The 72,089-nt window shown below is 46.1% G+C and overlaps 1 protein-coding gene across 1 annotated transcript; it reads left to right on the top strand.

Moving 5' to 3' along the window:
* The first annotated feature begins 9,601 nt into the window (after nucleotides 1-9,601).
* Nucleotides 9,602-27,156, top strand: TUSC2 (tumor suppressor 2, mitochondrial calcium regulator). Its single transcript, XM_088459077.1, has 3 exons — nucleotides 9,602-9,876; nucleotides 21,226-21,346; nucleotides 26,099-27,156. Exons 1-3 carry the CDS (start codon nucleotides 9,746-9,748, stop codon nucleotides 26,162-26,164), a joined length of 318 nt encoding a protein of 105 aa, XP_088315203.1. The 5' UTR covers nucleotides 9,602-9,745; the 3' UTR covers nucleotides 26,165-27,156.
* Nucleotides 27,157-72,089: the final 44,933 nt, after the last annotated feature.

The following is a 72,089-nucleotide window of genomic DNA, read 5'->3' on the forward strand; positions in this document are numbered from 1 at the left end:
CATTCCTTACAGCTGTTTGCACTATATGACTCAAAATCCCTTTTACTGGAGGTAAGTCTTTCAGCCCTCTCTCATCGGCCTGCCGTTTATACTCTGCTCTGCTCTGTCTTCTGACACCAGGACAGGTACACTCTGTGCGGTTTGACAGCAGAAGTGCGTCTTTACTTTCCGCTCTCTGATCCTTTGTCCTCTAATTTTAGTATGACAGAGAGACAGCAGAAGCGGGGAGGACTACGTCTGGGCACCTCTTTTCATTGTCACATACTACTTTTGTTTGTGACACCATTGCATTCATTATTTTTTCTCTAGGTGACACTGTGGAATACATTTACATTTTGATTCAAGGGACTATATGAGTGTATGCCTGCAAATCATTATGTCTGTCAATTAGGAGACTCTTTCAGTTACAATTACTATGATATATATTATCCAGCTGTCTCCTATTTAAAATACACCAATTATAGCCTGTAACAGCATATGGTAAACATGACAATATCCCCATCACAGAGGGGTGAAACCTGTCTAATATCTGTTACAATCATTCTACTAGAGGTTTAAGAATGTGCTTATCATTTATATGCACATCTCATTAGTACACATCTCATAACGTCACTCCCATAGTGCCGAGGAGTGGACGCCGGGGATGGACGGCAACAGCACTGGAGCGGGGATAAAGGTAAGTGTTTTTTTTTTTATCTGTGTGAGAGCGCGGGGCGGGGGCTCACTACAGGGGCTCACTACTGGGGGCAACTACAGGGGGCTCACTACTGGGGGCAACTACAGAGGGCTCACTAGTGGGTGCAACTACAGGGAGCTCACTACTGGGTGCAACTACAGGGGGCAACTACTGGGTGTAACTACAGGGGGCTCACTACTGGGGGCAACTACAGGGGGCTCACTACTGGGGGCAACTACAGGGGGCTCACTACTGGGGCCAACTACTGGGTGCAACTGCAGGTGGCTCACTACTGGGGGCAACAACAGGGGGCAACTACAGGGGGTTCACTACAAGGGGCTCACTACTGGGGCAACTACAGGGGGCTCACTACTGGGGGCAACTACAGGGGGCTCACTACTGGGTGCAACTACAGGGGGCAACTACTGGGTGCAACTACAGGGGGCTCACTACTGGGTGCAACTACAGGGGGCTCACTACTGGGGGCAACTACAGGGGGCTCACTACTGGGGGCATCTACAGGGGGCTCACTAATGGGGGCAACTACTGGGGGCTCACTACTGGAGCTACTGCATAGGGGGACCATTACTGGGGGGCACTACATAGACGGGCACTGCATAGGGGGACCACTACTGGTGGCATAGTATAAAAGGAACTGCATGGGGGGCGGCGGCGGCTGACATAGGTGCTGGGGGGGTGGTACATTTTAATTTGGGGGGGGGCACCAACATTTATCTTGCCTCCGGGCACTTGGGATGAAGTTACGCCACTGATCAGACATGACGCTTGTTCAATAAATTAGTATAAATCACAGATACCAAGCGACTAGTACTAACAGATTGTAATAGAGTTTTAATAGGAGATTCCTGTATAGTCAAAGGGGCTTCAGAGAATTGGGCATTAATAGCATGTCTAAGCTGAAGATAATGGTTAGGGGACATCAAACTCAAGTTGCAATTGATGAAAGGACTTTAGAACTCCCGGCTGAAATATCTGTCCCAGGGACACTACGTCCCACTGACCCCATGTTTCTTCGACCTGAAGGGCAGAGAGCTCCTTATGGTTATTGGCATGAGCTAGCGGAGTATCTGGATCTATGCCTTCTGCCTGCAGTATACGCGAGACAAGTCTCCAAATATTGATGGACTGCTTATATAAGGGCATACTAACTATGTGTATATTATCACTCAAGAGTAGACACAATGGCGATAGACCTGACTCAGCCAGTACTAGGGCAGGTAAGGATTCAGCCGTTTATCATTTATCCATTCCCATATATGTGATAATTGTGCGGCATAGTAATATAATTTGAAAAGGGGTAGCGCCAGACCACCACAATCACGAGGTCGTTAAAGTGTCCAATTTAATCCTAACTCTTTTGTTAACCCAGAGTAATGAGGACAATAGACCATCAATTTGTTTGAAAAATTTCTGAGGGATATATACTGGGGAGTGATTCACAATGTAGAGGATTTTGGGTTGGAGAAACATTTTGACTAAATTTACTCTGCCCATTAAAGTTAGTGGAAATTTACTCCATATCGGGACGCGGGACTTGAGATATTCAATCTGCGGCTGTACGTTCAGTGATATATACTTTTGAGGTGTATTAGAGATCCAGATTCCCAGGTATTTAAACGAATCCACCCACTCTAGGGGAAGATTTATGATAGGATCATTGGGGCGAGGCCCCCTGAATGGAACGATACAGGATTTGTCTCAATTAATTAACAATCCTGAGTATTTCCCAAATAAATCAATAATTTCAAGGGCCTTAGGCATAGAGATCTCATATTGCGAAATAAAGAGTAGTATGTCGTCCGCATAAAGTGCGATTTTATCTATCCTTGAACCTAGCTGAAACCCGTGAATATTTGATTGATCTCTAATCATACAGGCCAGAGGCTCAACAGCCATAGCAAATAAAATGGGTGACAGGGTACATCCCTGCCTTGTTCCCCTATAAAGTGAAAATGATGTAGACACATAACCGTTCACCGACACCCTCGCCACAGGATTCATATATAAGAGTTTTACCCACTTAATGTATCCCGGGCCAATACCAAAGCGTTCCATGGTTTCCCAAAGAAACAACCATTCAACGGAATCGAACGCCTTAGCGGCATCCAATGAGACAATAACAGAGGTTTGTGCATCATCCCGTTTTAACTGTGTGTGAATAATCGGCGGAAATTGACAGCCGTGGACTTATCAGGCATAAAGCCTGTCTGATCAGAGTGAATCAGTTGGGTTATAACCTGATTAATCCTGGAGGCCAATACTTTTGCTAGGATTTTTATATCTGTGGGGAGTACTGATATAGGTCTATATGAATCTGGCCGAGTAGTGTCTTTGTCTGGCTTAGGTAATACAATTATTAATGCCTCAGACTTAGATTTAGGTAATGTATTATTCGTGTACATTTGATTAAAAAGCTCAAATAATTGGGGTATAAGTATTTTATTATGTTTTTTGTATAGCTCAGGTGGGATCCCATCTAACCCTGGGGCTTTACCATTGGGAAACGAGTTTAAGGCCACCTAAATTACTTCTAATGTCAAGGGTGAATCCAGCAAATCCCTCGCCTCCGGAGAGAGTGTCGGAAGGGAAATAGCAGACAGGAATTCTCTCACCACTGGTTGAGTATAGACCAGCCTAGATTTGTATAATTGATGATAATACCTTACAAATTCCTCTGCTATCTCTGGGGTACGCACACATGCAACATTATCTGAACCAACTAATGTAACCACCATATTGAATTACTTTTGTTCTATTCGAGCCAGGTCAGCTAAATATGATCCAGGTCTATCACCTGTTGCATAGTGTAAATGCGAATTAAAAAGAATTTTATATCGGGCCTTGTCCTTAAGCAATCTCTCCAGAATTTTTGTGCATCATACCATGCTCTTTTATTCGCTTCTGATCCGTCAGAAATGTAGGCTAACTCTAAAGATTTGCAGGAAGCTTCCAGATCAACTTCAGTTTTTTTATAGGAAGACTTTAAATTAGCAACTTTCTGAATTAAAGAACCTCTTAGAAATGACTTAAAGGTATCCCAGATAATCGCAGCAGATGCAGTGCCATTATTTAATTAAAAAAATTCTTTCCATGCGGCCTCTAATTCCGCCCCAGATCCCATGCGTGACAACCAGAAATGGTTAAATTTCCAGAATTGTTGACCCCGTTGTCCATCCATGTCCAGACTGACTGTTAATGGGGAATGGTCGGATATACCCCTAGTCTCATAAATTATCTTATGTACTCTCGGTAATAAACCTGATGTAACTAATGCCATATCTATCCTGGAAAATGATGAATGTGTATAGGAGAAACAAGAATATTGACTCACATTAGGATATCTCATCCTCCAGGCATCGACCAATCCCATTCCCTGGACCATATTTGAAAAATCAGATCCCCTCCCCTGTGTACCCGGGGCAGACACTCTATGCCTATCTAACAATGGGTCTAGGATATTATTAAAATCCCCCAGGCACAAGGCAGGAGTGTCCGGGAATATGGCCAAAAATTCAGCCACCTTTTTGAGAACCTCATGTGAATATGGTGGTGGGATGTATACGGCCAATAATAGTACAGATATAGAGTTAATTTTGCATTTTAGGAACACATATCTACCCCAGGCATCACACTGCACCTGCTCCATTGAAAATTGGACAGATTTACGCACAAGTATGGACACAGCCCTGGATGCAGAAGTGTGCGTAGAATGATATGTCCAGCCAATCCACGGCTTTTTCAAAGACATCAATTTCCCTCCAATCAAATGAGTCTTCACCAGACAGATTATATCTGAAGCATACTGTTCACCTGTCTGAACACTAATGATCTCTTGACTTTATCATTTAAACCCCTCACGTTCCAAGTGAGAATATTAACCATTGGCAATGCCGTCATTTGAATACCTTAGAGAATATTTAAACAGCTTTGGAAACGTACAGAGAAAGTGTATACAATACCACACATAGCAGAAGGAAACCATTACACACAAAAAATAAATAAAATATCCCATACCAACTGATATGAGCCCTTTCCCTAAAACCTCCCCCACCCTGTATACCAAACCCAACCTAGGCATACCTCGTACCTGAACACTCTACCCCACACTATTAAACTAAACTAGGCAATACAATTATATTATATATTACCTTACTACTAAAAAGGTAACTGGAGCAAAATATATAATGGCAATAGAACATAGCACCTGGAGGTCTCCATACACGGAGTTAACCCCCGAGAATAAACACGCATCTTTGAAAATTGCAGTGTAAAATGAGTCGGTACCTAACCAGCGGAACACACCTGGTATTTTATCTATAAGAGATTAGAAATCCCAACACATAAATGGTGTGAATGCATATAGTACCCAGACAATATGGAATAACAGATATTAGAAAAATATCCGTAGATATATGATGCCAGCAGCAGTTGACCCATATATATATATACTTCGTCTATTCAAGCACTGGGAGCATTGACACACAAACTATATATACTATAGCATAGGAAGAATAGACACTAGCCGTGCATCAACAAATGATTGATGTAGCGCAAGATATCATGATGTCAATCATTAGCCATTGCATCCCTGGCGGGTCTACGGCGATCCAGCCAGAGCGCCGCCTCCCGCGCAGTTGTGAAGAATTTGGTTTCACCATCAGCAACTACTCAGAGTGTAGATGGGTATAACATGGCGTAGGAAATATTGAGGTCCCGTAGACGCCTTTTGATTGGGAGAAATTGGGCCCTGTCCTTTTGTATTTCCACAGCGAAATCCGGGAACACTGAGACACGAGTCCCGTTCCATTGTAATGGACCACTAGTGCGGGCCAATCTGAGGACAGAGTCCCGGTCGCGATAGTGCAGGAACTTAGATATTAGAGTACGCAGTGGCGCCCCAGGTGGCAGGGGTCTAGAAGGCACCCTGTGAGCTCTCTCAATTGTAAAATATGGTGAGAAAGAAGTAGAGCCAAACGTCTCAGACAGCCATTTTTCCAGGAATTTTTCGGGGTTGGGACCCTCCTTCTCTGACAACCCCACGAATTGGATATTATTTTGCCTTAGGCGACCCTCCATGTCAGACATTTTCCTCTGTATGGAAAGAAGCTGTGAATCCACAGAATCGACTCGGACACCTAAAGGTGCTATCTTATCCTCCAGGGTTGAAGTGCGGGTTTCCACCTCGCCAACTCTCTCACGCACACACTGCAGGTCATGGTGTATAATTGATAGATCTGACTGCACTTTTCCAATTTATTCTGACATCCTGGTCTCACAAGCTGTCACTGCCTCAAGAACGCGTTGAAGCGCAGCGTCTGATGGCTCAACCGAGGCCGCCGACTGCTGGGGATGCAGGAGCGGAGCTATCTCCCTGTGCAGTAGAAGTGGACTGAGCAGGGGGTACCCTGGAAAATTTCTCCAACTTTGCCGCAGCAGCAGAATTTTTCCCCATCATGAGAGTGTATATGAGAGGGGCTGATCATATATTACTGTATAGAGCTGAGAAGTAGTAATGTAGAGGAGTATGTAGAAGGCGTCCCTCTTTTTTATATAGATGATACAGATGAGAACTATAGTAATACTAGCAGTGTCAGGAGGTATGAAGAGGAAGAGGCTGGTCCCGCCAGTATAACTCTGTGCATGTGCTATACCAGGGCTGGGGCCACTTTAAAGATCAGAGGGGGTTATTCTCACCATCTGCCACTTCAGGGAGACCACTTGTTGGAGCACCGCTCTGCTGGTAGCCGCCGGGAAGGAGCACCTCCAGTCAGATACCAGTCGCCGCCGGGACTCTGCACATGCAGGGAAGATGGCGCCGGCATGACCCGTGAGCAGGCCCCGTCTCCTTCTATCTCATTTTGCCGGGTAAGAAAGCCTCCGCTGCCGCAACCAAGCCGCTCACCACGGCCACTGTATCCTCCGCCAGCCAGACACCGCTATGGGCTCCTGGGGGAGCCGTCAGAATTTTACAGCCGGATATATGGGTCCGGAGAGAGCGCACCAAGACGTGTGATAACTCGTGCTCTCTGTGGTCACGCCCCCCGTTTTTGTTTATTTAAATTATTTTCAACATAGTAGATTAATACTGAAGACATCAAAACTATGAATAAATTTGGAAAAAAAAAGTGTTTAACAAATTAAAATGTTTTATATTTTAGATTCCTCAAAGTAGCCCCCTTTTGCTTGGATGACAGCTTTGCACACTCTTGGCATTCTCTCATCCAGCTTCATGAGGTATCTCCTGGAATGGTGCTGAAGTAACAGGTGTGCCTTGTCAAGAGTCAGTCTGTAGAATTACTTGCCTTCTGACAGGGGTATTCAATATGGGTGCGATAACATCGTTTTTGCGTTAATATCGCAATTATGACGTCATTATCGCAGGTTTTACTTTTACACCCTATTCAATTTCAAAGACTTATCGCAGTTTTGACAAGTCTAAAAAATGGTGATAAGTTTTCACCATTGAATAGGTGTCGAAAAAAAGTGCAGAATTGGGGTTTAGGGGTGCAGGCTTAAAAAAAATAGCCTGCACCCCTGAGAATGACATTTAAAAAAGAACTGTGTCAAAAAAAGTAAAAAAAAAAATAGGGATACCCCAAAAATTAACTTAAAAATCGGGGTGCAAAAAAAAAATGGGGAAAAATTGTTAAACAATAGGGAAATAGGTTCAGGGCTATTCTGCATGTATGCGGCACGTGTTTTCTAGAATAGAATTATAGCGGCAGGTGCACAAATGCAGAATTTAAAAAACTGACTTTATGGACATCAAAATATGCTAGTACCCATTTTCATTTACCCCAAATTTGATGGGACCACTTAAAAAAACAACCTAAGTGCTCTTCTGCATCACTTCTTCAATGTCGGGAAAAAACACCTGCTGCGGCTATTTAAATCCCCGACTTTCAATTAAAGGCTAAAACGGGGGTACCCATAGTGTTCCCCCATGTTTTTACAACTTTAGGGGGGTCTTACAATTATTTTAAGGAAAAATTCGTAACTTTACGCAAATCCAACTTCGATGTTTCCCGTTTTCGTTAATTTTATATTGAATATGGGGATAAGCGGGAGCGCGCACCAGACTTAACGCAGAAAAAAACTCCGATATGAAACGTTAACTTCGACAGTGAAGTTAACGTTTCATATTGAATACCCCTCTGAATGTGTTTGAGACCATCAGTTGTGTTGTGCAGAGGTAGGGTTAGTACACAGTGGACACCACTATTTGACTACTGTTGTAATCCAAATTATGGCACCAACACTCAACTCAGTAAAGAGAAACGACAGTCCATCATTACTTGACAACATGAAGGTCAGTCGATACGGAAAATTTCAAGAACTTTGAATGTATCCTCAAGTGCAGTTGCAAAAACCATCAAACGTTATGAAACTGGCTATCGTGAGGACCGCCCCAGGAAAGGAAGACCAAGAATTACCTCTGCTGCAGAGGATAAGTTCATTAGAGTTACCAGACTCAGAAATCACTACTTAACAGCACCTCAGATTAGAGACCACATAAAGTCTTCAGAGTTCAAGTAGCAGACAAATCTCAACATCAACTGCTCAGAGGAGACTGCGTGAATCAGGCCTTCATGGTTGTATTGCTGCGAAGAAGCCACTGAGGATGAACAAGAAGAAGAAGAGAATTGTTTGGGCCAAGAAACACAAGGAATGGACATTAGACCAGTGGAAATCTACTTTGATCTGATGAGTCCAAATTTGAGATTTTTGGTTCCAACCGCCATGTCTTTGTGAGACGCAGAGAAAGTGAGCGGATAGTTTCTGCATGTGTGGTTCCCACTGTGAAGAATGGAGGAGGAGGTGTGATGGTGCTTTGCTGGTGACACTCTTGGTGATTTATTCAAAATTCAAAGCACACTTAATCAGCATGGCTACCACAGCATTCTGCAGCGCCATGCCATCCCATCTTGTTTGCACTTACTGGGACCATCATTTGTTTTTCAACAAGACAATGACCCCAAACACACCTCCAGGCTATGTAATGGCTACTTGACCAAGAAGGAAAGTGATGGAGTGTTGCGTCAGATGACCTGGCCTCCACAATCACCCGACCTAAACCCAATTGAGCTGGTTTGGGATGAGTTGGACGCAGAGTGAAGGAAAAGCAGCCAACAAGTGCTCAGCACCTCTGGGAACTCCTTCAAGACTGTTGGAAAACCATCCAGGAGATACCTCATGGTGCTGACTGAGAGAATGCCAAGAGTGTGCAAAGCTGTCATCCAAGCAAAAGGGGGCTACTTTGAGGAATCTAAAATATAAAACATATTTTGACTTGTTTAACACTTTTTTGTTTACAACATAATACCATATGTGATCTTTCATAGTTCTGATGTTTTCAGTATTAATGTACTATGTTGAAAATAATTTAAATAAACAAAAACCATTGAATGAGAAGGTGTGTCCAAACTTTTGACTGGTACTGTGTACACACATACTGCTCTCCTATTATGACTTTTGGCATTTCAATATGTGTATATATAATCAGGTACAGGATATTATATACCCCCAGTTACATATATATGATACAGGTTATAGTTATATAATTATATATTTATTTATTTTTTAATGGGGTACAGGATATCATTATTACTCCAGGACATAAATATAATAGTACATTATATGTACAGGATATAGGATAGAATTATATATATTAGGTACAGGACATTATTATTACCCCCAGTTACATGTATAGGGTGCAGGATAGAATTATATATATTAGGTACAGGACATTATTATTACCCCCAGTTACATGTATAGGATACAGGATGTATATATATAATGTGAGTAGTTATTATTACATGAGTCACGTGACAGGGGGGGGTCTTTGTTGCCCTGGTGGTGGCGGCGGCGAAGAGTTGGGCGGGACCTCTGTGTCACCTGTCTGCGTCTCACGCCTCGCTCTGGCGCTAGCCCCGCCCTTCTCAGTCACAGCCAGCACCGGAAGTGACGCAAAGGAATAGCGGAACGTGTGTGACAGGAGCCGGGGTCGCCGCTGCTACTCCCCGGTGGCACCGTGCTCCGTTACCCGGCATGGGCAGTAGCGGCTCCAGAGCCCGGGGCCTGTGGCCCTTCTCCTCCCCGGGAGCGGACAGCCCCGGCAACAGCGAGCAGAGTGTGGCCCGGATCCGCAAGGCCACCCCCTTCATCTTCACCCGGCGCGGGTGAGTCCCCGCATACTGCTGACCCTCCACCATGACCCCCTGTACCCGGTACACAGCGCTCTGCCCCTGGGCTTCCCACCTGATGTATGACTGCAGCCACCTGTGCTGACAAACCTGTCTCCATCTATTACCTAGTGCTACACAGGTGACGGCAGCCACACAGCACAGGTGACAGCGGCCATACACACAGCACAGGTGACAGCGGCCATACACACAGCACAGGTGACAGCGGCCATACATACAGCACAGGTGACAGCGGCCATACAGCGGCCATACATACAGCGCAGGTGACAGCGGCCATACACACAGCACAGGTGACAGCGGCCATACACACAGCACAGGTGACAGCGGCCATACACACAGCACAGGTGACAGCGGCCATACATACAGCACAGGTGACAGCGGCCATACACACAGCACAGGTGACAGCGGCCATACAGCGGCCATACATACAGCGCAGGTGACAGCGGCCATACACACAGCACAGGTGACAGCGGCCATACACACAGCACAGGTGACAGCGGCCATACACACAGCACAGGTGACAGCGGCCATACATACAGCACAGGTGACAGCGGCCATACAGCGGCCATACATACAGCGCAGGTGACAGCGGCCATACACACAGCACAGGTGACAGCGGCCATACACACAGCACAGGTGACAGCGGCCATACACACAGCACAGGTGACAGCGGCCATACATACAGCACAGGTGACAGCGGCCATACACACAGCACAGGTGACAGCGGCCATACAGCGGCCATACATACAGCGCAGGTGACAGCGGCCATACACACAGCACAGGTGACAGCGGCCATACACACAGCACAGGTGACAGCGGCCATACACACAGCACAGGTGACAGCGGCCATACATACAGCACAGGTGACGGCAGCCATACATACAGCACAGGTGACAGCGGCCATACATACAGCGCAGGTGACAGCGGCCATACACACAGCACAGGTGACGGCAGCCATACATACAGCACAGGTGACAGCGGCCATACATACAGCGCAGGTGACAGCGGCCATACACACAGCACAGGTGACAGCGGCCATACATACAGCACAGGTGACGGCAGCCATACATACAGCACAGGTGACAGCGGCCATACATACAGCACAGGTGACAGCGGCCATACACACAGCACAGGTGACAGCGGCCATACACACAGCACAGGTGACAGCGGCCATACACACAGCACAGGTGACGGCGGCCATACACACAGCACAGGTGACGGCGGCCATACATACAGCACAGGTGACGGCGGCCATACATACAGCACAGGTGACAGCGGCCATACACACAGCACAGGTGACAGCGGCCATACACACAGCACAGGTGACAGCGGCCATACATACAGCACAGGTGACGGCGGCCATACACACAGCACAGGTGACAGCGGCCATACACACAGCGCAGGTGACAGCGGCCATACACACAGCGCAGGTGACAGCGGCCATACACACAGCACAGGTGACAGCGGCCATACACACAGCACAGGTGACAGCGGCCATACACACAGCACAGGTGACAGCAGCCATACATACAGCACAGGTGACAGCAGCCATACATACAGCACAGGTGACAGCGGCCATACATACAGCACAGGTGACAGCGGCCATACATACAGCACAGGTGACAGCGGCCATACACACAGCACAGGTGACAGCAGCCACACAGCACAGGTGACAGCAGCCATACATACAGCACAGGTGACAGCGGCCATACATACAGCGCAGGTGACAGCAGCCATACATACAGCACAGGTGACAGCGGCCATACATACAGCACAGGTGACAGCAGCCATACATACAGCACAGGTGACAGCAGCCACACAGCACAGGTGACAGCAGCCATACACACAGCACAGGTGACAGCGGCCATACACACAGCACAGGTGACAGCGGCCATACACACAGCACAGGTGACAGCGGCCATACACACAGCACAGGTGACAGCGGCCATACACACAGCACAGGTGACAGCGGCCATACATACAGCGCAGGTGACAGCGGCCATACATACAGCGCAGGTGACAGCGGCCATACACACAGCACAGGTGACAGCGGCCATACACACAGCACAGGTGACAGCGGCCATACATACAGCGCAGGTGACAGCGGCCATACATACAGCGCAGGTGACAGCGGCCATACATACAGCGCAGGTGACAGCGGCCATACACACAGCGCAGGTGACAGCGGCCATACACACAGCACAGGTGACAGCGGCCATACACACAGCACAGGTGACAGCGGCCATACACACAGCACAGGTGACGGCGGCCATACACACAGCACAGGTGACGGCGGCCATACATACAGCACAGGTGACAGCGGCCATACACACAGCACAGGTGACATACAGCGCAGGTGACAGCAGCCACACATACAGCGCAGGTGACAGCGGCCATACATACAGCACAGGTGACAGCGGCCATACATACAGCACAGGTGACAGCGGCCATACACACAGCACAGGTGACGGCGGCCATACATACAGCACAGGTGACGGCGGCCATACATACAGCACAGGTGACGGCGGCCATACATACAGCACAGGTGACAGCGGCCATACATACAGCACAGGTGACAGCAGCCACACAGCACAGGTGACAGCAGCCATACACACAGCACAGGTGACAGCGGCCATACACACAGCACAGGTGACAGCGGCCATACACACAGCACAGGTGACAGCGGCCATACACACAGCACAGGTGACAGCGGCCATACACACAGCACAGGTGACAGCGGCCATACATACAGCGCAGGTGACAGCGGCCATACATACAGCGCAGGTGACAGCGGCCATACACACAGCACAGGTGACGGCGGCCATACACACAGCACAGGTGACGGCGGCCATACATACAGCACAGGTGACAGCGGCCATACACACAGCACAGGTGACATACAGCGCAGGTGACAGCAGCCACACATACAGCGCAGGTGACAGCGGCCATACATACAGCACAGGTGACAGCGGCCATACATACAGCACAGGTGACAGCGGCCATACACACAGCACAGGTGACGGCGGATACAGCACAGGTGACAGCGGCCATACATACAGCGCAGGTGACAGCGGCCATACACACAGCACAGGTGACGGCGGCCATACATACAGCACAGGTGACGGCGGCCATACACACAGCACAGGTGACAGCGGCCATACACACAGCACAGGTGACAGCGGCCATACACACAGCACAGGTGACGGCGGCCATACACACAGCACAGGTGACGGCGGCCATACACACAGCACAGGTGACGGCGGCCATACACACAGCACAGGTGACGGCGGCCATACACACAGCACAGGTGACGGCGGCCATACACACAGCACAGGTGACGGCGGCCATACACACAGCACAGGTGACGGCGGCCATACACACAGCACAGGTGACGGCGGCCATACACACAGCACAGGTGACGGCGGCCATACACACAGCACAGGTGACGGCGGCCATACACACAGCACAGGTGACGGCGGCCATACACACAGCACAGGTGACGGCGGCCATACACACAGCACAGGTGACGGCGGCCATACACACAGCACAGGTGACGGCGGCCATACACACAGCACAGGTGACGGCGGCCATACACACAGCACAGGTGACGGCGGCCATACACACAGCACAGGTGACGGCGGCCATACACACAGCACAGGTGACGGCGGCCATACACACAGCACAGGTGACGGCGGCCATACACACAGCGCAGGTGACGGCGGCCATACACACAGCGCAGGTGACGGCGGCCATACACACAGCGCAGGTGACAGCGGCCATACACACAGCGCAGGTGACAGCGGCCATACACACAGCGCAGGTGACAGCGGCCATACACACAGCGCAGGTGACAGCGGCCATACACACAGCACAGGTGACAGCGGCCATACACACAGCGCAGGTGACGGCGGCCATACACACAGCGCAGGTGACGGCGGCCATACACACAGCACAGGTGACAGCGGCCATACACACAGCACAGGTGACATACAGCGCAGGTGACAGCAGCCACACATACAGCACAGGTGACAGCGGCCATACATACAGCGCAGGTGACAGCGGCCATACATACAGCACAGGTGACAGCGGCCATACACACAGCACAGGTGACAGCGGCCATACACACAGCACAGGTGACAGCGGCCATACATACAACACAGGTGACAGCGGCCATACACACAGCGCAGGTGACAGCGGCCATACACACAGCGCAGGTGACAGCGGCCATACATACAGCGCAGGTGACAGCAGGTGACAGCGGCCATACACACAGCACAGGTGACAGCGGCCATACATACAGCACAGGTGACAGCGGCCATACATACAGCGCAGGTGACAGCAGGTGACAGCGGCCATACACACAGCACAGGTGACAGCGGCCATACATACAGCACAGGTGACAGCGGCCATACATACAGCACAGGTGACAGCGGCCATACACACAGCGCAGGTGACAGCGGCCATACACACAGCGCAGGTGACAGCGGCCATACACACAGCGCAGGTGACAGCGGCCATACATACAGCGCAGGTGACAGCGGCCATACACACAGCGCAGGTGACAGCGGCCATACACACAGCGCAGGTGACAGCGGCCATACATACAGCGCAGGTGACAGCGGCCATACATACAGCGCAGGTGACAGCGGCCATACATACAGCGCAGGTGACGGCAGCCATACATACAGCGCAGGTGACGGCAGCCATACACACAGCACAGGTGACAGCGGCCATACATACAGCGCAGGTGACAGCGGCCATACACACAGCGCAGGTGACAGCGGCCATACATACAGCACAGGTGACGGCAGCCATACATACAGCACAGGTGACAGCGGCCATACACACAGCACAGGTGACAGCGGCCATACAGCGGCCATACATACAGCGCAGGTGACAGCGGCCATACACACAGCACAGGTGACAGCGGCCATACACACAGCACAGGTGACAGCGGCCATACATACAGCACAGGTGACAGCGGCCATACACACAGCACAGGTGACGGCAGCCACACATACAGCGCAGGTGACAGCGGCCACACATACAGCACAGGTGACAGCAGCCACACATACAGCACAGGTGACGGCAGCCACACATACAGCACAGGTGACGGCAGCCATACATACAGCACAGGTGACGGCAGCCATACATACAGCACAGGTGACAGCAGCCATACATACAGCACAGGTGACAGCAGCCATACATACAGCACAGGTGACAGCGGCCATACATACAGCACAGGTGACAGCAGCCACACATACAGCGCAGGTGACGGCAGCCACACATACAGCACAGGTGACAGCAGCCACACATACAGCACAGGTGACGGCAGCCACACATACAGCACAGGTGACAGCAGCCTCACATACAGCGCAGGTGACAGCGGCCATACATACAGCACAGGTGACAGCAGCCATACATACAGCGCAGGTGACAGCGGCCACACAGCGCAGGTGACAGCAGCCATACATACAGCACAGGTGACGGCAGCCACACATACAGCACAGGTGACGGCGGCCACACATACAGCACAGGTGACGGCGGCCATACATACAGCGCAGGTGACAGCAGCCATACATACAGCACAGGTGACGGCAGCCATACATACAGCGCAGGTGACAGCGGCCATACATACAGCACAGGTGACAGCAGCCATACATACAGCACAGGTGACGGCAGCCACACATACAGCGCAGGTGACAGCAGCCACACATACAGCGCAGGTGACAGCAGCCACACATACAGCACAGGTGACAGCAGCCACACATACAGCACAGGTGACAGCAGCCACACATACAGCACAGGTGACGGCAGCCACACATACAGCACAGGTGACGGCAGCCACACATACAGCACAGGTGACGGCAGCCACACATACAGCACAGGTGACGGCAGCCACACATACAGCACAGGTGACAGCAGCCACACATACAGCGCAGGTGACAGCGGCCATACATACAGCACAGGTGACAGCAGCCATACATACAGCGCAGGTGACAGCGGCCACACAGCGCAGGTGACAGCAGCCATACATACAGCACAGGTGACGGCAGCCACACATACAGCACAGGTGACGGCGGCCATACATACAGCACAGGTGACGGCGGCCATACATACAGCGCAGGTGACAGCAGCCATACATACAGCACAGGTGACGGCGGCCATACATACAGCGCAGGTGACAGCAGCCATACATACAGCACAGGTGACAGCAGCCATACATACAGCACAGGTGACAGCAGCCATACATACAGCACAGGTGACAGCAGCCACACAGCACAGGTGACAGCAGCCATACATACAGCGCAGGTGACAGCAGCCATACATACAGCACAGGTGACGGCGGCCATACATACAGCGCAGGTGACGGCGGCCATACATACAGCGCAGGTGACATACAGCGCAGGTGACAGCAGCCACACATACAGCACAGGTGACAGCAGCCACACATACAGCACAGGTGACAGCAGCCATACATACAGCGCAGGTGACAGCAGCCATACATACAGCACAGGTGACGGCGGCCATACATACAGCGCAGGTGACGGCGGCCATACATACAGCGCAGGTGACATACAGCGCAGGTGACAGCAGCCACACATACAGCACAGGTGACAGCAGCCACACATACAGCACAGGTGACAGCAGCCATACATACAGCACAGGTGACAGCAGCCATACATACAGCACAGGTGACAGCAGCCACACACACAGCGCAGGTGACAGCAGCCACACATACAGCACAGGTGACAGCAGCCATACATACAGCACAGGTGACAGCAGCCACACATACAGCGCAGGTGACAGCAGCCACACATACAGCGCAGGTGACAGCAGCCACACATACAGCACAGGTGACAGCAGCCACACATACAGCACAAGTGACAGCAGCCACACATACAGCACAGGTGACAGCAGCCACACATACAGCGCAGGTGACAGCAGCCATACATACAGCACAGGTGACAGCAGCCATACATACAGCACAGGTGACGGCGGCCATACATACAGCGCAGGTGACAGCAGCCATACATACAGCACAGGTGACAGCAGCCATACATACAGCACAGGTGACAGCAGCCACACAGCACAGGTGACAGCAGCCATACATACAGCGCAGGTGACAGCAGCCATACATACAGCACAGGTGACGGCGGCCATACATACAGCGCAGGTGACGGCGGCCATACATACAGCGCAGGTGACAGCAGCCATACATACAGCACAGGTGACAGCAGCCATACATACAGCACAGGTGACAGCAGCCATATAGCACAGGTGACTGACAGCAGCCATATAGCACAGAACAGCACAGGTGACAGCAGCCATACATCAGGTGGGAAGCCCAGGAGCCGAGCGCTGTGTGCATGATGCTGGAGGGTAGGATGCTATATATAATATATATATATATTCCCATGTATACATGTGTGTACAGCCCTGTATTACACGCACTCCCCATGTACACAGGCACTCCGCTACATGTATTACACACACTCCGTATACAGGCACTCCCCTACATGTATGTACAGCCCTGTATTACACACACTCCCCATGTGTACAGGCACTCCCCTACATGTATGTACAGCCCTGTATTACACACACTCCCCATGTGTACAGGCACTCCCCTACATGTATGTACAGCCCTGTATTACACACACTCCCCATGTGTACAGGCACTCCCCTACATGTATGTACAGCCCTGTATTACACACACTCCCCATGTGTACAGTGTACAGGCACTCCCCTACATGTATGTACAGCCCTGTATTACACACACTCCCCATGTGTACAGGCACTCCCCTACATGTATGTACAGCCCTGTATTACACGCACTCCCCATGTGTACAGGCACTCCCCTACATGTATGTACAGCCCTGTATCACACGCACTCCCCATGTGTACAGGCACTCCCCTACATGTATGTACAGCCCTGTATCACACACACTCCCCATGTGTACAGGCACTCCCCTACATGTATGTACAGCCCTGTATCACACACACTCCCCATGTGTACAGGCACTCCCCTACATGTATGTACAGCCCTGTATCACACACACTCCCCATGTGTACAGGCACTCCCCTACATGTATGTACAGCCCTGTATTACACACACTCCCCATGTGTACAGGCACTCCCCTACATGTATGTACAGCCCTGTATTACACACACTCCCCATGTGTACAGGCACTCCCCTACATGTATGTACAGCCCTGTATTACACACACTCCCCATGTGTACAGGCACTCCCCTACATGTATGTACAGCCCTGTATTACACACTCCCCATGTATACAGGCACTCCCCTACATGTATGTACAGCCCTGTATTACACGCACTCCCCATGTGTACAGGCACTCCCCTACATGTATGTACAGCCCTGTATTACACACACTCCCCATGTGTACAGGCACTCCCCTACATGTATGTACAGCCCTGTATTACACACACTCCCCATGTGTACAGGCACTCCCCTACATGTATGTACAGCCCTGTATTACACGCACTCCCCATGTGTACACACACACACAGGCTTGCCGTATCACCCCTAGTGTTCACTCTAGCTCCGGTGGCAGTCAGGGCGCCGGAGCTAGAGAGGGCACCTCCGTCTGGGCGTGCCCGGCACTTACGGACACGCCGGGCAGCCCCTCTATTCTCCGGCGGTGACCGGGTCGCCGCGGGTGAAGACGGCAACTGCAGGCTGTGAGGGCATGGTGCTTTTCTGGAGGGCAGGGTGCCGTACCCCGCTAAAACAGCCTAACGGGAACGCTACACCCCTGTAATCCGGGGACATATGTGAATGACACAAGATCTGTGGCTGATTAATACCAGGTGAGTTGGAGCCAGCCCCAGACCCTGTGTGATTCTTACGTGTCTCGGATTACAGGCAAAGTTAAGGCAAGTGTGTCATTGGCGTGTCTATAATGGTGTGTGTGTGTTGCACAGGGTCCCGGGGGGCTCACACTGCACACATTATTACAACTCACCTCTCCGGGCTCCCGCGCCAATGCTGCTGCGCAAATCACCAGGAAAATGGTGCGGTGACCATTTTCCCAGAGCTTTGCACATGGCACAGTAGAGGTGTCTCCAGGACAATGGTGCCGGCGCCATGTTACCGGAGACCTGCGCATGCACAGTGTACTCTGGAACAGTGCAAGAGTCTACTGCACCACAGAGAGGAGGGGCCTGCATGGAGTAGTCTGACCCTTCCTCTCTTACACCGTCCTGATATATATATATGATATATATTACACGTACACACACTACATTTAACTGCAGCCCAACACACTGTGTATAATGCTGTATGTTGGATCCCTTGCGGAGATGCCTAGGAGGGCATCGGTGACGTTATTCGTTCAGAGTTGGGAGTTGCTGCCTCAACGTGGACTGTACACATACACTAAGTAAAAGCTAAACTAATAAAACAGAAATGAAAGTGAACCTGCGCTCTGAGCTAAATACCAATTTACAGGTTAATGGTCCCTCCAAGGTAAAGTGGACAATGATCTCAAGATTTTCAATTTCTCAGCCGATATATGTAAATAACAAAGTAATATACATAGGGCCTGATTCAGAGCCGGACGCTCTGACCAGAGCGCTCGCTCTGAATCGGGACCCTCCTCCATGAAAATGGAGCGGCCTCCTGGCCGCTCGTATAGCTGTGGATGACCACCCACAGCATATGTGAGCGGCCAAAAAGATGGTCGCGATGGTCTTGACCATCGCGACCATCGGACTTGCGACGAAGACCCTGCGGTAGGGTCTCCCTGCCACAAGCCCTGGAGTGATTTTGGCTCTATCAGAGCCAAAATCACTCCCACTGACATCACTAGTGATTTCAGCGGGGCCGGCTTCAGACGGTAGGCGTTCCCATGGGAACGCCTCCGTCTGGCAGGCACGCCCCCAGCACGCCCACCAAAGGGGGCGTGCTGTCAATCAACATCGACAGCACGCCCCCTTTGGTGCGAGACCCGGAGCGATGGAAAGCCCGTCGCTCCCCGGGTCTCGCGCATGCGCACGACGGAGCTCCCTCCATCGTGCGCATGCGCAGTGGGGAACATCGACCCGCTTGCGAGCGTACTGCCGCTCGCGAGCGCGTCTGAATGACCCCCATAGTGTGATCCTGTTTACTTGCAGATGTCAGTGGTGATTAGGTTGCTGGTGATTACCCACAAAATCTTTTCCTCTAGTAAAGGCCGGTACACACTGGAGCGATGTCAGGGACGATATGCCGTTTCGTAACGACTTATCTCCTACATCGCTCAGTGTTTACGCATGATTGCGCTTTCCCATGGTCGCTGGGTTTGATGTGCTGTACATCAAACCTAGCGATATCGCTAGCGGCCAGTGTATTGATAATAAATGACGTAACGGTAATTGTTCCCTCGTTCATTAAAGTCGTCCTGCGTGGATGCACAATCATCGTTCACAGGGATTTGTGCCGATGTCGGAATGAATGCCCGTCGCTCCAGTGTGTACCCAGCCTAAGTTATCATTGGTAAAGTGACTTTGGCATAACAACCAGAAAATATATGGGACGCTTCACAGATTGTTTAACATTCATGCGATAGCAATTTCCATGTTCACAATTCTGAGTGATAGAGAAGGACGGAGCAGATGGGGAAGACATTGGAGCCGTCGGTCATCTTAGCAAATGTTGCAGCAATTGAATGTAACATTCCCTGTTTATAAAGTATAGCTAATACAGCTTGGAGTGTCTATAATATATATGGTGAGTGCAGAGCTCCCATTATATATCTATCTATCTATCTATCTATCTATCTATCTATCTATCTATCTATCTGACACTACACACAATCCACTCACAATAACAAACATTTTAGTTAAACGCTGTAATGTTAATGTACATTAAAAGTGTGACTTAGTGCGCGGTAGGAGAGAGATTATATAGATCTAGCATGTAGCTGTAGTTCTGCAATGCTCCGGCCTGTTTGCTTCCTTTTGCAGCTCAGGGTGGTGACCTCCGTTAGTTCGTTATCATACATGTCACCTTGGCAGCAGCAATTTACATCAGTTCATCATTAACTTTAGAGTTCCCAGCAGCAGGTGCACAGGTAGATGTGGTTACCCTGGGTTACGAGCACACAGTTCCGTATCGGTGTCACAGTGTCTGTGGCGACCTTTGTCCTGCGCCGACCTCGTGTGACACATTAGCGGCTCCACAGGGCCCCTGTACAGTATCACAGCTGACTCCCTACTGTATTAGAAATAGTGCAGAGTGTCATCTCCTGTATAGATTACATAGTGTGCGGGGTTCATGTAGTTACGTTTGTGTATTTAATAGGTCTCTTTTTTTTCCTAATAGCTCCATGTACTTTGATGAAGATGGGGATCTGGCACATGAATTCTACGAGGAAACAATCGTGACCAAGAACGGTCGTAAACGAGCGAAACTGAAACGTATCCACAAGAACCTGCGGCCTCAGGTAACCACAGCGGCTGTGTGAGATACATTGTGGCCTTTGATGAGAGTTATTTATTTATTTTAAATTCTTTATATAAAACGCACATAAGAATAAACAGACTGAGCATATAAACAGGCATGAGTGCAAATAGCCTCAACAATGAGACACATTTTCAAATATATAGAGAAAATACAATATAGATCTGTATATGTAAACAAAATGAATAGAAAACAGGGAACGGGGGGGGGGGGGGGAGAGAGGGGGCATGGAGGTGTAAGGGAGGGGAACAGTACTAGAGAGATTAAAACATCTGAAGGATATTTAAAAGATATTAAAACAAAGAGGAGGAGGAGGACCTATCCAAGGTAATAAAGCAAACACGAAAGAGTGGGGTGGGGTGTAAGACCCTCCCGCCGCACACGGGTTCAGTGGAGGAAATACAAGGTTCAAGAGTGTGGGGTGCTCTCACAGGAGAGCCAAGGAGCCCATACTTGGGCAAATAGATGGCTCCTATCATGGAGTAATCATCTTCATTGCCGCAATATGCCAAATTTGCGATTTGAAGGCAGAAAGAGATGGCGGGAGAGGGATTTTTCCATTGGCGGGCTATTCATTGTCTGGGAACTACTAGAATATGGGATAACAATTTCTGGGAGCGCTTGGAAAGATCGGGAGGAGGATAACATAGTAGAAAAATCCATGGGTCCCGTGGGATCGGAGCTTCAAAGAGCTGAATTGAAAGGGTATGGACCGAGGTCCAAAAAGTATTAAGGACCGGGCAAGTCCACCAGATATAGGTAAGAGTATCCCCGGAAGCCACAGTTTCTCCAGCAGAGAGGTGAGGTAGAAGGAAACATTTGTGAGAGTGGCACTGGGGTATAGTACCAGCGGTAATATAATTTATATGATGTTTCCTTAAACTGTGTAGAAATGGAGCATCTGGCAATGGCCTGTCTCATGTCGTCCCAAGCCTCCTCGTCTGGTGGCGGGCCAAGATCCGTCTCCCAAGGAGGTTCGTCTGGATTACGAGTTGAAAAAGCAACATCAATAAGGATACTATAAATTTGGGAAATCATTCCTTTGGACATGGGGTGGAACCTGCAGAGGTGTTCAAAGGGGGTGAGGGTGCGTAGAAGTGAATCTTGTGGCATAGATTATAGAAAGTGCCGTATTTGGCAACATTCAAAGGGACGGAGGGGTTGGGTAGGAGCTTTCGACTGTAGTTCTGAGAAGGAAAGCCAATGCCCACCTGCGCTAGAGTCCACAGGAAATTTGAGGGCCAGATGTGTCCACCATGCCATGTGGGTCGTTTGTAGGCCCGGTGGAAAACAGGGATTGTTCCATATGGGTGTTAGGGGAGACATAGGAGAGGTGATTGAGAATTTAACGGAGTATAGATTCCATAGATGTAGTAGGAATTGAAGAGTAGGTGGGAGACTGGAGGAGGGGGGGGGGCGATATCTCTTTTGTAAGCCCCAGAGAGCGGACAAATCTGGGAAATTAATAAGGTTGGCTTCAATGTCAAGCCAGGATGTTATTTCAGGGGGAGAATAGGAGGAAGCAATTTGAGAAAAGTGGGTAGACAAGTAGTATAGTTTAAAATCTGGAAGACCCCTACCACCCTTGGAAATAGGCTTTTTAAGAATGGCAGAATATAACCTGGGGGGGGTTTACCATTCCAAATAAAGCGGGTAATGCTCTTCTGGATTTTATGGAGGAGAGAGTGGGGAACAGCTATAGGGGGTGTTTGGAATAGATAGAGCCATTTAGGAAGGATATTCAGCCACAAAATAAGTTCCTTCCAAGAGGGTCAGGTCTGCGTGTAGCTTTGTGAAAAGTTGTGGGAAGTTTTCCTGGTACAGCAAGTTATAATGGGAAGTCAGGAAGATCCCAAGGTATTTAAGTTTTTTATGTTGCCATTTAAAATTATAAAAGGACTTAAGGGACTTAGCGTCCCGATGGGGGACATGAAGAAGCATGGCCTCCAATCTAGAGTAATTGATTTTGTACCCGAAAAGTGCGCTATAAATATCCAGGAGGTTGTAAATTTTGGGCAAAGAGATCTGAGGTTGAGTAAGCGTAAGCAGAATGTCATCCGCAAAAAGGTCAATTTTAGAGGAGATGTTCCCGACCCGCACACCCCTGATGCTAGGATTAAGGCGGACAAGGGAGGATAGAGGCTCAATTATCAGGGCAAAGTTTAAGGGGGAGAGGGGACATCCCTGTCTGGTGCTGTTGGAAATGGATAATAAATCGGATGGGATTCCATTAATGGAGACTCTAGCTGAAGGGACAGAATAGAAGGCCATGACGCCCGTCAGGAAGTTCCCCGACAACCCAAAGGACTGTAGGGCATGAGACATGAAACCCCAGGAGATCCTATCAAATGATTTTTCAGCATCCAGAGAGAGAATAATAGCTGGGGATCGCCTGGAGTTAATAATATGAATCAGATCTACCGTCCTGCGGGTATTATCCCGTGCCTGGTGACCTGGTATGAGACCAACTTGGTCATAGTGGACTAAAGAGGGAAGGACAAGATTGAGCCTGTTGGCCAGAATTTTCGCATAAATTTTAACATCAAGGTTAAGCAGGGAAATAGGTCTATAGCTCGCACAAACACTGGGGTCTTTGCCCTTTTTAGGTATCACAACAATTCGGGCCTCAAGCATTTCTGCAGGGAAGGCCCCTCCCCGCAGAACATTATTAAAAAAGGGAGTGCATGTGGGGAACTAAAAGACCTCCAAACTTCTTGTAGTATGCAGCAGTATAGCCGTCAGGCCCAGGAGATTTACCCGATTTCTGCTCTGTAATAGACGCTACTATTTCTTCCTCTGAGGTCTCTCTGCTCAGGTCATCCAGGGTTTCCTGGGATAATCGAGGGAGGTGAGTTTTTGGATTGCTGCATCAGTAGGTGGGGTAGAGGAGGGGGGCGGCAGACTGCAAGTTATATAACTTGCTATAGTAGTCATTCAGGTGGAATGGCGGCAGGGTCATGGAGAAGGTGACTCTTAGAATTTTTGATCATGAGAATATTTTTATGGGTTCGCATTGAATGAAGCCTAGAGGCCAGGATCTTGTCTGCCTTATCGCCTTTTTCGGAAAATATCTGGCGAAGCCTTTTGAGGCGGTATGTTGGGAGAGTAGGAGGGCAATGGAGCACCGGACAGTAAGAAGCTCCTTCAAGATAGAGGGGTCAGGAGATTGTTTGTGCTGGCCTCCAGTTGTTGGAGTTTAATAGAGCGAGTATTAGTACGGGTCAGAAAATCTTTTTTGGTTTCGGAGGCCATACTAATCAGGTGCCCCCCTCATTACAGCCTTATGGGCCATCCAGACAGTCGAAGGGGAGGTATCTGGGGGGGCATTTAACTGAAAGTAGTCCGTAAGGTGTTTATTAAGTCGTGTGACTTCGTCCTGGTTGTGGAGGAGAGTGTCATTCATGCGCCACGTCAATGGGCGTGGGCGGTCCGTGATACCTGAAAGGTCAGCTGAGATAGGTGCATGGTCAGACCAGATGAAGGGATAGACCTGAACATTCATGAGACGGAGGGCTAGGTCATGGCTGAGCAGAATCATATCTGTACGGGAGTAGGAGCTATGTTCTTGGGAAAAGAAGGTGTAATCTCGAGTTAGGGGTTCCCGAACCCGCCAGAAGTCGTAGAGAAGCTGGGACTTCCTGAGATCAAGGAGAGCTTTGGAATTGCGGAGGTCCGCTCCAATGCAGAGTTATTTAATGCCTGAGAACCAGAGCAAAAATGGATATGACAGTGATAATACAAGTGTCCATCCAGTACAACTTTGCGGTGCAGTGATGCAGGAATACACTGGTGCAGTCTTGCTAGGGGTATTTAAAGAGTCCGTGATCTATTGGGGTAGTTACAGACCAAGTGCAGTATATTGTTGCATAACTTTAGCTGCCCCCCTACACTTTCCTAACATACAGCCTCCTGTCAGCGAGTGGGAGACGGATTGGGTGAGCTGATACCTGGAGACTGAAGGGTCAGATTGTATCTGACAGATGAGCGAGGAACTTTCTCCACCAGTCTGACAATTCTGTGCTGCAAACTTCCGTCCATGCAGGTCGGCTATTGTACCATGAGCCATAAGCTTCCTGATAGCATCACGTCCAGGGAGAACGGGAACATCAAGGTCTCAGGAGATTGATTTGTAGCTGTGAGATTGTCCACGTTTGGCTGCAATCTTCTGCCTGACGTTCTCAGACAATCTCCTGTCTTATCTCTCTTTCTCTGGGCATATTACGGTTCACAGTGACATAAACCAGGAGAACGAGTCCTTTTCTCTATTCAAAGGCTCTGAATGAGGGATTGTATGTGGCCGGCACCACAGTAGTGTGAAATGTAATGATTTCTGACTAATTCTCATTGATACCAGTCATCGTGCCCGGGCCATCTAAGCGGGTATAATGATACCACGTTATTTTATGTTATGATATAATTGGTGCATTAATAGAAAAATAAAAACTACAAGGCCGCCAATATTTTTGTCTGTGACTGTAGTGGTGCTGAGTGATGGAGTCTGTTGTGCGGCACTGATCGTCTCACGACGGATATTCTAAGTCACCACCATATTAATGCACGTAGGCAGTACATTTTTTTTTTAAAGCCTAACTGATTATGCAGATATTAAATATAATTACTTGTAATAGTCTAATCTGGTATATTATGATATAAATGTGTTTGTAATATTCCAATATTGCCTTGTTCTCCCAACTTCGGGGACAATAACTCTGCTCGTTCTCCTTCCTTCCCCCAGGGCACCATACGGTTAGACCATCCGTGCATACACGTGGATTTCCCTGTTGTACTGTGTGAGGTCTGACACTGGCTACCACCCTTGCCTGCCGAGCTGTGCCCTCCTCTACCAAACTCTGCACCCCCTACGCTGTGCTCCCAATGGAGCTAGAGGAGAACGATGGGGGGGATACAGGGACAGCCCCCAAGTAAAGACTATTGAGGGGTATATATAAAGACAATGACTCGGGGTGTGACGAATGAAATGACCACACACTCTGCCGCGTCGGACAAGATCGCTGCCGGAGAGTAACGTTTGCTGGGGCCACCGTCGGTCAGGTGACTATAGGCTGCTAGAGTTGTATCCCCTCTTGCTTTAATATTTACCAGTAATCCATTGTCTGCACCCCCTTCCTAGGGAAGACAAGTAGAGCGAGCCTGGGAGGTGCAGATCCTTCCCCCACCATCCTGATAAGAGGGGATACAACTTATTACTTCAATACTGACCGTGTATCTGCTCACAGCTGCCCAAAACCTCCCTCTCTACACCAGGTCAGAGATTTGTAGCGTAAGTGCAATCGGGCACAATGTAGAAGGTAAATGGCTTTTCCGTATGTGAAATAGAAATGTTTTGGTCTCCAGCACCAAAAGTCCAAATTATATTTATATGGTCTTAAGAGTCCAGCACACGTTTCCTTGTCTTAGTCTGTCTCCGCTACACGGCACGACCCGTGAAGATAGCGGAATATTGTTATGCGCTGCACTGTGAAGGGACATTCTCGTGTCTTTATGCGACACACCGCTACGAGGATCGGTGCAGCGGACTCCGGGTGGAAGCTCCTCGGTACAATCACACTTGTATGTAACTCCCTTCCATGTATGTTTTATTTATTACATTTATATTTTACTTTGTGTTCTGTATTCCTGAGCTGTGAAGCGCCCCTTCTCCCAGCATCCTCCACTCTGAGCTGTCCCCATATTCCAGTCCATCATGCCGCGATTACTGCTGTACCCAGACTACTAGAGGATCGGGAGATGTCAGGGGCATGGAGAGTTTCCCAATAAAACTTGTGTTTGTAACTTGGCGTTGTGTTATTCCCGGCAGTGGTGCTTGGTGCCCTATATCCTGCGACTACACACAGTGCGCTCGGTGCTGATCACCATCTATGACACCAAGTAATGCTTGTATGTGTACTGTACAGAGGTAATTTGTCCAATAAGCTGTGTGTATGTGTTATAGATACCGTAGACTGTTTACATTAGCAATTAAATCGCCTTATGTCCGTTTAAACAAGGTGTATTAATCCCCAAAGACCTGCAGTATTTTTATTATTACCAGTTAATTATATAGCGCACACATATTCCGCAGCGCTTTACAGAGAATATTTTGGCAATTCACATCAGTCCCTGCCCCAGTGGAGCTTACAATCTATGTTCCCTATTACTGCCGTAGTACGTACACACACACACACACACACACACACACACACACACACACACACACACACACACACACACACACACACACACACACTCTCTCTCTCTCTCTCTCTCTCTCTCTCTCTCTCTCTCTCTCTCTCTCTCTCTCTCTCTCTCTCTCTCTCTCTCTCTCTCTCTCTCTCTGTCTCTGTCTCTCTCTCTGTCTCTGTCTCTCTCTCTGTCTCTCTCTCTGTCTCTCTGTCTCTCTGTCTCTCTGTCTCTCTGTCTCTCTGTCTCTCTGTCTCTCTGTCTCTGTCTCTCTCTGTCTCTCTGTCTCTGTCTCTCTCTGTCTCTCTCTGTCTCTCTCTGTCTCTCTCTCTCTCGTATATTTTTGGAGTCTGGGAGGAAACCAGAGCACCCGGAGGAAACCCACGCAAGCACAGGGAGAACATACAAACTCCACACAGGTAGGGCCATGATGGGATTCGAACCCACGACCTCAGTGCTTGCTGTGAGGCTGTAATGCTAACCATTAGCTGGCATTGGTGCGGCGGGATTGTCATGCGGGCGGTTATTACACTGGCAGCGAGTTACTTTTTATATTTTCACCTCCAAGTCGCTGCTTCGTAAATGAACCCTGAAATCTTCTCCTGTGACTGTGTTACATTATGCTACAGTTCTCTATTACTAAGAATTCTGGTGGTTATATGGGTTCAGCAGAGAGAGGCAGCAATTCATATTCAGGTGAGTGTTGAAGTAGACTCATGCCAGTGGCTCTGTATAAACAGTGATTTTATGTAGGCCATGCTCTGCAAATATGTCCTTAAGTCACCCACTGAGTCCACGAGAACAGGAAATACAACTTTCATAATAACTCAGTCACTTTTTCCAATGCTAAAAAGATCATTAAACGTTGTCATACCCTGGACTGTCCACATGAGGGCAGACGCCCCTTAGGAATCTCTGCCAAAGACTTGTACTGGAGGTGAATAGGTTTTCCTGGCAGGACAGAACATAGCGTTTGTATGGAGAGCGTTTTTTGGGTTGTATGCCGGTGAATAATTTGTCATTCGTCTAACTGATCCCAGAAGCAGGAAGATATCCCTAAAATTGTTTAAGAAATCACTAAAAGAAGCATTGTTAGACTTTCCTAGAGTGCTGACATTACCCCAGGTGTTGTATAACCTATAACATCAGGTGAGTAGCGGTGATTATTCTCTGAATTCTGGCCCTTTTTTGATAGGACAACAAAGCACTAATACGCGTTTCATCAGCACTGTACGACCTGTTCTGCATTCTTTTTTTCTGATGTCTTCCTAAGAGCACAGGTGCTGTAATGGGCGTGATTCACTTCAGCGCGATGCTGAATAGACTTGGGAGGAAGCTCCCGGCGCGATTCAATTCAGTGCGCTGTAAAGTCGGAGAATGCAGATTTTCAGGACTTAACCTTAAACTCCTTTAGTCGGACTGAACATTGCGCTGAATTGAATATCTGCGGGAGCTCCCTCCCAGGGCTATTTATCATCGCTTTGACTTGAATCGCGGCCAATGAGTATTACAGTACACTGTGTAAAGCCAGCGGCCCCTTATTATGTATTATATTACACCACAGTGATGCACAGCGTTGGGCCGTGGGGGTACAGCATACTAAAACAAGGTACACACGTGAGGAGGCGTGCATTAAATAAGTGTGAGGAGGGCCTGTTCCTGAGAGCTAACACTCTAGTGCAGTGATTCCCAACCTCGGTCCTCAAGGCACACTAACGGTCCTGTTTTTAGTGATATTTATTATTATTACCAATTATTTATATAGCGCACACATATTCCGCAGTGCTTTACAGAGAATATTTGGCCATTCACATCAGTCCCTGCCCCAGTGGAGCTTACACTCTATGTTCCCTACCACATGCACACACATACACACACACACTAGGGTTAATTTGTGTTGGGAGCCAATTAACCTACCAGTATATTTTTGGAGTGTGGGAGGAAACCGGAGTACCCGGAGGAAACTCACGCAAGCACAGGGAGAATATACAAACTCCACACAGGGAGGGCTGTGGTGGGAATCGAACCCATGACCTTAGTGCTGTGAGGCAGTAACGCTAACCATTACACCGTCTGTGCTGCCCATCCATGATTGTGCACAGATGGTTTAATCAAAATAACTGAGGTACTAATTAAGTCACTTGTGCTCAAGTATGGCTATCCCTAAAACCTGTACTGTTAGTGTGCCTTGAGGACCGTGGTTGGGAACCCCTGCTCTAGTGGTTCTATGGAGCTTATATATTTATAGTGCATATGTTTCCATGTAGACAGCTGCATAACAAATAAAGCACCAAGGAAAGGGGAGGCCTGGCTGACAGATGTACCAAGCACTCACCTCCCCTAAATCAGGTTACCTGTGGGGCCCTCATTCACTGCATAACCTAGCATTGAACAAGTTGTGATTATCTGGTGGTGTGGGCTGTAACACCGGTGGCTGTGATAGAGTAGCCAGCGTGCAGCTTCTACGGGTAAAGGGAAAACCTTAATCCTGGTTCTGTGCATTTTCCCGGCCTATTATACGGATGAGAACACGACAGTGAGGACGACTGTAGGTTATGTGAGCGGAGCAGTGACATAAATCACTAACAACATAATTTTACATCTGCATAGACCTTATAGAGCATGAATGAAGGCTGGTGCACAGATATAAAGGTGTTGTACGACGATGACATCTCAGGACAGCTCCTCAGACGCCATGATAGCCGCGTGTTCCTCACAGAGTCTTATAGTCTGCCTTATCAATGAACACAACACAGTGAAATACGATTGCTTAGAGTCTATACATGGAAAACACATCAGAATAACACATGACAGTATAACGGTATAGTTTGGGACAATTGTATCCATATATCTACATATATACTAGTGTGCTTTCTAAATTATGGGGGCCCATTTATCAAGGATCGCTTTTGCAATGTGATCAGGACATGCCAGTAACGCCCATCATCCGGGACATGCAGGGACACGGGCTCAGTCCCTGTGATGTCTCCGGAGAGCTGCCGGCCAGCGCAGGGGGTGGTGCGCTTGCGTAGTTCCATGGAATGCACATCCGCCATAGCCAGGGAGGGTTCCGGTGGATCCCTCCGCCGGATAATAATGCACGGTGTAGCCCATAGGCTACAGCGGCTAATGTCACCTTCAGAAGGCGTTCGCTGAAGTGACCAATATCTGGATACGTCACACTCCGTATATTGGTAAATCTGGCAGCATCGCGCCCCCATAGAAACATATATAGGGGAGGTGGCTGGCAGCGGTAATAGTGGGATCACAGCAGGTATCGGAGATAGTGTACCTGCTGTGGACCCTCCTTCATACATACGGGGGACACTTAGTATTTGAGGTAAACCCTCGAAAACTGGTGCTTTTGGGGATTATACCTCATATACACTTTGATAAATGGGTCCCTTTGTATTGTATCTTATATTTCAGATTTGAATTAATAAAAGTTATAATGTATATTGTCCTTACTCTGCCCCTCTTGAGTTTGGGTCTCCCCAATCCTCTCTTGTGTGTATATAGCATGATTTACCTACACTGGAAATTCGGGGGGCGGGCTGGGCTGCACATCCTAATCTTAACATAATAAGAGGTGCTACCATGCTGAGACTTGTAGTTCTAATGCAGAAAAAGGGGGTAAGCTGATGCACACACTAAATACCAAGAATAATAAATATAAAAAATATATATAATAAACTATCAATAAACATGGTTTTCTATAGAGGTTCTTGGTACATGTTTGCCCACCTACCACGTCACGGTGCCCTCATCAGGTGGGTCCCTAACGTCCCTAATACTGACACATTGTATAAATGTATCTAGGACTTACCTGTAATAGCGCCCATTACATGTGTGTACGGCAATGCACAGGACCCATACTAATTACATGTGTGTACTGCAATGCACAGCACCCATACTAATTACATGTGTGTACTGCAATGCACAGGACCCATACTAATTACATGTGTGTACAGCAATGCACAGGACCCATACTAATTACATGTGTGTACTGCAATGCACAGGACCCATACTAATTACATGTGTGTACTGCAATGCACAGGACCCATACTAATTACATGTGTGTACTGCAATGCACAGGACCCATACTAATTACATGTGTGTACTGCAATGCACAGGACCTATACTAATTACATGTGTGTACTGCAATGCACAGGACCCATACTAATTACATGTGTGTACAGCAATGCACAGGACCCATACTAATAATTACATGTGTGTACTGCAATGCACAGGACCCATACAAATTACATGTGTGTACTGCAATGCACAGGACCCATACTAATTACATGTGTGTACTGCAATGCACAGGACCCATACTAATTAAATGTGTGTACAGCAATGCACAGGACCCATACTAATAATTACATGTGTGTACGGCAATGCACAGGACCCATACTAATTACATGTGTGTACTGCAATGCACAGGACCCGTACTAATTACATGTGTGTACTGCAATGCACAGGACCCGTACTAATTACATGTGTGTACTGCAATGCACAGGACCCATACTAATTACATGTGTGTACGGCAATGCACAGGACCCATACTAATTACATGTGTGTACGGCAATGCACAGGACCCATACTAATTACATGTGTGTACTGCAATGCACAGGACCCATACTAATTACATGTGTGTACGGCAATGCACAGGACCCATACTAATTACATGTGTGTACTGCAATGCACAGGAACCATACTAATTACATGTGTGTACTGCAATGCACAGGACCCATACTAATTACATGTGTGTACGGCAATGCACAGGACACATACTAATTACATGTGTGTACTGCAATGCTCAGGACCCATACTAATTACATGTGTGTACTGCAATGCACAGGACCCGTACTAATTACATGTGTGTACTGCAATGCACAGGACCCGTACTAATAACATGTGTGTACTGCAATGCACAGGACCCGTACTAATTACATGTGTGTACTGCAATGCACAGGACCCATACTAATTACATGTGTGTACTGCAATGCACAGGACCCGTACTAATTACATGTGTGTACTGCAATGCACAGGACCCGTACTAATAACATGTGTGTACTGCAATGCACAGGACCCGTACTAATTACATGTGTGTACTGCAATGCACAGGACCCGTACTAATTACATGTGTGTGCTGCAATGCACAGGACCCATACTAATTACATGTGTGTGCTGCAATGCACAGGACCCATACTAATTACATGTGTGTGCTGCAATGCACAGGACCCATACTAATTACATGTGTGTACTGCAATGCACAGGACCCATACTAATTACATGTGTGTACGGCAATGCACAGGACCCATACTAATTTCATGTGTGTGCTGCAATGCACAGGACCTATGCTAATTACATGTGTGTACTGCAATGCACAGGACCCGTACTAATTACATGTGTGTACTGCAATGCACAGGACCCGTACTAATTACATGTGTGTACAGCAATGCACAGGACCCATACTAATTACATGTGTGTACAGCAATGCACAGGACCCATACTGATTACATGTGTGTACTGCAATGCACAGGACCCATACTGATTACATGTGTGTACTGCAATGCACAGGACCCATACTAATTACATGTGTGTACTGCAATGCACAGGACCCATACTAATTACATGTGTGTACTGCAATGCACAGGACCCATACTAATTACATGTGTGTACTGCAATGCACAGGACCCGTACTAATTACATGTGTGTACGGCAATGCACTGCACCCGTACTAATTACATGTGTGTACTGCAATGCACAGGACCCATACTAATTACATGTGTGTACTGCAATGCACAGGGCCCATACTAATTACATGTGTGTACTGCAATGCACAGGACCCATACTAATTACATGTGTGTACTGCAATGCACAGGACCCATACTAATAATTACATGTGTGTACTGCAATGCACAGGACCCATACTAATTACATGTGTGTACTGCAATGCACAGGACCCATACTAATAATAACATGTGTGTACTGCAATGCACAGGACCCATACTAATTACATGTGTGTGCTGCAATGCACAGGACCCATACTAATTACATGTGTGTACGGCAATGCACAGGACCCATACTAATTTCATGTGTGTGCTGCAATGCACAGGACCTATGCTAATTACATGTGTGTACTGCAATGCACAGGACCCGTACTAATTACATGTGTGTACTGCAATGCACAGGACCCGTACTAATTACATGTGTGTACAGCAATGCACAGGACCCATACTAATTACATGTGTGTACAGCAATGCACAGGACCCATACTGATTACATGTGTGTACTGCAATGCACAGGACCCATACTGATTACATGTGTGTACTGCAATGCACAGGACCCATACTAATTACATGTGTGTACTGCAATGCACAGGACCCATACTAATTACATGTGTGTACTGCAATGCACAGGACCCATACTAATTACATGTGTGTACTGCAATGCACAGGACCCGTACTAATTACATGTGTGTACGGCAATGCACTGCACCCGTACTAATTACATGTGTGTACTGCAATGCACAGGACCCATACTAATTACATGTGTGTACTGCAATGCACAGGGCCCATACTAATTACATGTGTGTACTGCAATGCACAGGACCCATACTAATTACATGTGTGTACTGCAATGCACAGGACCCATACTAATAATTACATGTGTGTACTGCAATGCACAGGACCCATACTAATTACATGTGTGTACTGCAATGCACAGGACCCATACTAATAATAACATGTGTGTACTGCAATGCACAGGACCCATACTAATTACATGTGTGTGCTGCAATGCACAGGACCCATACTAATTACATGTGTGTACTGCTATGCACAGGACCCATACTAATTACATGTGTGTGCTGCAATGCACAGGACCCATACTAATTACATGTGTGTGCAGCAATGCACAGGACCCATACTAATTACATGTGTGTGCTGCAATGCACAGGACCCATACTAACTACATGTGTGTACAGCAATGCACAGGACCCATACTAATAACATGTGTGTACAGCAATGCACAGGACCCATACTGATTACATGTGTGTACTGCAATGCACAGGACCCATACTGATTACATGTGTGTACTGCAATGCACAGGACCCATACTAATTACATGTGTGTACTGCAATGCACAGGACCCGTACTAATTACATGTGTGTACTGCAATGCACAGGACACGTACTAATTACATGTGTGTACTGCAATGCACAGGACCCGTACTAATTACATGTGTGTACGGCAATGCACAGGACCCGTACTAATTACATGTGTGTACGGCAATGCACAGGACCCGTACTAATTACATGTGTGTACGGCAATGCACAGGACCCGTACTAATTACATGTGTGTACGGCAATGCACAGGACCCATACTAATAATAACATGTGTGTACTGCAATGCACAGGACCCGTACTAATTACATGTGTGTACTGCAATGCAAGGACCCGTACTAATTACATGTGTGTACTGCAATGCACAGGACCTTTACTAATTACATGTGTGTACTGCAATCCAAGGACCCATACTAATTACATGTGTGTACTGCAACGCACAGGACCCATACTAATTACATGTGTGTACTGCAATGCACAGGACCCATACTAATTACATGTATGTACTGCAATGCACAGGACCCATACTAATTACATGTGTGTACTGCAATGCACAGGACCCATACTAATTACATGTGTGTACTGCAATGCACAGGACCCATACTAATTACATGTGTGTACAGCAATGCACAGGACCCATACTAATTACATGTGTGTACTGCAATGCAAGGACCCATACTAATTACATGTGTGTACTGCAATGCACAGGACCCATACTGATTACATGTGTGTACAGCAATGCACAGGACCCATACTAATTACATGTGTGTACAGCAATGCACAGGACCCATACTGATTACATGTGTGTACTGCAATGCACAGGACCCATACTGATTACATGTGTGTACTGCAATGCACAGGACCCAAACTGATTACATGTGTGTACTGCAATGCACAGGACCAATACTAATTACATGTGTGTACTGCAATGCACAGGACCCGTACTAATTACATGTGTGTACTGCAATGCACAGGACCCGTACTAATTACATGTGTGCACGGCAATGCACAGGACCCGTACTAATTACATGTGTGTACTGCAATGCAAGGACCCGTACTAATTACATGTGTGTACTGCAACGCACAGGACCCGTACTAATTACATGTGTGTACTGCAACGCACAGGACCCGTACTAATTACATGTGTGTACTGCCACGCACAGGACCCGTACTAATTACATGTGTGTACTGCAATGCACAGGACCCGTACTAATTACATGTGTGTACTGCAATGCACAGGACCCGTACTAATTACATGTGTGTACTGCAATGCACAGGACCCGTACTAATTACATGTGTGTACTGCAATGCACAGGACCCGTACTAATTACATGTGTGTACTGCAATGCACAGGACCCGTACTAATTACATGTGTGTACTGCAATGCACAGGACCCGTACTAATTACATGTGTGTACAGCAATGCACAGGACCCGTACTAATTACATGTGTGTACTGCAATGCAAGGACCCGTACTAATTACATGTGTGTACTGCAATGCACAGGACCCGTACTAATTACATGTGTGTACGGCAATGCACAGGACCCGTACTAATTACATGTGTGTACGGCAATGCACAGGACCCGTACTAATTACATGTGTGTACTGCAATGCACAGGACCCATACTAATTACATGTGTGTACTGCAATGTACAGGACCCATACTAATTACATGTGTGTACTGCAATGCACAGGACCCATACTAATTACATGTGTGTACTGCAATGCACAGGACCCATACTAATTACATGTGTGTACTGCAATGCACAGGACCCATACTAATTACATGTGTGTACTGCAATGTACAGGACCCATACTAATTACATGTGTGTACTGCAATGTACAGGACCCATACTAATTACATGTGTGTACTGCAATGTACAGGACCCGTACTAATTACATATGTCTACTGCAATGCAAGGACCCGTACTAATTACATGTGTGTACTGCAATGCAAGGACCCGTACTAATTACATGTGTGTACTGCAATGCACTGGACCCATACTAATTACATGTGTGTACTGCAATGCACAGGACCCGTACTAATTACATGTGTGTACTGCAATGCAAGGACCCGTACTAATTACATGTGTGTACTGCAAAGCAAGGACCCGTACTAATTACATGTGTGTACTGCAATGCAAGGACCCGTACTAATTACATGTGTGTACTGCAATGCAAGGACCCGTACTAATTACATGTGTGTACTGCAATGCACAGGACCCGTGCTAATTACATGTGTGTACTGCAATGCACAGGACCCGTGCTAATTACATGTGTGTACTGCAATGCACAGGACCCGTACTAATTACATGTGTGTACTGCAATGCACAGGACCCGTACTAATTACATGTGTGTACTGCAATGCACAGGACCCGTACTAATTACATGTGTGTACTGCAATGCACAGGACCCGTACTAATTACATGTGTGTACTGCAATGCACAGGACCCGTACTAATTACATGTGTGTACTGCAATGCAAGGACCCAAACTAATTACATGTGTGTACTGCAATGCACAGGACCCATACTAATTACATGTGTGTACTGCAATGCACAGGACCCATACTAATTACATGTGTGTACTGCAATGCACAGGACCCATACTAATTACATGTGTGTACTGCAATGCACAGGACCCATACTAATTACATGTGTGTACGGCAATGCACAGGACCCATACTAATTACATGTGTGTACGGCAATGCACAGGACCCATACTAATTACATGTGTGTACGGCAATGCACAGGACCCATAATAATTACATGTGTGTACTGCAATGCACAGGACCCATACTAATTACATGTGTGTACGGCAATGCACAGGACCCATACTAATTACATGTGTATACGGCAATGCAAGGACCCAAACTAATTACATGTGTGTACGGCAATGCACATGACTCATACTAATTACATGTGTGTACTGCAATGCACAGGACCCATACTAATTACATGTGTGTACTGCAATGCACAGGACCCATACTAATTACATGTGTGTACTGCAATGCACAGGACCCAAACTAATTACATGTGTGTACTGCAATGCACAGGACCCATACTAATTACATGTGTGTACTGCAATGCACAGGACCCATACTAATTACATGTGTGTGCTGCAATGCAAGGGCCCGTACTAATTACATGTGTGTACTGCAATGCACAGGACCCGTACTAATTACATGTGTGTACTGCAATGCACAGGACCCGTACTAATTACATGTGTGTACTGCAATGCACAGGACCCGTACTAATTACATGTGTGTACTGCAATGCACAGGACCCGTACTAATTACATGTGTGTACGGCAATGCACAGGACCGATATTAATTACATGTGTGTACGGCAATGCACAGGACCCATACTAATTACATGTGTGTACGGCAATGCACAGGACCCATACTAATTACATGTGTGTACTGCAATGCACAGGACCCATACTAATTACATGTGTGTACTGCAATGCACAGGACCCATACTGATTACATGTGTGTGCTGCAATGCACAGGACCCATACTAATTACATGTGTGTGCAGCAATGCACAGGACCCATACTAATTACATGTGTGTGCTGCAATGCACAGGACCCATACTAACTACATGTGTGTACAGCAATGCACAGGACCCATACTGATTACATGTGTGTACTGCAATGCACAGGACCCATACTGATTACATGTGTGTACTGCAATGCACAGGACCCATACTGATTACATGTGTGTACTGCAATGCACAGGACCCGTACTAATTACATGTGTGTACTGCAATGCACAGGACCCGTACTAATTACATGTGTGTACGGCAATACAAGGACCCGTACTAATTACATGTGTGTACTGCAATGCACAGGACCCGTACTAATTACATGTGTGTACTGCCACGCACAGGACCCGTCCTAATTACATGTGTGTACTGCAATGCACAGGACCCGTACTAATTACATGTGTGTACTGCAATGCACAGGACCCGTACTAATTACATGTGTGTACTGCAATGCACAGGACCCGTACTAATTACATGTGTGTACTGCAATGCACAGGACCCGTACTAATTACATGTGTGTACTGCAATGCACAGGACCCATACTAATTACATGTGTGTACTGCAATGCACAGGACCCATACTAATTACATGTGTGTACTGCAATGCACAGGACCCATACTAATTACATGTGTGTACTGCAATGCACAGGACCCATACTGATTACATGTGTGTACAGCAATGCACAGGACCCATACTGATTACATGTGTGTACAGCAATGCACAGGACCCATACTGATTACATGTGTGTACTGCAATGCACAGAACCCTTACTGATTACATGTGTGTACTGCAATGCACAGGACCCATACTGATTACATGTGTGTACGGCAATGCACAGGACCCATACTGATTACATGTGTGTACTGCAATGTACAGGACCCATACTAATTACATGTGTGTACTGCAATGCACAGGACCCATACTAATTACATGTGTGTACTGCAATGCACAGGACCCATACTAATTACATGTGTGTACTGCAATGTACAGGACCCATACTAATTACATGTGTGTACTGCAATGTACAGGACCCATACTAATTACATGTGTGTACTGCAATGTACAGGACCCGTACTAATTACATGTGTGTACTACAATGCAAGGACCCGTACTAATTACATGTGTGTACTGCAATGCAAGGACCCGTACTAATTACATGTGTGTACTGCAATGCACAGGACCCGTACTAATTACATGTGTGTACTGCAATGCACAGGACCCGTACTAATTACATGTGTGTACTGCAATGCAAGGACCCGTACTAATTACATGTGTGTACTGCAATGCAAGGACCCGTACTAATTACATGTGTGTACTGCAATGCACAGGACCCGTACTAATTACATGTGTGTACTGCAATGCACAGGACCCGTACTAATTACATGTGTGTACTGCAATGCACAGGACCCGTACTAATTACATGTGTGTACTGCAATGCACAGGACCCGTACTAATTACATGTGTGTACTGCAATGCACAGGACCCGTACTAATTACATGTGTGTACTGCAATGCACAGGACCCGTACTAATTACATGTGTGTACTGCAATGCAAGGACCCAAACTAATTACATGTGTGTACTGCAATGCACAGGACCCATACTAATTACATGTGTGTACTGCAATGCACAGGACCCATACTAATTACATGTGTGTACTGCAATGCACAGGACCCATACTAATTACATGTGTGTACGGCAATGCACAGGACCCATACTAATTACATGTGTGTACGGCAATGCACAGGACCCATACTAATTACATGTGTGTACTGCAATGCACAGGACCCATACTAATTACATGTGTGTACGGCAATGCACAGGACCCATACTAATTACATGTGTGTACTGCAATGCAAGGACCCAAACTAATTACATGTGTGTACTGCAATGCACAGGACCCATACTAATTACATGTGTGTACTGCAATGCACAGGACCCATACTAATTACATGTGTGTACTGCAATGCACAGGACCCATACTAATTACATGTGTGTACTGCAATGCAAGGACCCAAACTAATTACATGTGTGTACTGCAATGCACAGGACCCATACTAATTACATGTGTGTACTGCAATGCACAGGACCCATACTAATTACATGTGTGTACTGCAATGCACAGGACCCATACTAATTACATGTGTGTACTGCAATGCACAGGACCCATACTAATTACATGTGTGTACTGCAATGCAAGGGCCCGTACTAATTACATGTGTGTACTGCAATGCAAGGACCCAAACTAATTACATGTGTGTACTGCAATGCACAGGACCCATACTAATTACATGTGTGTACTGCAATGCACAGGACCCTTACTAATTACATGTGTGTACTGCAATGCACAGGACCCATACTAATTACATGTGTGTACTGCAATGCACAGGACCCATACTAATTACATGTGTGTACTGCAATGCACAGGACCCATACTAATTACATGTGTGTACTGCAATGCACAGGACCCATACTAATTACATGTGTGTACTGCAATGCACAGGACCCGTACTAATAATTACATGTGTGTACAGCAATGCACAGGACCCATACTGATTACATGTGTGTACTGCAATGCACAGGACCCATACTGATTACATGTGTGTACTGCAATGCACAGGACCCATACTGATTACATGTGTGTACTGCAATGCACAGGACCCATACTGATTACATGTGTGTACGGCAATGCACAGGACCCATACTAATTACATGTGTGTACGGCAATGCACAGGACCCATACTAATTACATGTGTGTACTGCAATGCACAGGACCCATACTAATTACATGTGTGTACTGCAATGCACAGGACCCATACTAATTACATGTGTGTACTGCAATGCACAGGACCCATACTAATTACATGTGTGTACTGCAATGCACAGGACCCATACTAATTACATGTGTGTACTGCAGTGCACAGGACCCATACTAATTACATGTGTGTACTGCAATGCACAGGACCCATACTAATTACATGTGTGTACTGCAATGCACAGGACCCATACTAATTACATGTGTGTACTGCAATGCAAGGACCCATACTAATTACATGTGTGTACTGCAATGCAAGGACCCATACTAATTACATGTGTGTACTGCAATGCACAGGACCCATACTAATTACATGTGTGTACTGCAATGCACAGGACCCATACTAATTACATGTGTGTACTGCAATGCACAGGACCCATACTAATTACATGTGTGTACTGCAATGCACAGGACCCATACTAATTACATGTGTGTACTGCAATGCACAGGACCCATACTAATTACATGTGTGTACTGCAATGCAAGGACCCATACTAATTACATGTGTGTACTGCAATGCAAGGACCCATACTAATTCCATGTGTGTACTGCAATGCAGAGGACCCATACTAATTCCATGTGTGTACTGCAATGCACAGGACCCATACTAATTACATGTGTGTACTGCAATGCACAGGACCCATACTAATTACATGTGTGTACTGCAATGCACAGGACCCATACTAATTACATGTGTGTACTGCAATGCACAGGACCCATACTAATTACATGTGTGTACTGCAATGCACAGGACCCATACTAATTACATGTGTGTACTGCAATGCACAGGACTCATACTAATTACATGTGTGTACTGCAATGCACAGGACCCATACTGATTACATGTGTGTACTGCAATGCACAGGACCCGTACTGATTACATGTGTGTACTGCAATGCACAGGACCAGTACTGATTACATGTGTGGACGGCAATGCACAGGACCCGTACTAATTACATGTGTGGACGGCAATGCACAGGACCCGTACTAATTACATGTGTGTACTGCAATGCACAGGACCCGTACTGATTACATGTGTGTACTGCAATGCACAGGACCCATACTAATAATTACATGTGTGTACAGCAATGCACAGGACCCATACTGATTACATGTGTGTACTGCAATGCACAGGACCCATACTGATTACATGTGTGTACTGCAATGCACAGGACCCATACTGATTACATGTGTGTACTGCAATGCACAGGACCCATACTAATTACATGTGTGTACTGCAATGCACAGGACCCATACTAATTACATGTGTGTACTGCAATGCACAGGACCCATACTAATTACATGTGTGTACGGCAATGCACAGGACCCATATTAATTACATGTGTGTACGGCAATGCACAGGACCCATACTAATTACATGTGTGTACTGCAATGCACAGGACCCATACTAATTACATGTGTGTACTGCAATGCACAGGACCCATACTAATTACATGTGAGTACTGCAATGCACAGGACCCGTACTGATTACATGTGTGTACGGCAATGCACAGGACCCGTACTGATTACATGTGTGTACGGCAATGCACAGGACCCGTACTGATTACATGTGTGTACGGCAATGCACAGGACCCGTACTGATTACATGTGTGTACGGCAATGCACAGGACCCGTACTGATTACATGTGTGTACGGCAATGCAAGGACCCGTACTAATTACATGTGTGTACTGCAACGCACAGGACCCGTACTAATTACATGTGTGTACTGCAACGCACAGGACCCGTACTAATTACATGTGTGTACTGCAACGCACAGGACCCGTACTAATTACATGTGTGTACTGCAATGCACAGGACCCGTACTAATTACATGTGTGTACTGCAATGCACAGGACCCGTACTAATTACATGTGTGTACTGCAATGCACAGGACCCGTACTAATTACATGTGTGTACTGCAATGCACAGGACCCGTACTAATTACATGTGTGTACTGCAATGCACAGGACCCGTACTAATTACATGTGTGTACTGCAATGCACAGGACCCGTACTAATTACATGTGTGTACTGCAATGCACAGGACCCGTACTAATTACATGTGTGTACTGCAATGCACAGGACCCGTACTAATTACATGTGTGTACTGCAATGCACAGGACCCGTACTAATTACATGTGTGTACTGCAATGCACAGGACCCGTACTAATTACATGTATGTACAGCAATGCACAGGACCCGTACTAATTACTTGTGTGTACTGCAATGCACAGGACCCGTACTAATTACATGTGTGTACTGCAATGCACAGGACCCGTACTAATTACATGTGTGTACTGCAATGCACAGGACCCGTACTAATTACATGTGTGTACGGCAATGCACAGGACCCGTACTAATTACATGTGTGTACGGCAATGCACAGGACCCGTACTAATTACATGTGTGTACTGCAATGCACAGGACCCATACTAATTACATGTGTGTCCTGCAATGCACAGGACCCATACTAATTACATGTGTGTACTGCAATGCACAGGACCCATACTAATTACATGTGTGTACTGCAATGTACAGGACCCATACTAATTACATGTGTGTACTGCAATGTACAGGACCCGTACTAATTACATGTGTGTACTGCAATGTACAGGACCCGTACTAATTACATGTGTGTACTGCAATGCAAGGACCCGTACTAATTACATGTGTGTACTGCAATGCAAGGACCCGTACTAATTACATGTGTGTACTGCAATGCACAGGACCCGTACTAATTACATGTGTGTAGTGCAATGCAAGGACCCGTACTAATTACATGTGTGTACTGCAATGCAAGGACCCGTTCTAATTACATGTGTGTACTGCAATGCAAGGACCCGTACTAATTACATGTGTGTACTGCAATGCACAGGACCCGTACTAATTACATGTGTGTACTGCAATGCACAGGACCCGTACTAATTACATGTGTGTACTGCAATGTACAGGACCCGTACTAATTACATGTGTGTACTGCAATGCAAGGACCCGTACTAATTACATGTGTGTACTGCAATGCAAGGACCCGTACTAATTACATGTGTGTACTGCAATGCAAGGACCCGTACTAATTACATGTGTGTACTGCAATGCACAGGACCCGTACTAATTACATGTGTGTACTGCAATGTACAGGACCCGTACTAATTACATGTGTGTACGGCAATGCACAGGACCCGTACTAATTACATGTGTGTACGGCAATGCAAGGACCCGTACTAATTACATGTGTGTACTGCAATGCACAGGACCCGTACTAATTCCATGTGTGTACGGCAATGCACAGGACCCGTACTAATTCCATGTGTGTACTGCAATGCACAGGACCCGTACTAATTACATGTGTGTACTGCAATGCACAGGACCCATACTGATTACATGTGTGTACTGCAATGCACAGGACCCATACTAATTACATGTGTGTACTGCAATGCACAGGACCCATACTAATTACATGTGTGTACTGCAATGCACAGGACCCATACTAATTACATGTGTGTACTGCAATGCACAGGACCCATATTAATTACATGTGTGTACTGCAATGCAAGGACCCATACTAATTACATGTGTGTACTGCAATGCAAGGACCCATACTAATTACATGTGTGTACTGCAATGCACAGGACCCATACTAATTACATGTGTGTACTGCAATGCACAGGACCCATACTAATTACATGTGTGTACTGCAATGCACAGGACCCATACTAATTACATGTGTGTACTGCAATGCACTGGACCCATACTAATTACATGTGTGTACTGCAATGCACAGGACCCATACTAATTACATGTGTGTACTGCAATGCACAGGACCCATACTAATTACATGTGTGTACTGCAATGCACAGGACTCATACTAATTACATGTGTGTACTGCAATGCACAGGACCCATACTGATTACATGTGTGTACTGCAATGCACAGGACCCATACTGATTACATGTGTGTACTGCAATGCACAGGACCCGTACTGATTACATGTGTGTACTGCAATGCACAGGACCCGTACTGATTACATGTGTGTACGGCAATGCACAGGACCCATACTAATTACATGTGTGTACGGCAATGCACAGGACCCGTACTAATTACATGTGTGTACTGCAATGCACAGGACCCGTACTAATTACATGTGTGTACTGCAATGCACAGGACCCGTACTGATTACATGTGTGTACTGCAATGCACAGGACCCATACTAATAATTACATGTGTGTACAGCAATGCACAGGACCCATACTGATTACATGTGTGTACTGCAATGCACAGGACCCATACTGATTACATGTGTGTACTGCAATGCAGAGGACCCATACTAATTACATGTGTGTACTGCAATGCACAGGACCCATACAAATTACATGTGTGTTCTGCAATGCACAGGACCCATACTAATTACATGTGTGTACGGCAATGCACAGGACCCATATTAATTACATGTGTGTACGGCAATGCACAGGACCCATATTAATTACATGTGTGTACGGCAATGCACAGGACCCATACTAATTACATGTGTGTACTGCAATGCACAGGACCCATACTAATTACATGTGTGTACTGCAATGCACAGGACCCATACTAATTACATGTGAGTACTGCAATGCACAGGACCCATACTAATTACATGTGTGTACTGCAATGCACAGGACCCATACTGATTGCATGTGTGTGCTGCAATGCACAGGACCCATACTAATTACATGTGTGTACTGCTATGCACAGGACCCATACTAATTACATGTGTGTGCAGCAATGCACAGGACCCATACTAATTACATGTGTGTGCTGCAATGCACAGGACCCATACTAACTACATGTGTGTACAGCAATGCACAGGACCCATACTAATTACATGTGTGTACAGCAATGCACAGGACCCATACTGATTACATGTGTGTACTGCAATGCACAGGACCCATACTGATTACATGTGTGTACTGCAATGCACAGGACCCATTCTAATTACATGTGTGTACTGCAATGCACAGGACCCGTACTAATTACATGTGTGTACGGCAATGCACAGGACCCGTACTAATTACATGTGTGTACGGCAATGCACAGGACCCGTACTAATTACATGTGTGTACGGCAATGCAAGGACCCGTACTAATTACATGTGTGTACTGCAATGCACAGGACCCGTACTAATTCCATGTGTGTACGGCAATGCACAGGACCCGTACTAATTCCATGTGTGTACGGCAATGCACAGGACCCGTACTAATTACATGTGTGTACTGCAATGTACAGGACCCATACTAATTACATGTGTGTACTGCAATGCACAGGACCCATACTAATTACAAGTGTGTACTGCAATGCACAGGACCCATACTAATTACATGTGTGTACTGCAATGCACAGGACCCATACTAATTACATGTGTATACTGCAATGTACAGGACCCGTACTAATTACATGTGTATACTGCAATGTACAGGACCCGTACTAATTACATGTGTGTACTGCAATGCAAGGACCCGTACTAATTACATGTGTGTACTGCAATGCAAGGACCCGTACTAATTACATGTGTGTACTACAATGCACAGGACCCGTACTAATTACATGTGTGTACTGCAATGCAAGGACCCGTACTAATTACATGTGTGTACTGCAATGCAAGGACCCGTACTAATTACATGTGTGTACTGCAATGCAAGGACCCGTACTAATTACATGTGTGTACTGCAATGCACAGGACCCGTACTAATTACATGTGTGTACTGCAATGCACAGGACCCGTACTAATTACATGTGTGTACTGCAATGCACAGGACCCGTACGAATTACATGTGTGTACGGCAATGCACAGGACCCATACTAATTACATGTGTGTACTGCAATGCACAGGACCCATACTAATTACATGTGTGTACGGCAATGCACAGGACCCATACTAATTACATGTGTGTTCTGCAATGCACAGGACCCATACTAATTACATGTGTGTACTGCAATGCACAGGACCCATACTAATTACATGTGTGTACGGCAATGCACAGGACCCATACTAATTACATGTGTGTACTGCAATGCAAGGACCCAAACTAATTACATGTGTGTACTATAATGCACAGGACCCATACTAATTACATGTGTGTACTGCAATGCACAGGACCCATACTAATTACATGTGTGTACTGCAATGCACAGGACCCATACTAATTACATGTGTGTACTGCAATGCAAGGGCCCGTACTAATTACATGTGTGTACTGCAATGCAAGGACCCAAACTAATTACATGTGTGTACTGCAATGCACAGGACCCACACTAATTACATGTGTGTACTGCAATGCACAGGACCCACACTAATTACATGTGTGTACTGCAATGCACAGGACCCATACTAATTACATGTGTGTACGGCAATGCACAGGACCCATACTAATTACATGTGTGTACGGCAATGCACAGGACCCATACTAATTACATGTGTGTACTGCAATGCACAGGACCCATACTAATTACATGTGTGTACTGCAATGCACAGGACCCATACTAATTACATGTGTGTACGGCAATGCACAGGACCCGTACTGATTACATGTGTGTACGGCAATGCACAGGACCCGTACTGATTACATGTGTGTACGGCAATGCACAGGACCCGTACTGATTACATGTGTGTACTGCAATGCACAGGACCCGTACTAATAATTACATGTGTGTACAGCAATGCACAGGACCCATACTGATTACATGTGTGTACTGCAATGCACAGGACCCATACTGATTACATGTGTGTACTGCAATGCACAGGACCCATACTGATTACATGTGTGTACGGCAATGCACAGGACCCATACTAATTACATGTGTGTACGGCAATGCACAGGACCCATACTAATTACATGTGTGTACTGCAATGCACAGGACCCATACTAATTACATGTGTGTACTGCAATGCACAGGACCCATACTAATTACATGTGTGTACTGCAATGCACAGGACCCATACTAATTACATGTGTGTACTGCAATGCACAGGACCCATACTAATTACATGTGTGTACTGCAATGCACAGGACCCATACTAATTACATGTGTGTACTGCAATGCACAGGACCCATACTAATTACATGTGTGTACTGCAATGCACAGGACCCATACTAATTACATGTGTGTACTGCAATGCACAGGACCCATACTAATTACATGTGTGTACTGCAATGCAAGGACCCATACTAATTACATGTGTGTACTGCAATGCAAGGACCCATACTAATTACATGCGTGTACTGCAATGCACAGGACCCATACTAATTACATGCGTGTACTGCAATGCACAGGACCCATACTAATTACATGCGTGTACTGCAATGCACAGGACCCATACTAATTACATGCGTGTACTGCAATGCACAGGACCCATACTAATTACATGTGTGTACTGCAATGCACAGGACCCATACTAATTACATGTGTGTACTGCAATGCACAGGACCCATACTAATTACATGTGTGTACTGCAATGCACAGGACCCATACTAATTACATGTGTGTACTGCAATGCACAGGACCCATACTAATTACATGTGTGTACTGCAATGCACAGGACTCATACTAATTACATGTGTGTACTAAAATGCACAGGACTCATACTAATTACATGTGTGTACTGCAATGCACAGGACCCATACTGATTACATGTGTGTACTGCAATGCACAGGACCCATACTAATTACATGTGTGTACTGCAATGCACAGGACCCGTACTAATTACATGTGTGTACTGCAATGCACAGGACCCATACTAATTACATGTGTGTACGGCAATGCACAGGACCCGTACTAATTACATGTGTGTACGGCAATGCACAGGACCCGTACTAATTACATGTGTGTACAGCAATGCACAGGACCCTTACTAATTACATGTGTGTACTGCAATGCACAGGATCCGTACTAATTACATGTGTGTACTGCAATGCACAGGACCCATACTAATAATTACATGTGTGTACTGCAATGCACAGGACCCATACTAAGAATTACATGTGTGTACAGCAATGCATAGGACCCATACTGATTACATGTGTGTACTGCAATGCACAGGACCCATACTAATTACATGTGTGTACTGCAATGCACTGGACCCATACTAATTACATGTGTGTACTGCAATGCACAGGACCCATACTAATTACATGTGTGCATTGCAATGCACAGGACCCATATTAATTACATGTGTGTACTGCAATGCAATGACCCATACTAATTACATGTGTGTACTGCAATGCAAGGACCCATACTAATTACATGTGTGTACTGCAATGCACAGGACCCATACTAATTACATGTGTGTACTGCAATGCACAGGACCCATACTAATTACATGTGTGTACTGCAATGCACAGGACCCATACTAATTACATGTGTGTACTGCAATGCACAGGACCCATACTAATTACATGTGTGTACTGCAATGCACAGGACCCATACTAATTACATGTGTGTACTGCAATGCACAGGACCCATACTAATTACATGTGTGTACTGCAATGCACAGGACCCATACTAATTACATGTGTGTACTGCAATGCACAGGACCCATACTAATTACATGTGTGTACTGCAATGCACAGGACCCATACTAATTACATGTGTGTACTGCAATGCACAGGACCCATACTAATTACATGTGTGTACTGCAATGCACAGGACCCATACTAATTACATGTGTGTACTGCAATGCACTGGACCCATACTAATTACATGTGTGTACTGCAATGCACAGGACCCATACTAATTACATGTGTGTACTGCAATGCACAGGACCCATACTGATTACATGTGTGTACTGCAATGCACAGGACCTATGCTAATTACATGTGTGTACTGCAATGTACAGGACCCATGCTAATTACATGTGTGGACTGCAATGCACAGGACCCATACTAATTACATGTGTGTACTGCATTGCACAGGACCCGTACTAATTACATGTGTGTACTGCAATGCACAGGACCCGTACTAATTACATGTGTGTACTGCAATGCACAGGACCCGTACTAATTACATGTGTGTACTGCAATGCACAGGACCCGTACTAATTACATGTATGTACAGCAATGCACAGGACCCGTACTAATTACTTGTGTGTACTGCAATGCACAGGACCCGTACTAATTACATGTGTGTACTGCAATGCACAGGACCCGTACTAATTACATGTGTGTACTGCAATGCACAGGACCCGTACTAATTACATGTGTGTACGGCAATGCACAGGACCCGTACTAATTACATGTGTGTACGGCAATGCACAGGACCCATACTAATTACATGTGTGTACTGCAATGCACAGGACCCATACTAATTACATGTGTGTCCTGCAATGCACAGGACCCATACTAATTACATGTGTGTACTGCAATGCACAGGACCCATACTAATTACATGTGTGTACTGCAATGTACAGGACCCATACTAATTACATGTGTGTACTGCAATGTACAGGACCCGTACTAATTACATGTGTGTACTGCAATGTACAGGACCCGTACTAATTACATGTGTGTACTGCAATGCAAGGACCCGTACTAATTACATGTGTGTACTGCAATGCAAGGACCCGTACTAATTACATGTGTGTACTGCAATGCACAGGACCCGTACTAATTACATGTGTGTAGTGCAATGCAAGGACCCGTACTAATTACATGTGTGTACTGCAATGCAAGGACCCGTTCTAATTACATGTGTGTACTGCAATGCAAGGACCCGTACTAATTACATGTGTGTACTGCAATGCACAGGACCCGTACTAATTACATGTGTGTACTGCAATGCACAGGACCCGTACTAATTACATGTGTGTACTGCAATGTACAGGACCCGTACTAATTACATGTGTGTACTGCAATGCAAGGACCCGTACTAATTACATGTGTGTACTGCAATGCAAGGACCCGTACTAATTACATGTGTGTACTGCAATGCAAGGACCCGTACTAATTACATGTGTGTACTGCAATGCACAGGACCCGTACTAATTACATGTGTGTACTGCAATGTACAGGACCCGTACTAATTACATGTGTGTACGGCAATGCACAGGACCCGTACTAATTACATGTGTGTACGGCAATGCAAGGACCCGTACTAATTACATGTGTGTACTGCAATGCACAGGACCCGTACTAATTCCATGTGTGTACGGCAATGCACAGGACCCGTACTAATTCCATGTGTGTACTGCAATGCACAGGACCCGTACTAATTACATGTGTGTACTGCAATGCACAGGACCCATACTGATTACATGTGTGTACTGCAATGCACAGGACCCATACTAATTACATGTGTGTACTGCAATGCACAGGACCCATACTAATTACATGTGTGTACTGCAATGCACAGGACCCATACTAATTACATGTGTGTACTGCAATGCACAGGACCCATATTAATTACATGTGTGTACTGCAATGCAAGGACCCATACTAATTACATGTGTGTACTGCAATGCAAGGACCCATACTAATTACATGTGTGTACTGCAATGCACAGGACCCATACTAATTACATGTGTGTACTGCAATGCACAGGACCCATACTAATTACATGTGTGTACTGCAATGCACAGGACCCATACTAATTACATGTGTGTACTGCAATGCACTGGACCCATACTAATTACATGTGTGTACTGCAATGCACAGGACCCATACTAATTACATGTGTGTACTGCAATGCACAGGACCCATACTAATTACATGTGTGTACTGCAATGCACAGGACCCATACTGATTACATGTGTGTACTGCAATGCACAGGACCCATACTGATTACATGTGTGTACTGCAATGCACAGGACCCGTACTGATTACATGTGTGTACTGCAATGCACAGGACCCGTACTGATTACATGTGTGTACGGCAATGCACAGGACCCATACTAATTACATGTGTGTACGGCAATGCACAGGACCCGTACTAATTACATGTGTGTACTGCAATGCACAGGACCCGTACTAATTACATGTGTGTACTGCAATGCACAGGACCCGTACTGATTACATGTGTGTACTGCAATGCACAGGACCCATACTAATAATTACATGTGTGTACAGCAATGCACAGGACCCATACTGATTACATGTGTGTACTGCAATGCACAGGACCCATACTGATTACATGTGTGTACTGCAATGCAGAGGACCCATACTAATTACATGTGTGTACTGCAATGCACAGGACCCATACAAATTACATGTGTGTTCTGCAATGCACAGGACCCATACTAATTACATGTGTGTACGGCAATGCACAGGACCCATATTAATTACATGTGTGTACGGCAATGCACAGGACCCATATTAATTACATGTGTGTACGGCAATGCACAGGACCCATACTAATTACATGTGTGTACTGCAATGCACAGGACCCATACTAATTACATGTGTGTACTGCAATGCACAGGACCCATACTAATTACATGTGAGTACTGCAATGCACAGGACCCATACTAATTACATGTGTGTACTGCAATGCACAGGACCCATACTGATTGCATGTGTGTGCTGCAATGCACAGGACCCATACTAATTACATGTGTGTACTGCTATGCACAGGACCCATACTAATTACATGTGTGTGCAGCAATGCACAGGACCCATACTAATTACATGTGTGTGCTGCAATGCACAGGACCCATACTAACTACATGTGTGTACAGCAATGCACAGGACCCATACTAATTACATGTGTGTACAGCAATGCACAGGACCCATACTGATTACATGTGTGTACTGCAATGCACAGGACCCATACTGATTACATGTGTGTACTGCAATGCACAGGACCCATTCTAATTACATGTGTGTACTGCAATGCACAGGACCCGTACTAATTACATGTGTGTACGGCAATGCACAGGACCCGTACTAATTACATGTGTGTACGGCAATGCACAGGACCCGTACTAATTACATGTGTGTACGGCAATGCAAGGACCCGTACTAATTACATGTGTGTACTGCAATGCACAGGACCCGTACTAATTCCATGTGTGTACGGCAATGCACAGGACCCGTACTAATTCCATGTGTGTACGGCAATGCACAGGACCCGTACTAATTACATGTGTGTACTGCAATGTACAGGACCCATACTAATTACATGTGTGTACTGCAATGCACAGGACCCATACTAATTACAAGTGTGTACTGCAATGCACAGGACCCATACTAATTACATGTGTGTACTGCAATGCACAGGACCCATACTAATTACATGTGTATACTGCAATGTACAGGACCCGTACTAATTACATGTGTATACTGCAATGTACAGGACCCGTACTAATTACATGTGTGTACTGCAATGCAAGGACCCGTACTAATTACATGTGTGTACTGCAATGCAAGGACCCGTACTAATTACATGTGTGTACTACAATGCACAGGACCCGTACTAATTACATGTGTGTACTGCAATGCAAGGACCCGTACTAATTACATGTGTGTACTGCAATGCAAGGACCCGTACTAATTACATGTGTGTACTGCAATGCAAGGACCCGTACTAATTACATGTGTGTACTGCAATGCACAGGACCCGTACTAATTACATGTGTGTACTGCAATGCACAGGACCCGTACTAATTACATGTGTGTACTGCAATGCACAGGACCCGTACGAATTACATGTGTGTACGGCAATGCACAGGACCCATACTAATTACATGTGTGTACTGCAATGCACAGGACCCATACTAATTACATGTGTGTACGGCAATGCACAGGACCCATACTAATTACATGTGTGTTCTGCAATGCACAGGACCCATACTAATTACATGTGTGTACTGCAATGCACAGGACCCATACTAATTACATGTGTGTACGGCAATGCACAGGACCCATACTAATTACATGTGTGTACTGCAATGCAAGGACCCAAACTAATTACATGTGTGTACTATAATGCACAGGACCCATACTAATTACATGTGTGTACTGCAATGCACAGGACCCATACTAATTACATGTGTGTACTGCAATGCACAGGACCCATACTAATTACATGTGTGTACTGCAATGCAAGGGCCCGTACTAATTACATGTGTGTACTGCAATGCAAGGACCCAAACTAATTACATGTGTGTACTGCAATGCACAGGACCCACACTAATTACATGTGTGTACTGCAATGCACAGGACCCACACTAATTACATGTGTGTACTGCAATGCACAGGACCCATACTAATTACATGTGTGTACGGCAATGCACAGGACCCATACTAATTACATGTGTGTACGGCAATGCACAGGACCCATACTAATTACATGTGTGTACTGCAATGCACAGGACCCATACTAATTACATGTGTGTACTGCAATGCACAGGACCCATACTAATTACATGTGTGTACGGCAATGCACAGGACCCGTACTGATTACATGTGTGTACGGCAATGCACAGGACCCGTACTGATTACATGTGTGTACGGCAATGCACAGGACCCGTACTGATTACATGTGTGTACTGCAATGCACAGGACCCGTACTAATAATTACATGTGTGTACAGCAATGCACAGGACCCATACTGATTACATGTGTGTACTGCAATGCACAGGACCCATACTGATTACATGTGTGTACTGCAATGCACAGGACCCATACTGATTACATGTGTGTACGGCAATGCACAGGACCCATACTAATTACATGTGTGTACGGCAATGCACAGGACCCATACTAATTACATGTGTGTACTGCAATGCACAGGACCCATACTAATTACATGTGTGTACTGCAATGCACAGGACCCATACTAATTACATGTGTGTACTGCAATGCACAGGACCCATACTAATTACATGTGTGTACTGCAATGCACAGGACCCATACTAATTACATGTGTGTACTGCAATGCACAGGACCCATACTAATTACATGTGTGTACTGCAATGCACAGGACCCATACTAATTACATGTGTGTACTGCAATGCACAGGACCCATACTAATTACATGTGTGTACTGCAATGCACAGGACCCATACTAATTACATGTGTGTACTGCAATGCAAGGACCCCTACTAATTACATGTGTGTACTGCAATGCAAGGACCCATACTAATTACATGCGTGTACTGCAATGCACAGGACCCATACTAATTACATGCGTGTACTGCAATGCACAGGACCCATACTAATTACATGCGTGTACTGCAATGCACAGGACCCATACTAATTACATGCGTGTACTGCAATGCACAGGACCCATACTAATTACATGTGTGTACTGCAATGCACAGGACCCATACTAATTACATGTGTGTACTGCAATGCACAGGACCCATACTAATTACATGTGTGTACTGCAATGCACAGGACCCATACTAATTACATGTGTGTACTGCAATGCACAGGACCCATACTAATTACATGTGTGTACTGCAATGCACAGGACTCATACTAATTACATGTGTGTACTAAAATGCACAGGACTCATACTAATTACATGTGTGTACTGCAATGCACAGGACCCATACTGATTACATGTGTGTACTGCAATGCACAGGACCCATACTAATTACATGTGTGTACTGCAATGCACAGGACCCGTACTAATTACATGTGTGTACTGCAATGCACAGGACCCATACTAATTACATGTGTGTACGGCAATGCACAGGACCCGTACTAATTACATGTGTGTACGGCAATGCACAGGACCCGTACTAATTACATGTGTGTACGGCAATGCACAGGACCCTTACTAATTACATGTGTGTACTGCAATGCACAGGATCCGTACTAATTACATGTGTGTACTGCAATGCACAGGACCCATACTAATAATTACATGTGTGTACTGCAATGCACAGGACCCATACTAAGAATTACATGTGTGTACAGCAATGCATAGGACCCATACTGATTACATGTGTGTACTGCAATGCACAGGACCCATACTAATTACATGTGTGTACTGCAATGCACTGGACCCATACTAATTACATGTGTGTACTGCAATGCACAGGACCCATACTAATTACATGTGTGCATTGCAATGCACAGGACCCATATTAATTACATGTGTGTACTGCAATGCAATGACCCATACTAATTACATGTGTGTACTGCAATGCAAGGACCCATACTAATTACATGTGTGTACTGCAATGCACAGGACCCATACTAATTACATGTGTGTACTGCAATGCACAGGACCCATACTAATTACATGTGTGTACTGCAATGCACAGGACCCATACTAATTACATGTGTGTACTGCAATGCACAGGACCCATACTAATTACATGTGTGTACTGCAATGCACAGGACCCATACTAATTACATGTGTGTACTGCAATGCACAGGACCCATACTAATTACATGTGTGTACTGCAATGCACAGGACCCATACTAATTACATGTGTGTACTGCAATGCACAGGACCCATACTAATTACATGTGTGTACTGCAATGCACAGGACCCATACTAATTACATGTGTGTACTGCAATGCACAGGACCCATACTAATTACATGTGTGTACTGCAATGCACAGGACCCATACTAATTACATGTGTGTACTGCAATGCACTGGACCCATACTAATTACATGTGTGTACTGCAATGCACAGGACCCATACTAATTACATGTGTGTACTGCAATGCACAGGACCCATACTGATTACATGTGTGTACTGCAATGCACAGGACCTATGCTAATTACATGTGTGTACTGCAATGTACAGGACCCATGCTAATTACATGTGTGTACTGCAATGCACAGGACCCATACTAATTACATGTGTGTACTGCATTGCACAGGACCCATACTAATTACATGTGTGTACTGCAATGCACAGGACAAATACTAATTACATGTGTGTACTGCAATGCACAGGACCCATACTAATTACATGTGTGTACTGCAATGCACAGGACCCATACTAATTACATGTGTGTACTGCAATGCACAGGACCCATACTAATTACATGTGTGTACTGCAATGCACAGGACCCATACTAATTACATGTGTGTACTGCAATGCACAGGACCCATACTAATTACATGTGTGTGCTGCAATGAACAGGACCCATATTAATTACATGTGTGTGCTGCAATGCACAGGACCCATACTAATTACATGTGTGTGCTGCAATGCACAGAACCCATACTAATTACATGTGTGTGCTGCAATGTACAGGACCCATACTAATTACATGTGTGTGCTGCAATGCACAGGACCCATACTAATTACATGTGTGTACTGCAATGCACAGGACCCATACTAATTACATGTGTGTGCTGCAATGCACAGAACCCATACTAATTACATGTGTGTACTGCAATGCAGAGGACCCATACTAATTACATGTGTGTACAGCAATGCACAGGACCCATACTAATTACATGTGTGTACTGCAATGCAAGGACCCATACTAATTACATGTGTCTACTGCAATGCAAGGACCCATCCTAATTACATGTGTGTACTGCAATGCACAGGACCCATCCTAATTACATGTGTGTACTGCAATGCACAGGACCCATACTATTTACATGTGTGTACGGCAATGCACAGGACCCATACTGATTACATGTGTGTACTGCAATGCACAGGACCCATACTGATTACATGTGTGTACAGCAATGCACAGGACCCATACTGATTACATGTGTGTACTGCAATGCACAGGACCCATACTAATTACATGTGTGTGCTGCAATGCACAGGACCCATACTAATTACGTGTGTGTACTGCAATGCAGAGGACCCATACTAATTACATGTGTGTACTGCAATGCACAGGACCCATACTAATTACATGTGTGTACGGCAATGCACAGGACCCATACTAATTACATGTGTGTACTGCAATGCACAGGACCCTTACTAATTACATGTGTGTACAGCAATGCACAGGACCCATACTAATTACATGTGTGTACTGCAATGCACAGGACCCATACTAATTACATGTGTGTACTGCAATGCACAGGACCCATACTAATTACATGTGTGTACTGCAATGCACAGGATCCATACTAATTACATGTGTGTACTGCAATGCACAGGACCCATACTAATTACATGTGTGTACTGCAATGCAAGGACCCATACTAATTACATGTGTGTACTGCAATGCACAGGACCCATACTAATTACATGTGTGTACTGCAATGCAAGGACCCATACTAATTACATGTGTGTACGGCAATGCACAGGACCCATACTAATTACATGTGTGTACGGCAATGCACAGGACCCATACTAATTACATGTGTGTACTGCAATGCACCAGGACCCATACTAATTACATGTGTGTACGGCAATGAACAGGACCCATACTAATTACATGTGTGTACTGCAGTGCACAGGACCCATACTAATTACATGTGTGTACGGCAATGCACAGGACCCATACTGATTACATGTGTGTACGGCAATGCACAGGACCCATACTGATTACATGTGTGTACTGCAATGCACAGGACCCATACTGATTACATGTGTGTACTGCAATGCACATGACCCATATTGATTACATGTGTGTGCTGCAATGCACAGGACCCATACTAATTACATGTGTGTACTGCAATGCAAGGACCCATACTAATTACATGTGTGTGCTGCAATGCACAGGACCCATACTAATTACATGTGTGTGCTGCAATGCACAGGACCCATACTAATTACATGTGTGTACTGCAATGCACAGGATCCATACTGATTACATGTGTGTACTGCAATGCACAGGATCCATACTAATTACATGTGTCTACTGCAATGCACAGGACCCATACTGATTACATGTGTGTGCTGCAATGCACAGGGCCATACTAATTACATGTGTGTACTGCAATGCACAGGACCCGTACTAATTACATGTGTGTACTGCAATGCACAGGACCTATACTAATTACATGTGTGTACTGCAATGCACAGGACCCATACTAATTACATGTGTGTACTGCAATGCACAGGACCCATACTAATTACATGTGTGTACTGCAATGCACAGGACCCATACTAATCACATGTGTGTACTGCAATGCACAGGACCCATACTAATTACATGTGTGTACTGCAATGCACAGGACCCATACTAATTACATGTGTCTACTGCAATGCAAGGACCCATCCTAATTACATGTGTGTACTGCAATGCACAGGACCCATCCTAATTACATGTGTGTACTGCAATGCACAGGACCCATACTATTTACATGTGTGTACGGCAATGCACAGGACCCATACTGATTACATGTGTGTACTGCAATGCACAGGACCCATACTGATTACATGTGTGTACTGCAATGCACAGGACCCATACTAATTACATGTGTGTGCTGCAATGCACAGGACCCATACTAATTACATGTGTGTACTGCAATGCACAGGACCCATACTAATTACATGTGTGTATTGCAATGCACAGGACCCATACTAATTACATGTGTGTACGGCAATGCACAGGACCCATACTAATTACATGTGTGTACTGCATTGCACAGGACCCTTACTAATTACATGTGTGTACAGCAATGCACAGGACCCATACTGATTACATGTGTGTACTGCAATGCACAGGACCCATACTAATTACATGTGTGTACGGCAATGCACGGGACCTATACTAATTACATGTGTGTGCTGCAATGCACGGGACCCATACTAATTACATGTGTGTACGGCAATGCACAGGACCCATACTAATTACATGTGTGTACTGCAATGCACAGGACCCATACTAATTACATGTGTGTACTGCAATGTAGAGGACCCATACTAATTACATGTGTGTACTGCAATGCACAGGACCCATACTAATTACATGTGTGTACGGCAATGCACAGGACCCATACTAATTACATGTGTGTACTGCAATGCACAGGACCCTTACTAATTACATGTGTGTACAGCAATGCACAGGACCCATACTAATTACATGTGTGTACTGCAATGCACAGGACCCATACTAATTACATGTGTGTACTGCAATGCACAGGACCCATACTAATTACATGTGTGTACTGCAATGCACAGGACCCATACTAATTACATGTGTGTACTGCAATGCAAGGACCCATACTAATTACATGTGTGTACTGCAATGCACAGGACCCATACTAATTACATGTGTGTACTGCAATGCAAGGACCCATACTAATTACATGTGTGTACGGCAATGCACAGGACCCATACTAATTACATGTATGTACGGCAATGCACAGGACCCATACTGATTACATGTGTGTACGGCAATGCACAGGACCCATACTGATTACATGTGTGTACGGCAATGCACAGGACCCATACTGATTACATGTGTGTACGGCAATGCACAGGACCCATACTGATTACTTGTGTGTACTGCAATGCACAGGACCCATACTGATTACATGTGTGTACTGCAATGCACATGACCCATATTAATTACATGTGTGTGCTGCAATGCACAGGACCCATACTAATTACATGTGTGTACTGCAATGCAAGGACCCATACTAATTACATGTGTGTGCTGCAATGCACAGGACCCATACTAATGACATGTGTGTGCTGCAATGCACAGGACCCATACTAATTAAATGTGTGTACTGCAATGCACAGGATCCATACTGATTACATGTGTGTACTGCAATGCACAGGATCCATACTAATTACATGTGTCTACTGCAATGCACAGGACCCATACTGATTACATGCGTGTGCTGCAATGCACAGGGCCATACTAATTACATGTGTGTACTGCAATGCACAGGACCCGTACTAATTACATGTGTGTACTGCAATGCACAGGACCCATACTAATTATATGTGTGTACTGCAATGCACAGGACCCATACTAATTACATGTGTGTACTGCAATGCACAGGACCCATACTAATTACATGTGTGTACTGCAATGCACAGGACCCATACTAATCACATGTGTGTACTGCAATGCACAGGACCCATACTAATTACATGTGTGTACTGCAATGCACAGGACCCATACTAATTACATGTGTGTACTGCAATGCACAGGACCCATACTGATTACATGTGTGTACTGCAATGCACAGGACCCATACTAATTACATGTGTGTACTGCAATGCACAGGACCCATACTAATTACATGTGTGTACTGCAATGCGCGGGACCCATACTAATTACAAGTGTGTACTGCAATGCACGGGACCCATACTAATTACATGTGTGTACGGCAATGCACGGGACCTATACTAATTACATGTGTGTGCTGCAATGCACGGGACCCATACTAATTACATGTGTGTACGGCAATGCACAGGACCCATACTAATTACATGTGTGTACTGCAATGCACAGGACCCATACTAATTACATGTGTGTACTGCAATGCACAGGACCCATACTAATTACATGTGTGTACTGCAATGCACAGGACCCATACTAATTACATGTGTGTACAGCAATGCACAGGACCCATACTAATTACATGTGTGTACTGCAATACACAGGACCCATACTAATTACATGTGTGTAAAGAAATGCACAGGACCCATACTAATTACATGTGTGTACTGCAATGCACAGGACCCATACTAATTACATGTGTGTACTGCAATGCACAGGACCCATACTAATTACATGTGTGTACTGCAATGCACAGGACCCATACTAATTTCATGTGTGTACTGCAATGCACAGGACCCATACTGATTACATGTGTTTACTGCAATGCACTGGACTCATACTGATTACATGTGTGTATGGCAATGCACAGGACCCATACTAATTACATGTGTGTACTGCAATGCACAGGACCCATACTAATTACATGTGTGTAAAGAAATGCACAGGACCCATACTAATTACATGTGTGTACTGCAATGCACAGGACCCATACTAATTACATGTGTGTACTGCAATGCACAGGACCCATACTAATTACATGTGTGTAAAGAAATGCACAGGACCCATACTAATTACATGTGTGTATGGCAATGCACAGGACCCATACTAATTACATGTGTGTACTGCAATGCACAGGACCCATACTAATTACATGTGTGTAAAGAAATGCACAGGACCCATACTAATTACATGTGTGTACTGCAATGCAAGGACCCATACTAATTACATGTGTGTACTGCAATGCACAGGACCCATACTAATTACATGTGTGTACTGCAATGCACAGGACCCATACTAATTACATGTGTGTACAGCAATGCACAGGACCCATACTAATTACATGTGTGTACAGCAATGCACAGGACCCATACTAATTACATGTGTGTACTGCAATGCACAGGACCCATACTAATTACATGTGTGTACTGCAATGCACAGGACCCATACTAATTACATGTGTGTACAGCAATGCACAGGACCCATACTAATTACATGTGTGTACGGCAATGCACAGGACCCATACTAATTACAATCCCCTTGGGCAGATAGGAGGGGTGCTAGCCCAGGAGGGGGTCTCACATCTTCAAGTGTACCTTAAATACACATACATAGGAAAAAAGGGGGCGATGGGCTGCACATCCTAATTTCAACATAATAAGAGGTTCTGCCATGCTGAGACTTGTAGTTCTATTGCAGAAAAATGGAGCACCTACACTACCTGAATAATACATTAAATACGTCCTATGTCTCTGTAATCCCCGAGTGGTTAGAACCTCTCCTCTCACTTACAGGATGCTGCGTGCCGGTCGCCTGTTACTGTATCACAGCGCCACAGGGCGCTGCAGAACTTTGTGGCGCCTTTGAAATGCTAATATTAATGATCACTGAATTGTTGTTAGGCCATATAAGTGTAAATGGTAACAGCGCATTAACTGTTAGATTGATATGTTCTAAAACAGAACTTTGGACATTGCAATTGATGGGACCCCTAACAGTGCATGTTTTCCAGATCTCCTAGTGGGTGCACCGGGTGTCCATTACTGCCTGACATGTTTTAAAAGATCCACAGGTAGTGCTAATTATTTCACTTGTGATACTGAGATCATCTGTAAGATACCCAGAGTATTGCTGCTGGCCGTGTGCGTCCCTTTATGGCCCCTGTCATACCTGTCCTCTATTGGCTACTCTCAGCAGTATACCTCGCTGTGTCACACAGCACACCTCCTCTCCAGCTGGTACTATGAGCTCAGTGTACCCCAATGCCCGCCAGAGTCACCAGGTCTCCGTGCAATAAAGCGCCTCTGGCATGTGGGGGAATACGAGATGCGCAGCCGCCAAATCTGCAGCGACTGTGTGACGCCATCATGGCACCATGGGCCAGAGACTCTGAGGGACATTCCCAGCACCTTGTGTCCATGGGACATATCCAATTAGCCGCGGTAATTATCACGCAGGTCAGGATTCAATTAGCGGGGACTCCACGCGCGGGTGTCCCCGAGACCATGCGCGCGAGTCCCCGCTGTCAGGCTTTACCTCGCACCTCATGTAGGTGCGAGGTAAAATCTGCGTGAGGCCGCCCTATTCGGCCTCGCGCGAGATTGAATAACACCCTGATTCCGCAGTTCTCGCGTGGAAGTCCTGTTTTTTTGACGCGGGGAAAAAGCTATTTTATTGACTAGCTAATCCCCGCGTCGTGGGACTTTAGCCCGAAAATTAGCCGTGGGTAAATTGGATATGCCCCCATGTCACGGAGGGTTCAGGCTGTTCTGGGGGGCGAGGGAGGGTCCTACCCTGTACATGCAGAGCAGGTTTATCTCATATGGTCTCCTCTGTACATCCCTTTCCTCTGTAGTCACAGGAGTGACTGTCAGCGCTGATGATATAAATGACCCCGGAGGATATCCTGACGGCCTGTGACTGCAGCAGGATTCAGTAATTCTGTCTTACGAAACTGCGGGTTGTCACATGATTTAACCCTTACAACGCCCACCAGAATAAACAATCCAGGTGATCTGATATTTAGTGTCTTATGGGGATTATTTTAAAGTAATTATTATTATTAACCTTTATTTTAAAAACTGTTGATCTACTACACAGCCATGTATTAATGAGATCATAGAGAATGCGTGTGCGGGTGATACCTGGATCCCTATATGTCACGTAACTCTGGATTACCACAACTGGTGGTTCTATCATTACCATGTGCCAGAGTTGCAAAATATTCCACATAATTTTACATACACAGCCTGGAAATGACACACGTAGAGAATAGAGGCTGCCTCATACATGGAGCTAAACAGCCTGGAAGTGACACGCGTGGAATATGGAGGCTGCCTTATACATAGAACTAAACAGCCTGGAATAGACACGCGTGGAATATGGAGGCTGCCTCCTACATGGAACTAAACAGCCTGGAAGAGACACGCATGGAATATAGAGGCTGCCTTATACATAGAACTAAACAGCCTGGAAGAGACACGTGTGGAATATGGAGGCTGCCTTAAACATAGAACTAAACAGCCTGGAAGTGGCACGTGTGGAATATGGAGGCTGCCTCCTACATGGAACTAAACAGCCTGGAAGTGGCATGTGTGGAATATGGAGGCTGCTTCATACATGGAGCTAAACAGCCTGGAAGTGGCATGTGTGGAATATGGAGGCTGTCTCCTACATGGAACTAAACAGCCTGGAAGTGGCATGTGTGGAATATGGAGGCTGCTTCATACATGGAGCTAAACAGCCTGGAAGTGGCATGTGTGGAATATGGAGGCTGCCTCCTACATGGAACTAAACAGCCTGGAAGTGACACGCGTGGAATATAGAGGCTGCCTCATACATGGAGCTAATAGCATGGAAGTGACATGTGTGGAATATGGAGGCTGGATCATACATGGAGCTAAACAGCCTGGAAGTGACACGCGTGGAATATGGAGGCTGCCTCATACATGGAGCTAAATAGCCTGGAAGTGACACGTGTGGAATATGGAGGCTGCCTTATACATAGAACTAAACAGCCTGGAAGAGACACGCGTGGAATATGGAGGCTGCCTTATACATAGAACTAAACAGCCTGGAAGAGACACGCGTGGAATATGGAGGCTGCCTCCTACATGGAACTAAACAGCCTGGAAGTGGCATGTGTGGAATATGGAGGCTGCTTCATACATGGAGCTAAACAGCCTGGAAGTGGCATGTGTGGAATATGGAGGCTGTCTCAAACATGGAGCTAAACAGCCTGGCAGTGAAACGCGTGGAGTATGGAGGCTGCCTCATACATAGAACTAAACAGCCTAAAGTGACACGTGTGAAATATGGAGGCTGCCTCATACACAGAACTAAACAGCCTGGAAGTAACACGTGTGGAATATGGAGGCTGCCTCATACATAGAACTAAACAGCCTGAACTGACACGTGTGGAATATGGAGGCTGCCTCATACATAGAACTAAACAGCCTGAACTGAGACGTGTGGAATATGGAGGCTGCCTCATACATGGAGCTAAATAGCCTGGAAGTGGCAGCCATGGAATATGGAGGCTGCCTCATACATGGAACTAAACAGCCTGAAGTGACACGCGTGGAATATGGAGGCTGTCTCATACAGGGAGCTAAACAGCCTGGAAGTGGCATGTGTGGAATATGGAAGCTACTTCATACACGGAGCTAAACAGCCTGGAAGAGACACGCGTGGAGTATGGAGGCTGCCTCCTACATGGAACTAAACAGCCTGGAAATGGCATGTGTGGAATATGGAAGCTACTTCATACACGGAGCTAAACAGCCTGGAAGAGACACGCGTGGAGTATGGAGGCTGCCTCATACATGGAGCTAAATAGCCTGGAAGTGGCAGCCATGGAATATGGAGGCTGTCTCATACAGGGAACTAAACAGCCTCCAAGTGGCCCGTGTGGAATATGGAAGCTACTTCATACATGGAGCTAAACAGCCTGGAAGAGACACGCGTGGAGTATGGAGGCTGCCTCATACATGGAGCTAAATAGCCTGGAAGTGGCACGTGTGGAATATGGAGCCTGTGAATAAAGATACAAATAAAGTTGACAACACACTAAAAAATTAGCTACTCGTACCAAAGCCAGTAGAGTCGTCACCAATTACTCAAATTCAATACAAACAAAACAGGCGAGTGTCATTCATACAGGTGATCATATAGAAAAAATGAAATAGAGGGAAACTTCTTCTGGTTGTCTCTCTTAAAAAGCACTTCAATAGTGGTACTATGTGTTACGTCAGCCTTGTGTGTCCCAATCACAGTGTGGTCAGTTCCCTCAGTATCCCTCTTTCTTGGGAAGTTTAACTCCGGGTTTTTACCACATCCGGTGGGTGCATTAGACAGATTCCCACCCGACCTATAAAAGACAATGCATCAGGAACTGGTAAGGTATCATCACTTGTCAGCCATGGTAAGTCTCGTCAAGGGACAGTGAAGTTTAATGTGTACCTGTCTTCTACACAAAGGGAGGACGGCTATTCTGTGGCTGCATCATCAGTCTGACAATCACTTACCTGCTCATCCTCCAGCCGACTTGCTGAGAAGCTTCAGTGCATGGATGGACCTTGAGACTCAGCCGCTGGTTGCTGACTGTGCTTCTTTTGTAAGAGTGCAGAGGAAGTTTCTCCATCATCAAGAAGACAACTGGCGAATTTTCCAGCAACCGTCTTCTCTGTGGCACCTAATGACTAAACATGCCAGTAGCTACTCCTGTCAGTTTTTGGACAGAAGTTTCTCAGCAAGTCTTGGCTGGAGGATGAGCAGGTAAGTGATTGTCAGACTGATGATGCTGCCACAGAATAGCCGTCCTCCCTTTGTGTAGAAGACAGATACACATTAAACTTCACTGTCCCTTGACAGCAGTAACTTTATTGAACCTATGTTTGAACTTTTTTTTCCTCTAGTTAAGTTTTTCTATATGAGCACCTATATGAATGACACTCACCGGAATATGGAGCCTGCCTCATACATGGAGCTAAACAGCCTGGAAGTGACACGCGTGGAATATGGAGCCTGCCTCCCACATGGAGCTAAACAGCCTGGAAGTGACATGAATGAAATATGGAGCCTGCCTCCCACATGGAGCTAAACAGCCTGGAAGTGGTACGTGTGGAATGGGTTGGGTATGAAATCCTGGCTGTCAGGATGCCGCTGGTCAGAATACCGACAGCCATAATCCTGACACCCATAGAGAACAGCTGTGAGTATTTTCTAACCCCTAACACTAACCCTCCCTCCCCGGTGCCTAACCCTAACGTTCCCCCCTAGTACCTAAACCTAACCTCCCCCTCCCTGTGGGATGTAGTTAGGAAGCCTGCGGTCGAAATGCAGACTGCCGGCTTCCCAACTGTTTAATCCCGGCAAGAGGCTATTGATAGGCGTCGAAATCCCGACGCCTATCATCAGCCCCATGCCGAAATCCTGACGCCCAGCTTCTTGATCGTAGGTAAGCCGGGTATCGGGAGCGGATAGCTACGGGGGAGGGGGGAGGGTTAGGTTTTTGGAGCTTATGGTTAGGCACCCCTAAAGGAGGGTTTGGGGGGGGGGGAGAGGGGAGGGTTAGGTGGTTACTTACCTCCATCGGGATCGGTATTTCATCCGCCAGGCTTAGATCCGGCGGTAAGACATAACGATTCCCTCCCCAGTGCCTAAACCTAACATTCCCCCCCTGCAATTAATCCTAACACTCCCTCCCCGGTGCCTAACCCTAACCTCCCCCTAACACCCTGATACTTTTGGGATAATGGTGCCGGGATCCTCATCGGGTAAGTCCCTAACACTAGGGACTATGGTTAGGGACTTACCCGATGAGGTTACCTTGACGATGGTGGGTAAGCTCATACCTTTGGCCAAATTTATGCCAAAAACCTCGCATATTATGCATTATTATTAATGTTAATATGGTGCATCTGGTTTCTTTTTGTTCTTTGTTGTAATATTAAGTCTCAGCTAGGTAGCACATCCCATTATAAAGAGCTAGGGTGTGCAGTCCAGGCCCACTTTCCCTATAGTATTTTCATACTTGGAACTAAACAGCCCAGAAGTGACATGCATGGAATATAGGGTGAAACATAACCTGTTATTTTGCATATTGTTTTGCAGTCATGAGAAAGGAATGAATAAGGAACTAGTGGCTGGTATGTTGGAATCAGAGACCTGAAGCCGCTACACAACCGTGCGTGTTACAGTCTGACGTTCCCTTCCCCACATCAGGTCGCTGTATAAAACACCAGAAGTGATCTGTGAGAGAATTCTCAGAAATGAAACTGGTCTTACGTACAATGAGGTCATTATTGCACAGACACCACCAGGGCCCTTGTTAAACCTCTCAGCAGGAGTCTCGTAGAATGGCTCCTGGTAGGAAATAATTTGTTATTGAGAAGTTTCTTATCTTTACAATGCGATCACAATAAGACAGTAGTGAAAAGTGTGATCTTGTCCTAAACACCAACATGGTTTTCTGGGAACCAGAATAAAATCCTTGAAGCTCGGACCATATACTGCCACGTCCAGGGCAGGCTGCCACATGAATCACTGTAACCTACCACTGTGGATTATCTGTGTAAGTTACCGGTATAAAAGAACTGCCCTCTTACAGCTTTCAAAATAGGATTGTGGCAGATGTAATAAATCGGGTTACATGTATTATACTGATTGTGACCGGATGACCTCACTTGCCGGCCGATCACAGATTGGGTTTTGATCCCCACTGGATCTTGGGGTATCAGGGATTCCCTCTTACCGTCAGTAACTGCCTGTTACTGACTCCGCCCACTGCGCCGTGGGAGTGTAATGTTGCTGCCACCACTAAACTCCTTCAGTCGGCGTTTGGAACCGCTTACTGCCACTCCTCCTGATTGGTGTCAGCTGATACCCACTGATCCCTCGCAATGTACCAGGCTCTGCATGGTAGTTGGCAGAGTGCTTGAGCTTGGAGACACTGGGCTCAATGCAGGACAGTCGGAGAACGGAGTAGCGTTTGGCGCAATTCTGATGTTGCAGGACTCAGATGCAGTTGTGGTAAAGGCAAAGATGTTTATTGCTCAATAGTCTTAAAAAAGACTCTTCCCTCAGCTTAAGGGGGTCAACATACAAAGATGCTTACAAGCCCTTCTTTTATCCTACTCCAATACACATTACCACAGGGGGTAAGTCTGCCCTGTGGTTTTCAAGCAACCAACTTAAGTGCATGTGCTGTCCACATGCACGTTTAATATTCTCCCCTATGGACAGTGGGGAGCGGTCACTCCCCTGTGCCTGAGCACCCAGAAGTCTGCTCGTCTAGTGTTGGGGGAAATTTCCCTCCAAAACGTACCTCCAGGAATCTGCTAAGGGACCAAGCCAATTTAACCGATGCCTGAAACTGAGTTCCAGAGGTTGGCAACCAAGGTTCCCGGGCAGGGTTTCCTGGCCACGGAAGGGCAGCTCTTTGGAGCTCCCTGAAAATAATTAGCTCTCAGGCATGAGGCTGCATAGGAGGACAGTTTATTTCTCTGGAAGGGGCTGGGGGATCCAGCATCCCACCAACTCTGGATCCCCTGGCACGCTATACATAAAGCACATTTATTTATTTTATTTACCAGTGTTCTTGTGTTCTACTTTGTGCCTTTAACCATTTTACTGCAGGCGGTACCGCGAGCTACTCTCCCAGACACCAACACACACATTGCCTGGCGCTCAGTGCCGAGCTCCACTAACCCTGCCTTCCTGGGACTTAGGTCCCGGCCACAGCAGCTTAGCACTGGGGCGCTGGGAGCTAGGCTCCCAATCCCCAGCATAGAGCAGTCCGCTGCTCCAGCAGCACACCAGGGGTTAATTACCGAGTGCCCGCCGGAGCTGGTCCGGGCTGCGGGGGGCCCTACGGTGCCCTGAAGTACGCTACCCACTCATAGCCACACTGTAGAGCTGGGGGGAGCTTAGCCCTGCATGCAGTGGTTCTCTGCATGCAGCCACCGCACAGGAAGCCGGCTAGCCCGTTCTCCCTGCGTGCGGTATTCAGCCCTGCAGTCAGGGACACTGATCCAAGCTGCAGCAGCTTCTTGTCGCCCTGGAGCGCCGAGAGCTTTGCTCCCGGTCCCCGGCGCCCAGCAGCCGGGAACCAAGTCCCGGCTGCAGCCACTGGAGAGGGTCCGGGGCCCTGGCACATCAACAAAAATTACATATTTTTTTAAACACTTGGCGCCCAGTGCTGCTAGCATGCATGGAAAAATGGGTGCCTAGCGCCTATAGCACTTCAAAGATTGCGCCGCAGCACGGGGGTTAACCCTAGCATTGCCGCGGCAGCCATTTTACATCTACGTGTGGCCGGTCTCCGGCCACACTGATAATAAAAATAATTTGTTATTTAACCAGGTTCTGTTAAATTTAAAAGCAAAGTTAATACGAAACAACCCCACAAATGTTCAAACGTGGCAGCAGTTAAGATGAAATTAATAACTTTAAAAAAATGAAGCATTAGTACAAGAATAAAGCCCTTTTTGGCATTAATAAACTCCACCAATCCTCAAAGCATAGTGTTGACTGAGTCTGCACTGTCAGCATGCATGCTCTTTGTATTATACAGAAGACACTAGAATGGTAGTGGTAACTATAATGTTTTCTGTATTGTATTTTGGTCACTATATTGTTACCCTCATTATATAGTTATCACTCTGATGTTATCTGTATTGTATAGTTGTTATTAGAATGTTCCCTGTATAAATCAATATTCACTACAATGCTTTCTGTACTGTATATGTGTCACTAGAATGCTCTCTTTGATATAATGGTCATCACTAGAATGTAGTGAATGAATCTCAGTATTATACTATGGCCACTAGAATGTTCTCAATATTGTATCGTGGTATATGTGATGCTATCTGTATTGTATAGTGGTTACTAGAATATTCTCTGTATTGCATATATGTTACAATAATGTCCTAAATATTGTGCAGTGGTCACTAGAATGCTCTGCAAATTGTATATTGGTCACTAGAATGTTTTCTGTTTTGTATAGTGGTCACAAATGTTCTGTGCATTGTATAGTGATCATTATGATGTCTCTGTATTGTATAGTGATTACAAAAATTATTTTATATTGGTCTCTATATAGTGATCCCTATATTCAGCAAAAACTAAAGAATATTTCAATGTAATTTCATTATTTATAAACCCTTTTCCAGGACCCTGACACTTTCTACATATGTCATATGTGGGCTAGGGGTTTCTAATATTACACACAATGTCTGAGAGAGGACACAGACAGAGCACGCGGTATACTGGGAATTATACATTCTTATCTTCTATGCACTGAGAAACATGAAACTTTCACAGTCTAATTTGGAGACAGGGTGACTCTTTGGTGATCAGACAGTAGCTAAAAGCCCCTGGATCTCAGTACAAAATCTGGACACTCAGAACAAATTTAACGCAATGAAAGAAAAACCAAACCTAAGATGGAACGATCGTTTATATGAAATCAGGTCTTAGATGCTCGTGACCAATCAGCAATGTACTACTGTATAAAGGATGTAGTGCAATTTACACATTGAAAGTAAACATACCCTGCTAAGAAAGTAAGGTGGTTAACCCAGAGCGACCAATCAGATTTCTAGTACTGTTCAGAAAATTAAAGCAAACAGTCTTTCACAATGTGCAACACCTTTACCTCTATGTCAGTATTTATAAATGTTTCCCAGCGAGTTAAAATCAAATAAGATTCCACTAAAGCTGTAAGTGCAAACCACGAGTCAGTACCCTAAAGGAAATGTTTTTTTTTTTATATATATATATATATATATATATGGCCACTTTTTGTGTTTTGGTTCTGGATCTTTCTTCGTGTTTTGGATCTGGTTTGGTTTTGCCAAAACCACCCTTCCGTGTTTTGGGTTCTGGGTTTTGTGTTTTGGATCTGTATTTTAAAAAAAAAAAAAGCATAAAAACAGCTGAAAATCACAGAATTTGTGGGTTTTTCTGCTCCTATTAACCTCAATAACCTTAATTTCCACTCATTTCCAGTCTATTCTGAACACCTCACAATAGTGTTTTTATGTCCAAAAGGTTACACCGAGGTAGCTGGATGTCTATGCTAAGCAGTGGCGGACTATGCCGGGGGGCAGGGTGCCGTGTGCCCCCCGGGCCGCTCTATTAGCATGCATCGTGGGCCGCCCACCTCCTCCTTGCAATCGGCTGTG

The sequence above is a fragment of the Taudactylus pleione genome, unplaced genomic scaffold, assembly GCF_031769625.1.
Source record: "Taudactylus pleione unplaced genomic scaffold, aTauple2 ptg000893l, whole genome shotgun sequence".
Lineage (NCBI taxonomy): Eukaryota > Metazoa > Chordata > Amphibia > Anura > Myobatrachidae > Taudactylus > Taudactylus pleione.

Bases quoted from the DNA above. Each gene is read 5' to 3' on its own strand.
- TUSC2 (XM_088459077.1), top strand. From the start codon at position 9,746: ATGGGCAGTAGCGGCTCCAGAGCCCGGGGCCTGTGGCCCTTCTCCTCC. The intron at 9,877-21,225 runs GTGAGTCCCCGC...TTTTCCTAATAG, and splicing joins TTCATCTTCACCCGGCGCGG to CTCCATGTACTTTGATGAAG. The intron at 21,347-26,098 runs GTAACCACAGCG...TCCTTCCCCCAG, and splicing joins ACAAGAACCTGCGGCCTCAG to GGCACCATACGGTTAGACCA.